Source organism: Canis aureus, chromosome 2 (assembly GCF_053574225.1).
Source record: "Canis aureus isolate CA01 chromosome 2, VMU_Caureus_v.1.0, whole genome shotgun sequence".
Taxonomy (NCBI): Eukaryota; Metazoa; Chordata; class Mammalia; order Carnivora; family Canidae; genus Canis; species Canis aureus.
Genome location: NC_135612.1, coordinates 49,249,933 through 49,322,021, shown reverse-complemented (window position 1 = coordinate 49,322,021; position 72,089 = coordinate 49,249,933). Strand labels below are relative to the sequence as shown.

The 72,089-nt window shown below is 39.0% G+C and overlaps 2 long non-coding RNA genes across 2 annotated transcripts; both read left to right on the top strand.

Moving 5' to 3' along the window:
- The first annotated feature begins 38,129 nt into the window (after positions 1–38,129).
- On the top strand, positions 38,130–42,524 carry LOC144290664 (uncharacterized). The gene is made up of 3 exons (XR_013358244.1): positions 38,130–38,360; positions 41,393–41,503; positions 42,363–42,524. It is a non-coding gene; the product is annotated as an uncharacterized LOC144290664 (long non-coding RNA).
- A 372-nt stretch (positions 42,525–42,896) lies between these two features.
- LOC144290660 (uncharacterized) lies at positions 42,897–46,116 on the top strand. The gene is made up of 3 exons (XR_013358242.1): positions 42,897–43,042; positions 43,907–44,058; positions 45,785–46,116. It is a non-coding gene; the product is annotated as an uncharacterized LOC144290660 (long non-coding RNA).
- Positions 46,117–72,089: the final 25,973 nt, after the last annotated feature.

Below are 72,089 nucleotides of genomic sequence, written 5' to 3'. Positions count from 1 at the left end.
TGTCATCCAGGTACTTCCCACATCCACACTATCTTACTAGATTGCAGAGACTTCTGATGGTGTACCAGCCAGAGAGAGGCTAGTCTCTCTCTCCTTGGGGATTTGCACCTACCACCACCACTATAACCACCATGCACCTTCCAGAGATGCCATGATCTCTATGTCCAGCTGTAACCTCTGTTTCTATTTTCAACTGCTTACTCTTAGCTCCAAATGTTAGTTTGCTTCCACATCTTAGTCTTCCTTGCTTTCCATTTACCCTAGATTAACCCATTCTATTGAAATCATCTTAAATTAATTCTCTGAAAAAGTACCACTTACATGATCGTCAATCCCACTACAAAATTATTTCTGCACCTGACCTGCCCCATCCATCTCCCTCTGTCTATATCTCTGCCTCTCTCTCTCTCTGTGTCTCTCATGAATAAATAAATAAAATCTTTAAAAAAAAAAAAAACGAGCTTTAAAGCTTCTGTTCCTTGGTGTAGTAAAAGAAGCCTAAGATTTGGAAGTGTGTGATTATCTCCAACATTATGTAACTCCCATACATTTGATTTCCGAGTCTGCTAAAATGGGCTAAGAATCAACTAAGAAGAGTTCAAAGAGATAATGCATGACAGCTCTGTTCTTTGGGACCCACACATACCTTACCCTTGATCTACAGTATAGTATTGACCCCCCCACCCCTGACTTAATGTTTGAGTGTCTTGAAAGAAAGGGTTGTATCTTTTTCATCTTCTCATTTCCTGGGCTTTCCCGGGTGCTTGGCATAAAAGAAGAATCAATGCACATCTGCTGAAGTGATGGCATCTAGCATGATACCTGGCTTGTTTTTGGTGATCAGTGAATTATAGTTTCATTCCTAAGGTTATAGAGCTAGTTAGTTGCATATGGGAGCTAATCTTGACATTTTTTCCCCTTAAACTAATTATTAGTAAAGTTGCCTTCAAAAGAAGATTACTGAGAAAATGATTTTAAAATGTCTTTAGTTCATGAGCAAAAATAGCACTTACATTACACATCTGAACTACCTTTCTATTTCTGTTTTCCAAATTAAGCCTGCTATAGAGCATGCACTGTATTTCTTTAGTTTTCAGTTCCAGTACATTTTAGATGAGGTGGAAACTTTCAGGACACAATTATCAATATTTCTCGGTGAGAGTTCTGCCTCCTTTGTAATTAAATTGCCCTCTCTTGCTAATTTGTGTGCATCCATATAATATCTCTTTCTTCTAATTAAACACATCACTCATTGACGATGCTTCAAGTCTGAAGCCAAGAAAAGTGAAAAGGGACAGGACATATAAGCATTCAAATTGGACACTTCCCCTGAGTTGAGGCATTTTTCTTCCTTTATATCTTGGCAAGTGGTCATTTTCACGGTGATAGCAGCTGTACTATGGGAACATATTTGATGGGTAGTGTTTTATATTCACACATGTCACCAGTGCAACATGGAAACATTTTTAAAACAAGGGAAGAGGCATGAACAGTCCATTTTTCTCATCACAAGTTTGTAGTCTAGAGCTATTCATCTCAGCTAAAACCAACTTTCTATAGCAACTTCAAATGGGGGCAAATAATGCTTGGTCTATGACTATATATTCCACTGATGTGGAATTAGAAGAAGAAATTGAATCAACTAGGATAGCATTCTGTTTTTGCAACATGAAATGTAAGCTCTTCCCATATAATTTTAGAAATTTAGACACCCAATTCCAAAACAATGAAGTGATAGATCACAGTCACAACGTGAGATGGAATGTGTATGGAAGTGGAAACTTTTTCCAGAAGAACTTGAAATAGCAAACTATGGCATGCCTTGAAATTCTAAATGTTTGTAAATCTAGGAAATTGATTCTCACTGGCATTCCCACACTGTAGTTTATTTTTTCATCTTGACTCTGTTATTCTGTTTTTCATGTAATGAAGACAGATCTCCCAATCCTTGTTTCATTAATGCTGGCCTCTTTAGACTGATTTAGCCAGAATGGTGGTGATAATATGGAGAGTTTAATAGGAGAGGGAAATAGCTAATTACATATGTTATCAAAGCAAGCCAGGGAAGGCCTGGAGAAAAGATACATCTATAAATCTCAGAGTCACATCATAGCATGAAGTGTTGAGTCTACAAGGACAACTTGTGGTTGATGTTAAAGTCTCAGCCAGAAAATCTTCCACGGATAGCTTCCAAATTTTTACCTGCATTGTTTATTTCTGGTCTGTCAAATAAATTGTTATATGACTTCCGAAAAAGATTAACGACACAACTGTTGTACTTCAAATAGAAGGACTATGTAATCACTGAAATAGTTAGAACTCTTCGCAATTACATGATACTGGCCAAAAAAAGAGCTAACCCTAAGCAGACATTCTGTAAGAACTGTGTTATTGGCACCTCAAGTGGCCTCTTCCCTATACGGGGTCTCTCACTCATTCTGTACCTCCCATTACATTTTTCTCTCATATCCTTCATTCACACTCAAGTATAAGTCCACTTACTGGATATTAGGCAGCCTTAAGAATCTACACCAATGACCTCATTTCACCAGAAGAAAAATGAGGCCAGAGTTGATGAGTTTGGAACAGAACATACAACTAGCAAATGCCAGGATTACATTTGTTGACTTTTTTTCTGTAATCAATGTCAACAGTTTTAAGAATTATTATAATTTTCAACATTAGCTAAAATGTAAGAAGTTAGAATAACAGTTAATGGGTCAGCCAGAAATACAGTCATGGCACATTCACGGGGAATTCACACTAACAGAAGGAGGGGCAGGAACCCAGAAACAGTTTGGGTGAGGCTACCACAGGAAAGCAGAAGGGGCAACAGATTTACCTTCTTGTTTTTAGCAGACATGACTCACGTACATCTCCTCTGTTTTCAGCTGCTTCACACTCCTGCAAAAATAAACCAGGGGAGGCCAGTGGTTGCTACAGGTATGGAGGTATGCAAACAGTTGGGTTTGTTAAACAATTTTGAGCACTTTGAGTAGAATAAATTTTCCAGAAAGATCCAGTTGCACTTCCTTTTATCACAGCCTCATGAAATTTATAGCTATCATCTATTCCAAGACTATATTTTTCATTTATTCCTTTATTTCTAAGTTCACCAGGTGGAGGAACCAAGGTGGTGGGGCAAAATAATGCAATAGTGATTCCTATCCTAATGCCAAGGTCATTGGCATCCTCCATAAACTGTTCTCTTTCTGATAGCTGCTTAATGGTTAGTCCCATTTGTGGTGGTTGAAATTTTACCACAAGCTTCACTCCTCAAGCTAAGAGGTCAAAAGGCTTTTGTTGTGATGCAGTGATGAGACAGGAAATAGGTGGTAAGAAGTCACAGAGGGCTCTTGCCCATTCCATTTAGGCAGAGCTGCCCATCTGTAAAGCCCACTTCTGGGGATGGAATATTCAGATGTGGAGTCATGCTGTGGCTTGATCAACCACCAGGTGTGAGACTACCAGTTCACTTAACCTTTTGGCTCTTTGTTTTCCTCATTTATAAAATAAAAATAGCAATAGATTAAACTGCAATACTTGACGTATAATAAATGTTCAATAAGTTCCAACTATTGTTATTGTATGTGCAAAATGGGAATCATGACACCTCCTGTTATGATTGTGGTCAGTAATGTTATCTACACAACACAGTACCCTTAAGTCTTAGTGGCTTAGCACAGTGTGAGTTAATTTCTCATGTCTGGTCTGAAGGGAGTTGTGGGGGAGGGGCTCAGCACCACATGATCATTCAGGGTTCCAGGCACCTGTCATTATTTGTTTCCATTATCTTCTAGAGCCATATCATCCTCTGAATTCAGCCTACAGATGGGAAAAGGCAGCCAGGAGAAGAGGAAGTGTGGAGAAGGCACACCAGCCTCAACCACACGTCACTTCTGTGGCTGTTCCATTGTCAAAAGCTCATCACATGGCCCCATGTAGATGCAAGGAGTGGGAAAATGTTGTCTAGCTATATGCCGAGGAAGACAAAGAAAGCACAGGTTCTCGAAGGCTCTTGTAGTCTCGGCTGGTCCCTGAGGCAGCCTCCATAAATGTAGCTATTATTTCTATTAAACTCACATCACTGGGTCAAGGCTCTGAGGTTCCTCCAGCACACTTGGCAAGAAGAGGAAAGTCTAAAGTTCCTTTCTAGTTTGTTTCGCTACCAAAAGCCTTCAGAGACCCGAAGGTGGAGGCACGTCTTTGGTTACTCCACACAGTGGCCATCTAGGGACCAGTGACCCAGAAAAACAGTGCTAACTAAGGCCATCCCCAGAGAGGCTGGTGTCTGAGAGAAGGGAACAGAACTAACAAAACAAAGAAAAACTTAATTCTGACATGTTTGTATTAAGGTCTATGAGATTCCTAAATATTGCCAACTATTCTTTTGGTATTATGAAAATATTTTGTCCTGGGTCCCCTGCTTTTTAGCTGCGAAACATTGACAAGTTACTTGAATCCCATCAGTCTATTTTCTCCACTATAAAATGAAGCTAATAGTTGTTCTACCTCAAAGGATTGTTTTGAGGATGAAATGAGATGATGAATGGGTGTGTCAGATGCAAGTTACTGCCTTCCTCTTCCTCCTCTTATTCTTTTTCTTAGTATGATTACTATTCCTATTACCATCTATCATCAAATCTAACAATACTTATCTCTTCAAGTTTCCCTTCAGCCAAGGGAAGCACCATGATATGGGTAGAAAAGCCTGGACTTTGGGCTCTGGGAAGATTGGATTCCATCCTGACTCTAATACTTGCTCACAGAGTGTTGGTCCTTGGGCAACTCATTTGACTTCTCCGTGGGTAATTCTTCATATCTAAAATAAGGTGATGGTTCCTAACAGTAAGAGGTTGCAAAGACTTTGGTAAAACATTCATTGCTGTGCTTGGTATAAAATCAAAGCTCATCTCCTTGTCCTTCATGGGAATTCTCAGAGGCCCCAGAATTTAGCAAATGATAGCACCCTGGAACCTCCAAAGAATTGACATACATTCCAATGACTATTTTTTTTAGATTTTACTTATTTGTTTGAGAGAGAGAGAGAAAGATACAACATGAGTGGGAGGGGCAGAGGGAGAAAGAGAATCTCAAGCAGACTCCACATTGAGTGTGAAGCCCAGTGTGATTCCATCCCAGGACCCTGAGATCATGACCTGAGCCAAAACCAAGAGTCATATGCTCAACTGACTGAGCCACCCAGATGCCCCTCAAATTAGTATATTCATTGACATATTCAGTTCCATGATGTTTTCTTTTTTTGCCTTTATTAATAAGTCCAATAATTAAGTGCAATAGGTTTAGGGTCTGGAACATATGAAATGCTTCTAAGTCATTGTTGTTCAAGAATGAACAAATGTAAGGTTAGTGAGTGAATGAAAGAGTGAGTGAAGAAAAATGTAGCTTTGGATACTGGGGAAGTAAATTTAGGCACATGATGGCAAATTTTGAGTTAATGTTAAAATCAAGCAGTTCTATTTTTTTCTCTTTACACTTTATCTCCAATCCTTTTCTCAGAAATTAATTGATCTCTCGCAAAGGGACAAATATACTTTTAAAAAATATTTCTTATTGTGGTCAAATATAAAATATGAAATTTGCATGTTAATTGAACAAGTCAGCAGCATTGAGTACATTGACAATGTCGTGCGACCATCACTACTGTTTTCAAAGTTTTTTCAGTATCACAAACAAAAACTCTGGATCCATTAGCAATAACTCCCCATTGCCTCTCCCTCTTCCCAGCCCCTGGTAATAATCTCTCATGTACTTTCTGTTGCTATGATTTTGCCTCTGCTGGATATTTTATTTACTTGTTTAAAATTTTTATTTGTTTATTTGAGAGCAAGAGAAAGAGAAAGTGAGAGAGCACAAGCAGGGGGAGTGACAGAGGGATAGGGAGAAGCAGACTCCTCAATGAGCAGGGAGCCCAATGCAGGGCTCCATCCCAGGATCGGAGTTCATGACCTAAGCCGAACCTAAGTTCATGACATTTAACCAACTGAGCCATTAAGGCACCCCTCTGCTAGATATTTTATATAAATAGAATAATTTTCTTCATCTGTTCAACTGCTGATGGTCCCTTGGATTGTTTCTACCTTTAGGATTTTGTGAACAATGCTACAATGAACTTGGATGAACAAGTATCTTTGGGAGTCCCCACCTTCAATTCTTTTGGGGATATATCTAAGAGTAAGGTTGCTGGATCATATGATCATTCTATGTTTAACTTTTGGAGGAACTGCCAAATTGCTTTCCATTGTGGTTGTGCCATTTTACATTTCCACTAACCATGTAGGAGCATTCTAGTTTCTCCACATCTGCAGCAACCCATTATTCATGGATTATTTTTATTATAGCTATTCTGGTATACAGGAATGAAATGGTACCTTGTAGTTTAGATTTGCATTTCCTTTCTCTTCTTTTTTTTTTTTTTTTTTGTAAGAGAGATATATAGATAGAGCATGAGCCAGGGGGGTTGAGAGAGGCAGAGGGAAAAGGAGAGAGAGAATCTTAAGCAGACTCCATCTCCAGTGTGAAGCCTGATGCAGGGCTCTATCTCATGATCCTGAGATCATGACCTGAACTGAAACCAAGAGCTGGATGCCTAACCAACTGAGTCTCTGCGCACCCCTTGATTTGCATTTCTCAAATGACTAATGGTGTTGAGCATTTTTTCACATGTGTATTGACTATTTGTGTATCTTCTTTGGGAGAATGTCTATTCAAGTCCCTTGCTCATTTTTGAATTGTTCTTTTCCCCTATGTGTTTTTGAGGACAAATTAATTTCAAATAAACTTTCAGTTCATAGTAATTGGGTCTAAATGAAGTATACCTTTAAACTTACTTAATTTCGTTTACTTGATCTATCAGATTTAGAGAAAGATGTTTAAAAATTTCCCACCTTAATTATAGCTTTGTCTTGTATTTCTCAGAATTTTGCTTTACGTGCTTTGGTGCAAGGTTGTTTGATGCTTCAGGTTTCATCGTGGTTTTGAGATCTTGGTGAAATATACCTTTGATGAATTTAAAATGTTTCTCTTTTCTTTTTGCATCTTGTTTGCTTGAATTTTACGTTGCCTAATATTATGTTACCAGCATTTAAGATTTGTTTACATTTGTTTGGAGTATTTTGGCCAACCAACTTTGCATCAAACTTGGCATTAAGTTACTTTAAGTACATTTCCATGAGCAGCTTGTGGTAGTTTTAGTTTTACCTATGCTAAGAGAATTTGCTCTTTAAACTCCGTTTTCTTCATTGGTGTGTTGGGTTATAATTCTTGCTGTCTTTTGTTTTTTTCCTGAGATCTTAGGTTTCATCCTTTTTCTACTTATCAACTTTTCTAAATAGTCAAGTTCCCTGTGTTTTCATTTTTCCCTTATTTGTGGCTTTTAAGATTTACCTCCTATTACTTTTCATTCTACCAGTGAGTACCCTTCAGTTTTTACAAACAGAAGATGAGGAATAGATGTGGGGAGTCATGATATCCATTTAGGAACAAATTGGAGATGGTATTATGTCACTGACAGGGATGGCAGGTGCCTGTCACTTTCAAGTTTGAATGCTCCAGAGCCCTTCAAAGCCCTCCATAGTGCTCTGTGTTGGCTGTCACAGCACTGTGACCCTGGCTTATAGCTCAATACTCCTTGTCTATCCTTATGGAAGTGGACGCTGTCTCTTGTTCCCTGGGCCTCTCCTCTGCACCTCGCTAGGTCATACCAGAGTCCCAGGAATCTGCATTTCAAACCTGTTCCCTGTATAACACTGACAGAAACACTTTCTAGGGCCAGATACAAGAGGACTGATGTGTCAGCAAGCTGAATTTTAGCAGAGACAACTGGGGGTTAGCCCTGTGGCAATCTTCCCATCTTCCAGGACAGGTACAAGTTTCAGCGAAGGGATTGTATCCTAGCTCTTTGGAGGCTTATCATGCCCTGAGAAGTCTCATGCAGTTGGGCAATTGCTTGAGGTAACTGAGAAAACAGTGAGCTTCTAGGCCTTTCTGAGCCACAGGTAGCACAGCAGTGTCCTGAGAGAGAAAATCTGCCTGTGTATTCTTACTGCTGCTAAGTGCAGCAGCCCATGTTCAGTGAATGCATTTAAACCTCCAGAAAGCATATCTGAGGCCAGAAGTCATGTCGCTTTTCAGTTCATTCTCAACCATCGCTGACACAGAGGAAGCATATTTACGTGCATTAGTTCGAATTCCCTGTCCTTAGTCATCTCAGGTGCTGAAAGGCAGAGCCGGACACGTGGGAGGCCAATTGTGGGAGAGCCTGGGGACCTGTTTCATGAAGCTCTGCATCTTCTGTATTTGTGTGAGAGAGCCTCGCTCCCAGTTACTTAACCACAGTGACAAAGATAATCCGCGGCAAGAATAATTGAAATCAAGATCTCCTGTGGCTTATTTCCTACCCTGAGAGTCCTGCTTACTCCTAAAATGTGCCAGAGGGACCGAGGATATGTAGGTGGATGCAGGAGTGGGTGCCACGGATGGGAGGAAATGGTAAGGTAGGCAGAGGGGTCTTCTGAGCCCAGCTGGTCCTTCCTTAAAGACGTCTCACCTGCTTGGATAAGCTGCCAAAGTCTGTGTTACACCAATAGATTTTGCTTCTGTGCTTGGTTTGAAAGCCTATTGTTCTCTCTGGGCTCTCTTTTAGAATTGTGATTAACATAGTGTGTAGCTTTGAAGTTATTGAAATTGTGGTATTTACATTCAAGACTCCTGTCTGTTTCAATATTAGGTTTGGAGCATGTTGGGTATAATTAGACATCAGTGTGGTGCAGCACTTTTGTGTTTGCTTTCACTTCAAAACCATAGAATCAGCCTCATCTCCTCTTTTAGGGAACTGCATCTGTTACAGGAAATACATGTGTTAGTTACCTCCTTTTTATCCCATTGGTGAGGGGGATTTCTGCTCTAGGGTCTTGGGAATGACCACACACATAACACCTGCCACTGAACAGATGAGATGGGCAGCAGTTTGTTGGTTACATCTGCTTGCAGCCTGGGAAAGCAAGACACCACATGCCAAGCAGGGCCATGCAGGGGTTGCACTTGGTAGCAGCATGAACAACCAGGGGCCAAGAGGGAGACTTTGTAGAGAAGAGGATGAGGTGTCTCTTGGTTCCTGAAGGGGGATGGGATTGGCTTGTATGAGTGATTCTATGGGATTTTAGTGTACTAAAACCCATACTTAAGAATAAGCAGGCATTGTGCCTGGTTCCTTGGACAAAGACCTGATCCATAGGAAAAGAGTAGGGAGGAGAATTTGTCATTAGATCACTCAAGACCTTCCCGATTTTACCAGATGTCAATATTAAACCTTAATCTCAGGCTTGACACCACAGTACAGCACCACCATGCAACTCCAAGGAAGATCATTCTTTTAATCATCTTTAGAACACAGCCCAAGCACTCCTGGGCATCCTGATGATAGGGTATACAGTACAGTTAACGGTGGCATTCTTAGCCGTGGTAAACCTCCTAATCTGTTTAATGTTGCTCTACTACTTAATTTTTTTATTAAGTATAATTAGCATATAACATTGTGTAAGTTTAAGGTATATAACGTGTTGATTTAATGCATTTATATAGAGATTATGATTACCATTGTGGCATTAGCTAGTACCTGCATAATTATAATTTCTTTTTTGTGGTGATTAATAATTAAGATCTAGTCTTTTAGCAACTTTGAAGTGTATTATATAGTAATATAATTTTTTATATTATTATATATATTATATATTATATTATATATTATTATATATTATATTATATTATATTATATTATATTATATTATATTATATTATATTATATTATACTGTTGACTATAATCATTATGCTATGCATTAGATCTCCAGAATTTATCTACTAGTTGCAACTTTGTACTCTTAAACATCTCCTCTATTCTCTCCCCCTTACACTGAACCCCACAACCCAGCCCCATGTAACCACCATTCTACTTTCTGAATGACTGGCTTTTTTAGATTCCATGCATAAGTGTTACCATATAGTATCTGTCTTGCTCTTTCTGACTTATCTCACTTACTACAATGCTCTCCAGGTCAATCGTGTTGTTGCAAATGGCAGGATATCCTTTCTTGTGGCTGAATAATAGTCCATTGTATACATACACCACATTTTCTTTATCCATTCATCCATTGATGAACACTTAGGCTGTTCCCATGTCTTAGCTATTGTGAATAATGCTGCAGTATCTTAAAGCAATTAAGTATTGCTTTATTTCAAAGGAAGAAGGACCAGATAATATCTGTTGCTTTATTTACTTAGAGATGCTCCCAGCATCTGACCTGACAGTTCAGTTAGAAATGCAAATTCATGGGGTTCCTGGTTGGCTCAGTCAGTTAAATGTCTGTTGATTTTGACTCAGTTCACGATCTCAGGGTTGTGAGATGGAGACCTTCGACGGGCTCCATGCTCAGCAGGAAGTCTGGTTGAGATCCTCTTTCTGCCTCTGCCCCTTCCCCCCCTCATATGTGTGTGCTCTCTCTTTGTAAAATAAATAACTAGAAAAAAATCTTTAAAATAAAAGAAATGCAAATTTGTGGGCTCTACCCTAGAAATACTACCACCTGAATCTTGCGAAAAGGCCTGGGAATGTAGGTTTTAATAAGTTCTTCCAGTGATTCTCCTATTCTAAAAGAGTCATGACAGTTACTCTGAATCTCAGTTAGTGGAAAGGAGAGGGCAATAAGGAGAAAAAATGGTCCATAAAGACCAGGTAGTTCTGCAGTTCCCCCACCTCAGCCACTGGTAGATTGTAAGCCTATTTCTTGAAACTAAACCCTTTACCCGCCCTGGGAAGGATACAGATGAAAGAAAACTGTTAACCTTACAGTTAATATTACAAAGTAGTGGGAAAAGTAGCAAGAGTAATTTTCAGAGAAAACATTTTTCACAGGAGAAATCAAAACATGTGGGTCAAACTGATGATACCAGAATAGGTGAAGAGAGACACACACTAAGTACAAAAAAATCATGATGCATTTGATTTAAACTGATACATCCATTTAAAATTGTAAAGTTGAGTTTATTAGACCTTCTGCAGTGAGGGAGAATACCACCATCACAGTCTTAGTATCTCAAAATGGGGAAATTAGAAAAGGATGCTTATCAGGCTTTAGAGTCTGAGCTACAGAGTTTTAAGGCAGGTTGAGATGCTGAACACGTTGGGACTGGGCACAGTTCATGGCATAAGAGCCTTGGATGGGTAGGCACAGAATGGCAACCTGAAATAGACCTGATGAGCAAGTTGTAAGTCTTGATAAGTAATAAAAACTAAATTAAGAAACTCATTTACTAAAATGCTTCATGTTTTAGATCACCTCATTTGATTAAAAAAAAATTCTTCCAATTTTCAAACATTTCTGAAATACCATGATCAGCATCAAAGAAAGCATGACTGCCATGCTAAAATGTATTTTAATTAAACATCAGCCTCATCTTCAAAATTATGTGGCTTATCTACCCTGGATATATGTAAAAATATTTATAAATTTTGTCAACTCCAGCTTCTTTCTGATTGAGAGAATATCCCTGCTTCTCTGGAAGCAATTATGGACTATTTTCACTGCAACCAATTCAAGAGGACTTCTGTTCCATCGGTTTCTTAATTTAGAGCAATATTTTTTCATGATGCTGTCTTCCACCAAAACTTGTATTTGTATTACCATCCACCAAACAAACAACTTTTTCTTTAATGTTGAGTTTTTGTAATTGAAGTTATAATTCATTTGCAATAATTTTAGAGGGTTTCACTTTTGTGATTGGATGAGCTTCAAAAAGCATGTGTTAGAATTTCATAAACTAGGTGAAAAAAATGCACCATTTATGGAATCAACCTCATTTTCTACTTGAAGCATCTCATGCTTGCAAAGCTCTTGTTCTTCTAATTGTACTGGCACATTAACAGCTGTTGCTTTACTTTTTTATAGGCATAAGAAAACTTGGAATAAGAGCAAGAAAATTATTTTAGAAGTGTCTAAGTGATCTAAATTTTATTACTTTCATTTGATCTAAATGACAACTCATGTTTCAGAGTGTTATGTAAATATATTTTCTGCAGAACTGCAGAATTTGTCTCAATCTTCTTTAATTAACTCTGAAATAATAGGATATATACGTCTCTGACCCCTATACATGCTGATTTTTCATCTTTGACCCCAGCTCCTGAAATAACACTCATAAAACACTTGTAATTTCTTGAGTGATAGGAGTATCCTTTGTTCTAATGAGGCGACTCTTGGTGGGGTTCCTGGATAGGCGCTGGTCACCAGAAAGACCAAGCCATGATATGAATCTTGGAATTTCTTGGGCCCACTCCTCATTCTTCAGAGGGGAGATGGGCTGGAAAATGAATTAATAATCAATCATGATCACATGGTTAAGACTCTATAAAAATCCCCAAAGTATGAGGTTTGGAGAGTCTTGGGTCAAACCCATCTAAACGCCAAGAGAGTGGCACAGTCTAACTCCAAGAGGACAGAAGCTCCTGCACACAGAACCCTTCTGGACCAGACTTCATCTGGCTGTTCATCTCTTGTCCATTATCATATCCTTTATAATAAACTGATAAAGGTAAGTGAGTGTTTCCCTGAGTTCTGTGAGCCATTTTAGCAAATTAACTCAAGGAGGATGTCCTGAGAACTCTGATTTGTAGCTGATGGATCAGAAGGACCAGTGACAAACTGGGCTTGTGATTGTGTCTGAAGTGGGTGACCTCTTGTGGGACTGAGCCCTTGACTTGTGAGATCTCCAGGTAAATGGTATTGGAACTGAATAGAATTATAGGAAACTGAAGTGGTGTTGGAGAATCAGTCAGTTTGGGGGAAACCCACACATCTGGTATGAGAGATGTTATGAGTGTGAATAAAGGAAAATAGGAGTTTTTCCTAAACAATGACTGATAACTTTTGACACAGATGTGGGTGCTTCTTCAGCAGACCCATATCTTCTGATTCTCATTGTAAGCTTATTGCTGCCTAAGGGGCTTAGTTTTTTTTTTAAAGAATTACCAAAAATTGAAATGAATGAATGTCTATAGTTTGAATACTGTACAATAAATAGCAAAGTTATTAAGTGAGAACACTCTTGCTGTACACTATAGATTTTACAGTGGGACTGCTCCATCTCTACTTCTGCACATTTGACACACACTTAACCTACAACCTCCCACATTTGCCACTGGCCTGGCCAATGTCAGCTCAGAGACATTATGCAACTTGCAGATTATGGCTCAGACCATGGGGCTGGCTGGGGGGCAGTAGCACAAAATCTTCATCTTATCTCCTCCTAAGACCAACAGGTTAGCTGTTCCCAAACATTCATGTCCAAGTACAGTTCATTTTATCATCAGGTAACTTGCTTACTGTCATTTGAGAGAGTAACGTTAGGTTTGTTATATCCAGAAAATCTTGGGGATATCATATAGGTTTAGCCATTTGCACATGCATCTTACATGTTGCTAGAGGTCCTGAGAAAAGCTGGAACTGCGAAGCAAAACATCTATCAAACCCAAGTTGCCTTATTTTGATATAACTGTTGGTCATGAGACTTAATTAGAAAATGGAGCAGCTGGGCCAATGCACAGGTTGACAAGACTTGATGACAACAGAGATAAACTGATACTGAACTGGGCAAACCAAGTCATATGATCATCCTACCTCCACCTTTACCTATATCTGTTTTCTCTCTTACAGAGGTTTCTCTGCCTCTTAAGACTCAGATAAGATGGGCTCATCCTCTTTTTTTCATATTTAGGAGTTTTTATTTCTTTATGTATATTTCTAGAAATCACATATATACATATAACATGCATATATATCTACATACACATACATACACTCTGTATAAAAATTTAAAATATATAGATAAACAAGAAGGAGAAGAAAAAAACACATGAATCAACACTGCCTCCTAGAAATGATCACTTTTTTTTCTTTTTAAAATTCTGTTAACATATAGTGCAGTATTGGTTTCTGGGCTCATCCTCTTGCCTTGTAAATGCCCAGTACCCTTTCCAAAATGTCTGTGGCCACCAGGGCCCTGCTTTCTCACGGTTAGCTCTGGCCATAACTTTCTGATTCTTCTAAATTATTGTTCATACCCCTGTTTTATATTGTAATTTACATTTTGGCATCAAAGGAAATTCAACTCCTTTCTTGATTTCTACAGAACAATAACTTGTGTGGCAGATGTTATTGGATGTTGGATGACAAATTTGGATGTTGAAAGAGGAGCAAAAAACTCATGTCCTGAGTGATTTAAAATTGAATATATCTTTGTTTCTCAAATTCCGTGGGTTCCTCATTCATGCTTTCGTCAAGTCTTTCCCTGCTATCACTTCCTTCACAGGACTCCCCTTCTTCCATCCAATTTACACCATTTTTGTTATGTGGTATAATTATCACTTACTAGATTTGTACTCAAACTCAGTTCCAGGAGTGCCTGTGAGTTGAGACAAATCTTGAAATTAGGACTCATAAGGAAGTACCAAATTAAATACTGTTTTCTTTCTTAATCTATGTGTGGTTGGTGAGTTTAATCTTGTTCTTCCATATATTCTTCTATACATTCATTTGTGTACATATATATGTTTATATACATATAAATATATGTGTATATGTCTTTATATATTTCCTCTAAAACATCTCCTTAGCCTGTGGGTTTGGATAAGATCCCATTAACATTAACAGCCAAATTTCATTTATTCACAATATCCACATCTTTGTAGGACTTCAGGCTCACAGTCATTGCAATTATAATGGTTCCCTGAGGTCTTATCACACAGAGAAATCTGTTTTATTGGGTGCAGCTCTGATTCTATCAGAGATCCTCCATCTCCTTTGAGCTCCATTGACGGTCAGCAGGTTTTCTGGCCATTATAGTCCCTTCTGGTGCATGGCCACAGTTCAAGATCATCACCAAAACAGTGGCAAGGGGCCCAGCACAGCAGTGACATGTTCTTCCTAAAGGTGGGGCAAGAGGTCGTCTCCCCAACTTCATGTGATAGCTCTTCATCCAGAGACCTAAGCAGTAAGACTCACGGCTCACCCATCTTTCTCTTGACCCTGTTCACAGGCATCTGTCCAACAAATTTCTCTTGGCAGTCTTCTTCCCTTACCCCCATTCCAATGTAAATCAACTGCCATAGACTGTGTGCTTTATATTGTGTACATACACACAGATATATATACACGTCAGTTTAGGTTCATGTGAGAAACTGGCTCTGATTTTTGTTGTTTTTTTCCTAGAGTCTTAGAACCACTTGTATAACAAATGTAACTTTTTTCTTTTTTCTTGTCTTTTCTGTTGCTGCTGTGATGGTGGTTGTAGGGGAGGGCGGGGAGGAAGAACTACCATATTATAAACATATTTCCTCCTAGGATATACTTCAATTTCAGAAACTTCCAAATGTGAAAAATGTGAAATGTGAAAAAAATCAGCCTTAAAATTGAAGAAAGAGATATTACTTAGTGGGTTTGGAGAGGGGAAATATTTTGGAATTTTGCCTTTGATTTTCCCTTATTCAAAAAAACTAACTTATGCCTTGTTGTAAACTTATTATATACTCAATGTGTATCTATGAGAAATAGAATTTTAGAGCTAGGGGAGGCTAGCTAGGGGTGCCTAGGTGTTTCAGTCGGTTAATTGTCTGCCTTCCACTAAGTTTATGGAGCCCTACTGTATGGGACTCCTCTCCTCCCTCTCCCTCTGCCACTCTCTGCTGCTTGTGCACTTTATCTCTGTGTCAAATAAATAAATAAATAAATAAATAAATAAATAAATAAATAAATAATTAAAATCTTTTTTAAAAAAAGGAATTTTAGAGCTAGAAATGGCGAATTTCCTTAATAATATATTGAGGTCCAAAGATGTTAGTTATGTTGCAAAGAAAGTGAGCTGATATGATGCAATAGGCAATGTGCTGGTTTTCTGCCTTCCTGTTCATTACATTTTGTCCAAAGGAAGATAAGGTGCATTTAAAGTAATCATTTTATCATGAAAAGTTTCTTTATAATCAGTTTTGCTCTTTTGTTGACCAAAAGAACTGAAACATCCACTTTATTCTTTGGAAGGTTAACCATTTGTACTTTAGTAAGAGAAGATAGGGAATATTTTTGTCTTACTAATGTAGAAGGACTGCTGTAACCAAAAGCAATATTATAATATTCAATGTGTCTTACTGACAATGTGAAGTTTTTTTAATTAAATAAGCACAAAAACATCCAGATACAATTTACATAATAAAATAAATATGAAATTATATTAAAATAAGAGACTTGTTTCAGCCGAATTTATATGAGAAATTAAAAATATTGTGTTCTACAACCATCTTGGGGCTTATCTTTCCCTTTCACCATCCTGATGGCTTGGAACAGAAATACAACCATCATAAGAGAATTCATCATAAAATTACTCATAGGAGTAGGAAAGCTCTGTAATGTAGATGGATACAATAAAGATTAGTAATTTTTCTTTCTCTCATTAATAACCAGTTATAAAAATAATAGAGGGGCGCCTGGGTGGCTCAGTCCATTGAGAGTCCAACTCTTGATCTTAGCTCAGGTTTTGATCTCTGGGTCATGAGTTTAAGCCCCGCATTGGGCTTTACAAGGGGTTGGAACCTATTTAAAAAAAAAAAAAAAGAAAAAAAATAGTATTAAAAAGATCTGATTAATAATATCAATAGAAAAATAAATAATAGAATGAATGTTATACAAAATGGAGTTTATTTGGCTGTAAAAAGCAGAGTCTTTAAGGTTGCTTGTTTAAAACAAAAAAAACAAAACTGTTTCAAGATAGGCAGCAAAGGGCTAACTAAAGTGGTAGGTCCAAAGGCACCCAGGTACCATTTCCCTTTCTATTCCACCATCCTTGCCTGCAGTTTCTAACTCCACAGTGGTAATATGATCCAGGATAACTGCTCCAGTTTTTCTCATCACATCACATTTGCATTAATCAGTTCCCAATTGCCGAGAACTGAATCCACTTTAGCTACTGCACACACAGATGACTACATTCCAGCATACTAAAAGGCTTATAGAATTAGGAGCAAGGCTGAAAATACAGCCTTTAGGTTAAGATTTCAGGAATAACTCCCAAAGTCACACGAAAAAAAACAGCAACCAAGAGCCCTCCTGTCCCTTCTGCAATCAAGAAGCTGCTTGCCTGGATGGAAAGCTGCCACTTCACTTGCTGGATCCAGAACCACTCAGCTAGTGCAGAAGAAGAGCCACGCAGTCCCTGGAAGTCACATAATCACAAAGCTGCAATGATTGGAAAGTTTGAATCACTGTTGGTGTTTTCAAAACCAAAGAGTTTCTGCTGCAGTCTGTACCCATGAATTGAGTGCCTGAAAATGGGGTCCTCAGCTAATGCTTCCCGAGCATAACTGGATCCTATGCCACGAGGCTTGCCAGCAAAGACAGTAGAAGCAGCACTTTTGCATTCTGCTTACTTCTGTCCTCCAGATCTTTCATGCATACCTCAGATGGGTTGAACATTTAGTATGTCCAGAACCATCTTGCAAGGAAATCTGGAGAAAGTCATTTTTAGCTCTGCCAGTCTTTGAAATGTAGGAAGATACATTTGAAGGGAGCTGCAATAGACAATAAGCCAATCTGCCGTTTTGCTAAAACATTCCAGGCGAAAGGAAGAAGAGTGAGGGTAAAAGGACAGCTTTTCTCACTAGATCAGCTGCCTTTACAAAACTTTTCCCAAGGTCTCACCCAATGATTTCCATTTGCCATTTATTACCCACTCCTAGCTGCAAGGGAGACTGGAAAAGCAGTATTTTAGCTATGCCTATCTCTCCCTGTAATAAAACCAGAGTTTTATTAATAAGAAAGAAGTAAATGAGAAGATCCTGGATATTTGGCAAGTAATTAACAGCTTCAGCTGCAGTCTACCCTTTTTATTTCTCAGCATTAATACTCATCCTTCTTTTCTTACACAGAACACATTACTTCTTTCCAAAGGAGACATCCCAAGGTTTCATCCAGGTGATGCATCTTGCTCAAGGGCCGGAGAGGATTGTGGCCCTCTATATCAGGTCTTAGTGTGGTTTCTTATGATACAGTCATGTATAAAAATAGAAAAAAATTATTTGCTGCCAATTATATGGAAAACCATAGGATCGTGATGACTGAGCTCTCTTTCAGAGAGGGATAATGGGAGGATGCCTCTGTCACTATTTCATAGCAATTATGAGATCCTGCTGGGCAGGATTAGCAAGGCCTCCTGCCCTGGAAGAGCAGTTAGCTTATCTGGAAGTTCTATGCTCCAGGAGGCTCCTTCCCCACTGGTTCCATTTTGAGTTTGTCTCTTTCATAGGACTCTATTAAATAAAGTGAGTAGCTGACACATGCCAACAGCTACATTTTTCCTATTTTTTTCTCCTGATGTGACAGTTTTACACATTCTGACTTCCACAGTACAACAGGTAACAGTTTGATCATGTGTTTACCATTGCATCACAAAGGTCAATAGCTTTCCAGATAACAGGTAGATTCTCACTGCCCATGTATAGCTGCCTTCACAAGACAAATGTAACTGCAAGTGTTTATAAGAATATACACCTAGATGTAGAGAGTCTATGAAGTTTTATCATGAAATTAAAAGGTTTAAGTAAACAGAATACAAATAATTGCTTAGGAGGGAGAACAAAAATTTTTAACATCAATTTTCCCTGAAATATAGATTTAACATAATTTAACCCCCAGTGCTAACATTCCTGCATGATTCTCTGAAACTTAGCAGGTGCTTCTAAAGCTCATCTAGAAGAAAAATATATGAGAACAAACCAGAAGATGTTTGAAATAAAGAGGATAGCTGACCACATGGAAACTTGTAGATGAATGCTTGTCACATTATTATTCATAACAGCCAGAAGGTAGAAACAACTCAAATGTCACCGACAGGTGAATGAAAAAACAAAATGTGGCACATTCATACAATGGAATATTATCCAATCACAAAAACAAAGGAGTTTCTGATATGTCTACAATTTAAATGAACCTCACAAGCATCATGAGGAGTGAAATAAGTCAGAAACGAAGATCACATACTGTATGATCCCTTTTTTATGATATTCAGGATAGACAAATCCACAGAGACAGAAAACAGATTAGGATTGGGTGAAGGGAAAAATGACATGTATTACCTTAGGGGTATAGGATGTTTTTATAGGATGACTTTTAAAAAGTTGACACTAAAAAGAGATGGCAGTTGCCTACAGTGTGAATGCACTAAATACCACTGAATGGTACATGTTAAAATGACTAATTATAATTAAAAACATGATTAAACAATGGGAAGAGGACCTAAATAGACATTTTTCCAAGAAGACATGCAAATGGCTAACTGATACATGAAAAGATGCTCAACACCACTCATCATTGAGGAAATGCAAATCAGGAATCATACACAAGATAATATCTCATAACCTGTTAGAATGGCTAGAATCAAAATGATAAGAAATAACATGTGTTGCTGAGATTGTGAAGAAAAAGGAACCCTTGTGCACTGTTACTGGGAATGCAAACTGGTGCAGCCACTGCAGAAAACAGAATAGAGGTTCCTCAAAAAGTTAAAAATAGGGGCAGCCCAGGTGGCTCAGTAGTTTAGCGCCTGCCTTCAGCCCAGGGTGTGGTCCTGGAGACCCCAGATGGAGTCCCACCTTGGACTCCCTGCGGGGAGCCTGGTTTTCCCTCTGCCTTGTGTCTCTGACTCTCTCTCTCTCTCTGTGTGTGTCTCTCATGAATAAATAAGTAAAATCTTTTTTAAAAAATTAAAAATAGGGATCCCTGGGTGGCGCAGTGGTTTGGCGCCTGCCTTTGGCCCAGGGCGTGATCCTGGAGACCCGGGATCGAATCCCACATCAGGATCCCAGTGCATGGAGCCTGCTTCTCCCTCTGCCTTGTGTCTCTGACTCTCTCTCTCTCTCTCTCTCTCTGTGTGTGTCTCTCATGAATAAATAAGTCAAATCTTTTTTAAAAAATTAAAAATAGAATTACTATATGATCCAGTAATCTCACTACTGGGGTATTTACCCAAAGAAAATGAAAACCTGAATTCGAAAAGATATATGTATCCCTATGTTTATTGTAGCATTGTTTATGATGGCCAGGATATGGAAGCAACCCAAGTGTCCATCAATAAATGAATGAATAAAGAATATGTGGTATATATAGAGAGTGAGAATATTACTCAGCCATAAAAAAGAATGAGATCTTTGCAACAACATGGATGGACTTAGAGTGTATAAAGCTAAGTGAAGTAAATCAAACAGATAAAGATAAATACTATATGATTTCACTCATATGTGGAATTTAAGAAACAAAATGAACAAAGAAAAGAGACAAACAAACAAATAGTTTTTAAACACAGAGAACAAATTGGTGGTTGCCAAAGGGCAGGTGGATAGGAGGATGGAGGATAAAGGAAATTAGAAGTATGCTTATCATGAGCACTGACTATGTACAGAACTGCTGAATCATTATATTGTACTCTTGAAACTAATATAACACTGTTATATTAGTATGTTATATTAGTACATATATTAGTATGTATGTATGTTAATTATATTTCAATAAAAACAAAGTAAAATAAGAAAAACTAAAGTAGCTAATTGTTACATAAATTTCATCCCAATAAAATAAATGAAAATGAAGGATAGCAACATCAGTTTTAAGGACATGAAGCAGAATTCACAAACATCACTAACTTATGTTTTTCTACCTTTGGCCAAAATTTAGTGAGACACTCATACCTACATTCAAGAGAAATTGGGTAATGTGGTGCCTATCTGAGTGGTCACCTGTGCAAATGACATATATTGCCTGAATATTGTAGTATAGCATTACTAAGAGCAAGAAGGGAAAATAGATTCAAGGAGACAATCATCTATCAGTTGTCTTTATAATAACTTGCTAAAAGCCACAAGAAGCAATGAATACACACTCACATTTTGGCTATCTCCAACCATTGCCTTGAATTTAAAAGCTTCATAGGCATATGTTCTGTCTCTCAGGGGAATGCTGACCAGAGTTTCACCAGACTTTTTCCCACAACAAACAAGAGTCATCAGGTTTTTAGCCTTCAGATCTGTTTTCTCTAGTCCTTTTATTTTTTTAAGATTTTATTTATTTATTCATGAGAGACACAGAAAGAGAGGCAGAGACACAGGCAGACGGAGAAGCAGGCTCCATGCAGGGAGCCTGATGTGGGATTCCATCCCAGGACTCCAGGATCATGCCTTGGGCTGAAGGCAGGCGCTAAACTGCTGAGCCACCCAGGGATCCCGTGTTTCCTCAACTCTTATTATCTGATTCAATGTTGACTATCTTTGCGTATGACAGCACCTGCAATTCTGATATTTCTCTACCTATGAGTATAGAAGCTAAGACCCTGTATGAACGAAACCCAAATATAAAGAGTAAATGGAGTAATTTTCTCTCCCTCCCTCGCTCTCTCTCTCTCTCTCTGTCTCAACAGACTAGGTGAGTGGATAGAGTTTACTCTACAAGGTCATCTAGTGACCTACGGTGGAAGCTCACATGTCTCCCATTGTTGGCTCGAAGACAGCTGCTCCAGTTTTCCTGACTCACAGGATTGAAATCACCTCTCCCACGTCAGCGTTTTAGTCCATGAGGACATAGGAAGAGCACATGAAGATGAAGAAGCTTTGCGTTTAAGGGCACAAAATTAAAGTTGCACATATTCCTTCTGCTCATATTCTATTGACCAAAGCCAAGTCACATGGCCAATTTAATTAGCAGGGGCAGAAATGAGAAATGTCCATAATGGTATAGAGGCATGACTACTAGAATTGCGGAGGGGATGTATTAAAAAAAAGTAAAAAGAATGGACACTGAAGGATAGAAGCAGTCTTTAATATGGTGTGTGCAAAACGTTTCTAGGAAAAGGATTTTTTAAGTATATAATTTCCAACAAGTAAAGAAAAAAACATGGCATGAGAGAAAAATATATATAATGGAATATTATATATGGTGTATATAAATATATAAAATATATGTAATGGAATATTACTCAGCCATCAAAAAGAATGAAGTCTTGCCATTTGCAACCACATGAATGGAGCTAGAGAGCATTATGCTAAGTGAAATGATTCAGTCAGAGAAAGACAAGCACCATATGATTTCATTTGTATATGGAATTTAAGAAACAAAACAAATGATCATAGGGGGAAAAAAAAGACAGGAAAACCAAGAAACAGAACTCTTAACTATAGAAAACAATCTGATGGCTACCAGAGGGGAGATGGGGAGGTGGGAAGGCGGATGGGTGAAATAAGGGAATGGATTAAAGAGGGCACTTGTGATGAGCACCAGGTAATGTGTGTAAGTGTTGAATCACTAAACTGTACAACTGAAAATAATATTACACTGTATGTCAACCAACTGGAATTAAAAACTTAATTTAAAAAAAGAAGCTTTATTTGGTCAGGTAGTCAACAAATATTGACAACCATAGGATTCATCTCACCTTTCAATTACATAATATATTTCAAAATATATATAAAAGAAAATATTGAAGAAACTACAAAGAAAGTTGTCAAAACTACCATCCTATTGGAATATTGGCTACCTTCTCAGTAACTAATAGATCAAGCAAATTAAAAAAAATTGGTAAAGAGGTGCCTGAGTGGCTCAGTGACTGAGCATCTGCCATCGCCTCAGGTAATGATTCTGGGGTCCTGGGATTGAGTCCTACATTGGGCTCCCTGCAGGGAGCCTGCTTCTCCTTCTGCCTGTCTCTGCCTCTGTCTCTGTGTCTCTCATGAATAAATAAAATCTTTAAAAAAATCAGTAAAGACTAAAAGTTTTGATCAACACAATTAACATGCTTAATTAGTGGACTTATAGAAAATTTCATTATTTAGTGAAAAAGCCAAGTAATGAAAGAATACTATTTTATCATAATACACAGATAATTACTGGAAGTTTAAACACTGGCAAAACCAACAAAAGCATTAGTTGGGAATCAAGCATATATGGTAAAACTATAAAGAGAAACACAAAAATTGAAAGACACATATTTTATTTTAGATCGTATCTACTTACTCCCTAAACGAAAGATGGAATAATTTGCATCTGTACACTTCTTTGCACTTACTATTTTCCCTCTTGCATTTTCAAGTTTCCAAACATAAATGTTCTATTCTGTAAGTACGTATATGAGGATAACTGGATATCCCTATCTTGTACAAAGTTTGGCTTTACCCAATTTCAGTAAGATGAGTATTATAAGACAGGCCTCAGGTGGCTCTTGCTTGTACTTCCATTAAGATACCAAAGTGATAGCAAGGTGTCAACAAGGAGGTCTCTACTAGTAAAATTCTGGACTCCTGCTCTGGAGAGTGCCTCTTTCTACTCCCTAAGCAAGAAAAACAAGGAAAGTTTCACCTCCACATTTTTTTGAACAGTTTAAAAGGAGAAATTTGGATAATATTAGCTATTCTGACATGTATGTGGTACAAATTTACTAGTTGGAATGATAGTACAAACCTAGAAAGTCTACTGGAAGCTGCAAACGCCATGGTAACTGAAGCCTAAGAAAACTATGCTGCCTTGGTTTGGGTACCATTCATTAATTTTCCACCTTATAGTAAGAAATTTCTATGTGTTCTTTAAAACCCCCCAAAATGCAATGTAATTGCTTTTTATAAACCATTCAGATAAACTATGTATTCATGAAGCTTTAACATGAAAAGTCCCTTTGTCATGTACAGTCTCACCTTTACAAAATCCACAAGTCATTTTAAAAAGTCTGATACATGTCTGCATTAAAAAATACCACAAGCAAAATCAAAAGACAAAAGGCAAATTAGGGGAAATACTTGCAATTCATGTCAAAGATATAAACCTATTCTTCTTCATGAAAAGATGGACAAAAAGATGTGCACAGACAATTCACAGAAAAAGATAAACAGATGGTCCGTAAACACATAAAAAGATGCTGAAGAGATCCAATATCAAGAAAAAAGCAAATAAGAGATACTATTTTTTACCTGTTAGACTAGCAGAATTCAATAATTTGATGACATGCTTTGTTGATTGTGGGTAAACTGGGCTCCACCATTCAATAAGGAGAGAATCAAAAATGGTATTACTCCTATGGGGAAAAAAGTTCAGCATTCTTTATCAAAGTGATCAAATTCATGCAATCTTTGACTCAGAAATTTCAGTTCTGGGAACCTGTTCCATGTACTCATGATGTGGTTTATTCCATACACATTCTGTTATTGTTGTTACAGTGAAAAATTTAGCAAGAGCTCAAGTCTTACCAAATGTTTACTCAGTGCTGTCCAACAAAAATATGAGTCAGTTTGTAGTTTTTAGTTTTCTAGTACCCACATTAAAAAAAATAAAAATAATCAGGTATAATTGTTTAAATAACATATAAGTCCAACATAGACAAAATATTTTCATTTCAACATGTAACCAATATAAACATTTATCAATAAGATATTTTACATTGTTTTTTCATACTAAGTTCTTAAAACCCAGTATCTACTATACTCAAAGGACATCTCAATTCAGACTAGGCAAACTTCAAGAATCGAATAGCTATATGTGGCCAGGGGCAGCACAGTTAAATGGTTAAATAAATTATTAATCTTAGGCTCCCCAGAGTGAAACCTGTGGCAAAAAATTGAAGTGAGGCATAGAAGAAGGAAGAACCCAAATGAAGGTGCTTAATGAAGCTAGCACCACTTGGCGTCAAGAATGTTTTCTGGATGCTGGATCCTATAAGATTCTTCCAACTATAATGACTGCAGCTCAGATCAGTTCCAGTGGAATAAGGAAGGAGGATGTAAGGATCTATCCACCAGCTCCTGTTGCCCACTGGGGAAGGGCTTGTACTACAGGGCTTTAATTTCACGCATTTATGGGCTATGCATTCCTGGGCACCTAGCTGTCCTGAAGCATCCCAGCTAACAAGTCTGGGGCAGGAAGCATCAAAGGAAGTGGTAGACAAGGCTCTAAGTTGTAGACTCATGAATCTGATCAGAGCATGACTGATTACCAAAATAGTGAGCCTGGAAAAACTGAGTAACAGCCCCAGAGAAAAGTGAGGCTAAGAGCATCTGGAGTGAATCATAAGACATGTCTGAAAGCACACTGATCATTCTCTAAGATAGATCACATGGTAGGTCATGAAACAAATCTCAACAAATTTAAGATTATGATCTTTCCAAACTTCCCAAAGTGATCTACAGATTTGATGCAATTCCTATGAAAATCCCAATGGCATTTTTTTTTTTTTTACAGAAGTTAGAAAAACAATCCTAAAATTTATTTTGAACCACAAAGCCCTCAATAGGCAAAGAAATTTTGAGTAAGAAGAATAAAGCTGAACATGCTACATTCTGATTTCAAAACATGTTACAAAGCTAAAATAATCAAAACAGTACAGTACCCGCCGTAAAAACAGACATATAGACCAATGGAACAAAGTAGAGAGCCCAGTAATAATCCTATGCATATATGGTCAACCATTACTCAACAAGGTTGCAAAAAGTACTCAGTGAGCAAGGGGCATGTCTCTTTAATAAATTGTGTTGGGAAGATCAGATATTCATATGCAAAAAGATGAAGCTGAGCCCTTATGTTCACACCACATACAAAAATCAATATGAGGGCAGCCTGGGTGGCTCAGTGGTTTAGTGCCCCCTTCAGCCCAGGGCCTGATCCTGGAGACCTGGAATAGAGTCCCAGTCGGGCTCCTTGCATGGGGCCTGCTTCTCCCTCTGCCTGTGTGTGTGTGTGTGTGTGTGTGTGTGTGTGTGTCTCATGAATAAATAAATAAAATCTTTTTTAAAAAAAATCAATATGAAACAGATGAAAGATTTTAGTGTAAAACCTGCAACAAGAAAACATAGGGAAAAGTTGGCAGATATTGGACAGGATAATGATTTCTTAGACATATCACCAAAAGCACAGGAGACAGAACCAAAAATAAACATCAAACTAGAAAGCTTCTGTACAGCAAAGAAAACAATTAACAAAATGAGAAAATGACCTATGGAATGAAGAAAACATTTGCAGACCATACAGCTGATAAGGGGTTAATATCTAAAATATGTAAGGAACCTCTCAACTCAAGAGCAGAAAACCCAAATAACCAGATTGAAAAAGGGACAAAAGACCTGAATAGACATTTCAAAGAAGAAATACAAATGTCCAATAGAATATGGAAAGGTGCTCAACATTACTAATCAACAGGGAAATGCAAATCAAAACCACAATGAGAGATCACCTCACACCCAATAGAATGGCAATTATTTAAAAAACAAAACAAAAACAAGTGTTGGTGGGAATGTGAAGGAAAAGAAACCCTTTGTGAAATGTTGATGGGAAGATGAATTGGTATAGCTTCGAAGGAAAACAAAATGAAGATTCTTCTCCTGAAAAAATAAAAAATAGAACTACCCTTTGATACAGAAATTCCACTTCTGGGTATATACTGAAATGTGAAATCGGATTGAATTGAAATCTAAATCTTGAAGAGATATTTGCACTCCCTTGTTCATTGCAGCATTATTATTCATAACTGCCAAGATATGGAAATAATAAAAAAATTTTCCTTGACAGAGGAATGGATTTTTTATATGTGATATATATCGACAGTGGGATGTCATTTGGCCTTAAAAAAGAAGGAAATCCTGTCATTTGCAATTGCATCACTGGACCCAGAGGACATCATGCTGAATGAAATGAGCCACAGAAAGACAAATACTGCATGATCTCATTTATATTAGGGATTGAAAAAAGTCAAACTAATAGAAGCAGAGAGAGAATAGTGGTTACCAAGGGCTGGGAGGAGGGAAAATTGGGGAATTTAATGTTAAAGGGTAGAAAGTTTCAGTTATGTAAGATAAACAAGTCTGGAGATCTACTGCACAACATAGGGCCTTTGATTAACAATATTGTTTTGTCTACCTAAAAATTTGCTGAGATGGTAGATCTTATGTGAAGTGCTCTTACCACACAAAAAAAGTAAATATAAAAACATGGAAAAACCAAAGGGGTCAGGAAGAAATTTTTGGAGGTGATGGATAAACCAATGACACTGACTTCACAGGTATACCCTTATCTCATGACTGAAAATGGTAAAATAAAAGTAATCTTTGTATTTATGAACTGTTACACAAAAAAATACTGGAAAGATTTAAAAAAGAAACAGGTGATTTTCTAAATGAATCAGAATAGTATTTATAGAGAATGTGGGAGAAGAAAAACTTAATAGATACCTTTTATATAATTTTGATTTTGATCCTTTGTGGCCACATTTACTGTTCCCTACAATAAATATTTAAGTAAAATAAGTCTAAATAAGATAGTCAGATGGGTTGTTCTCAAGCACCATTTTTTACTTCTTTTAGTTTCATATCATAACGTTCAAGGTTTCCACCAATTGTACTGTTTCCTCTCCCTATTGAGATTTTATTTTCTATTTATGTTTTGGTTTATCATAGCTAACTAGGTTCAACCAGTTTAAGAGCTCAGGGATCCAGGAAACAGTAAGTTGTTATTTTCTTGGGAACGTATGTGTTGTTAATTTTGCTTCACTTTGTTTTCCTTCAAGAGTAACTGAGCCATGTTAAACATCACTGCACTGTTATCTGGCATTGGCTGTTTTGGTGAAGTATGAGGTCAATTTCAATTTTTTTCTCCTTGATGTGGCAGGATTTTTCTACCCAGTTGACCGTAAGATTTATCTTTTGTCCTTGAAGTTCAGCAATTCAAGAGGCTATGTCTGGTATTAATTTTTTTGTATCAGTTCTTCTTGGGAAAGTTTTTGCCCTTTTGAACCACAGATTCAATCATGTTTTAGACTTGTGGCTTGTGGTTGTACTCCTTTCCTTGTTTTATTGATGTCAAAAATACTTATTTTCTCTTTCCTGTTCTTTATTCTTTTCAATGGTGTTTTCTTCCAGCATTCTATTATGAAAATATTTACGCATGCAGAAAATTTGCAGGAATTTTACAGTGAAGAATTAATGTATCTCCCACCTGGATTCTACAGCTGACTCTTTACAATATGTACATTATTATATATTTGTCCTTTCATCCATCTTCAACAGATTTTATTTCCAAGTAATTTTCAGACACCAGCACACTTCCCAATGAATTTTCAACATGTATTTCATTAACTAAAATCCAATATTTGTTTGTTTTCTTTCACAATAATTAAAAAAAATAGAAAACACCAGAATATACAAATTTTAATTACACGATTTTGTCAAGGGCATAGATCTATGTAGCCTAAGCCCTCACCAAAATACAAAATATTATAATTACCCCATATCCATTCTCAATCAATACCACCCTTAGTCCTTACTCCCAAGAGAGAACTACTATTCTGATTTTTCCCACCATAGATTACTTTTGCCTGTTTTAGAACTTCATATAAGTGAAACCACACAGTGTATATTTTTTTGTGTAAAATTTCTTACTCAGCATCATGTTTTGGAGGTTCATCCCTGACATTTCATGTATCAGTAATTTGTTCTTTTAAAAAAAAAGATTTTATTTATTTGTGTGTGTGTGTGCGTGTGTGTGTGTGTGTGTGAGAGAGAGAGAGAGAGAGAGAGAGAGAGAGAGAGAGAAAGCATAGGGTGCGGAGGAGCAGAAGAAGAAGGAGAAGCAGACTCCCACTGAGCAGGGAGCCTGACTTGAGGCTCCATCCCAGGACCCTGTGATCATGACCTGAGCTGAAGGCAGATACTTAACCAACTAAGCCCCCAGGTGCCCCTATAGTTTGCTCCTTTTTATTGCTGTGTAGCAGTCCATTGTATGAACATAGTACAAGTTTTTCTCTATCCGGGCTCCTGAGTTTGGACATCTGGTTCTAGTTTGGAGCTATTGTGAATAAAGCTTTATTTTGCCAATAAAACTACAAAAACTTGTGGCTACGTTTTTGTAGATATATTTTGTAGGTATGTGTTTCCAGTTCTTTTGAGTAAATATCATGTGGAATTAATGGGTGGGTTGAATAAAGGTATATGTTTAATTTTATGAGAAACTCAAACTTTTTCCTAAAGTGATTATCATTTTACACTTCCACCAACAACGTATGAAAGTTCCAGGTACTGCACATCTTTGCTCATATTTGGTGTTAGTCTTAATTTTAGCCATTCTGGTGAATATGGACTGGTAGTTTAGGATGGTTTTGGTTTGCATTTTCTCAATGAATAATCACGAAAGAAACTTTCATGTTTCAGATGCTTATTGGAAGTTTGTGAAGTATTTGTTAAAATCTTAGGCCGATTTTTAGGGAATTGTTTGACATTTTATTATCTTGAATTATAGTTCTTTGTAAGACATAGATTTTGCAAATATTTTCTTTTTTTGATAGCATTCCAATAGCTTTAATCAAATCTTTAATCTGGTCTTAGATTTACATTTATTTTGGTGTATAGCAAGAGAGGGGGGTTGAAATTCATTTATTTTACACATGGATATCACTGTTACTTCACCACCATTTACTTAAAGACTTTCCTTTCCATATTGGATTGCTTTGGTTGCATTTGTAAAAAGTCAACTATATTAGTGCTGGTCTATTTGTGGGTTAAATATTCTATTTTATTAATCGATTTGTCAAACTTGGTCACTGTCTTAATTACTATAGCTTTAGAGTAAGTCTCAAAGGTAGGTGCTTTCAGTCCTCCAAATTTGTTCTGCTAATAGTCAGTGTAACCATATTCAGTCTCCCAATCTGTGAAAATTGTATCCTTCCACTCTGTGGTCTTTACTTTCTTTCAGCAGTGTTACCTGGTTTACAGCTTAGAGGTCCTGCTGATCTTTTGTTAACTTTCCTGAAGTATTTTATGGTTTTTGACAGTATTGTAAATCAATTTGCGGCAATTTCAGTTTCCAATTGTTTGCTACAAGTATATAGGTATATAGATATGAGTATATAGGTATACGTTGGATTCAGTGTATTCACCTTGTATCCTGCAACCTTGCTAAATTAACTCATTAATTCTAAAGTTTTTTTTATTAATGTAACTGAATATGTCAATCTTTTTCATAACTATTTCTCAGGTTTAGGTTATCATTTATAAAAGGCCTTTGTTATTGAAGATTAGGAAAGTAAGTTCCTGTTTTTCTAATACATTTGTAATTTTACATTTAGATTTTCATTCTACCTAATATTTAGTTAAATGTGTGGTAAGATATGAATGTGGCCTTATGCCAATCCATGCCTTTGTATAGTAGATTTTTTAAATACCATTTATTCAATAAGTTCATTCATCTTTGTACTGAAACTGCACCGAAATTGTCATCTTTATCTTCTACTAAATTTCAAAGAAGGCATGGGTTTCTTTCTGGAATTTGTAGGTTGATCTATTTGTTTGTTTATATTTTTAAATAGTCATGGTGGTTTTATTAATTATAGAAGTTTGTTTTTAAACTTCTGCACTGATTCCTCCAGATAAATATAGAATTAACTTAAGTTTTATGTAATATCCCATTGGGATTCTTATTAGAATTGAACTGAATTTACAGATCAATTTGAGATAAATGTGTATCCTTGAATATTGAGTATTCCCATCCAGAAACGTAATTTGCAGCATCTTTTTTTAAAAGATGTTGTTTTATGACTGCGGTAGGTAGGGCTTTATCATTTTCTTCACATAGATCTAGGTTATTTTCCTCAGGCTTTTTGTAAGTATTTTATAATTTGCTATTGTCATGGGATCTTTCTATATTACATTTTCTAACTGATTTTTGGAAAGCAATTGATTTCTCCAATTTCTGTCTTTGTTGAGTTTACAATACAATTGAATATAATTGAATTCAAGTCAATAAAATATAATAGGATTCTTAAATAGCTACTCGGATAATTGCCACTTCCATAGAGAAGGGAAAGGAGGCTGTAAGATACCAATGAATTGTCTTGTATTCTGAAAACCTTCTGCATGAAGCAGCCTTAGACTCCCTTGCATTTTGCATCTGTGGTTGAGTAACATCATAATATATACCAAGAGTTTTGAATTTAAAGGATTCCTTTCACATTAAAAACACAGGATCACAGAAATGAACAATCATGCTTTCCCTGTGAACTGTTTTTTTCTTTGATCAAGGAAAAAAGTATAAAAGAATCAATCTTCTAATTGTTCCATTTTTGCTAATATTCTCACCGTTAGACCATATTTGTGAATCTGGCCTGAAGATTTTTAAATTGAGTTAATCAGTTTACCAGGCCTGAGGGATAACAAGCCTAGCCCCAAACTCCCTTTCCGTTTCTAGACAGGGGCAGCTTTTTATGAAGGAGTGAGCAATCTGAGTTTAGAAAAATTCTGAAGAGTATGCTAATCATATCTCTTCTTGGACACAAAGAAACCTTGCTAATTTTTAAATGCTGCATGTTCTCCAAATTGGTCATCTTTTTCCATTACATGGGTTTATAATATTCAAGCCCAATACATTTTTCTGGTGTTAACAAAGGGATGAAGAGGCAAGAATATATCCCCACCTGTGCCTCTTTAAAAAAAAAAAATCTACACATTTGAATTCAGAAATGTTACCCAATTTTCTAAAGTGTCTCACCAGCCTTTATCCTCATAGAACTCAATATAATGAGGCTTAAATGCAATATAGATGTCAGGGAGAAATGCACTAACCACTTCCTGTCAGCCATACAGGTTTTCAACAAACCTTCTCCCCAAACCTTCCTACGGTGTCCCAGGCATTTATCTTCTCTGTAGGAAGCACTTGAATCTGACAGCCCAAAGTGTTTTGTTTCATTTTTAGTATCTCGTGAAACAGTTTTGAGGTAGGAAAAGCAGATAATGTGGCTAACCGTGATTACACTCTTTATTTTCCTTATTCTTGGGGTGAAGGCTGCCCTAATTTCAAGTTTCATTGTCAAAATCAGACAGAAGCTGAAATATTCCCTTGACTTCATGTCCTGTAAAAACTCAAAGCTGGCCAATCAATCTCTTTAATATGCTCCTCAGGGTTTATTAATCTCCTCATAAATGATTATCAATCATTATCAATATTATCTTGGGCTCTGGTTCTTTGAAGACTTTTAAATTTTTAGTATATTTCCTTACATTCCTACTTACTAATATAACCTGTTGGATCAGCCCAACTTTATATCAAACAACCTGCAGTCATGGGCCTATGTATTGTTGAGTGTGGTGTCTTCTTTTCAATGTTTAACTTGTGAAACCTAAAGGAATTCATTCAGTATATAAGTATCTAATTCATATTTTGTGCCAGGCAATACCCCTGCCTTCATGGAGTAAGTCCAATGGAGATGTGATCAAGTCAAAGATGAATTACAATACAGTGAGATAAGGGTGAAGATGAAGGATGAGTGTTCTTAGACATTGAAGGGTTAAGGAAGGCTTCCTGGAGGACAATATTCATTTCAGGATGATTCCTGAGTATTAATATTGAGAATCTAGAGGGGTAAGAGTTGAGGGAAGCAGAGAAAAGGGAACATGAACAGACTTTAGGGGACAGGAGATAGCTTGGTACATATAAGAATGATCAATCATGAAGGCTGTAGCATGGAGTAATTAGACATGAACCTGGAGAAGTAAACTGAGCTGCAGGTGCCTGGATGTGCTACAAAGCTTCAGGTGAAGGAATTTCTATCTTGAGGACAATGGGTACTATAGGAATTTAAAGGTTTTATGCAGAGGATTGCAGATCCCTCAGCAATGAAGAGGTTAAAGACTAGTTAGGAAGTGGTATTGTAGGTATTCCAGGGAAAAGATGAAGGTTTAACTTAATAAAAGCTATTGCCTGTGGAAGATGAAGAGTGAATGATTTGAAAAACATGAAGAGGTAAAATTGATGGAACTTCGGGAATACTGGCTGTGGGGTGAGATGGGGAAAGAAATCGAGGATGATTCTCAAAGCTGTTTCTAGCTTTGCAATGAGATATTTGGTTTAAAAGCCCAAGGCAGATTTCTTGGAAAAAGAAGAACAGTCTGTGGAATTAAACCCTGATATACCCTCAACTCAGCCACTTGTTAGCACTGTATGTCCTTATATTAATTCCTTAATCTCTCTGAGCATCAATTATCTATAAAATCAAGATAATCTTATAAACATTAACTATAAATGCAAGCATATTGAAAATAGCTAACAGTACTAGTCATATATCTAGATATCAAGAATGACAGCAGCTAATAAATTTGGCACCTTTGTGATATTAAGTCTTTCAATACATAAAGATGGTGTATCTCTATTGTAGTCTTCTTTAATGGCTTTATGAAAAAAAGTTTATTCCAAGATTTTGTTATTATTTTAAGTGGATAATTCTATTTATTACATTTTAAGTGTTCCGTAGTAGTGAAACAGAACTTCACTTTTGTGTTGCAATTTTCCATTCATCTAATTTAATTAACTCCTATTATTTCCAGTAATTTGGCCATAGGTCTTGAAAAGGTTATGCAAACGATTCTATCATCAATAAAATACAAGTTTTATTTCTTCCTTTTTATTCTTATGCTTTTAATTTGCTATTAAACTGACTAGAGCCTTTATACCAATACTGTGTAATAGAAATGTAATGTAAGCTCCAGATGTAATTTTTTTTAAAAGGCCTAATAGACCTTATTTTTGAGAGCAATTTTAAATTTCCAGAAAAATTGGAGAGTACAGAGAGTTCTCATATATGCCTTTAATCCCCCACCCCACACATTTTCCCTATTATTAACATCTTGCATTAGATATATGCAAATGCAAGTTCATTTAATTGATGAACTAATATTGATGCATTATTAACCGAAGTCCATATTTCTCAACATTCATTTTTTGCATCGTACATTCTGTGGGTTTTGACAAATGTATAACAACATATATCAACCATTATAGTATCATACAAAATAGCTTCAATGCCCTAAAGATTCTCCTGTGCTCCAACCTATTCATCTCTCCCCGCCACCAAACCTCTGGAAACCACTGATTTTTTTAACTGTCCCCATAGCTTTGCCTTTTCTAGACTGTCATATAGTTGGAATCATACAGCATGCAGCCTTTCCAGACTGGCTTCTTTCACTTAACAGTGTTCATTTAAGGTTTTTCCGTGTCTTTCCATGGCATAAGTCTTTCTTTCCTTTTTTTCTTTTTCTTTTCTTCCTTTTTCTTTTTTTTTAAATTTAATTTATTTATTCATTAGAGACACAGAGAGAGAGAGAGAGAGAGGCAGAGACAGACAGAGGGAGAAGCAGGCTCCCTGCAGGCAGCCTGACATGGGACTCGATCCCAGGTCTCCAGGATCACACCCTGGGCCAAAGGCAGGCTCTAAACCGCTGAGCCACCCAGGAGTCCCCTTTCCTTTCTTTTTCTAAATAGTATTCCATTGTATGGATATGCTGTAGTTTGTCTATCCATTCACCTATTGAAGGATATCTTGGTTAGTTCCAAGTTATGTCAATTATGAATATAACTTCTATAAACATTCATGTACAGGGTTTTATGTAGACATATATTTTATCTCATTAGGGTAAATACCAAGGGGAACAATTGCCGGATCATATGACAAGAGTACTTCTCCATTTGTAAGAATCCACTAAACTGTCCTCCAAAGTGGCTGCACCACTTTGCATTCCCAGCAGCAATTAATGAGAGTTCAAGTTGCTCCAAATCCTGGCCAATATTTGGTGTTGTCAGTGTTCTGAACTGTAGCCATTCTAAAATTGTTTTAATAGTATACAATAGCATACAATTCCTTAATGGCATGTGATGTGGAGCCTTTTTTCATATGCTTATATGCCATATGTATGTCTCCTTGGTGAAGTATCTGGTCTGTTCAGACCTTTTGCCCATTTTTTAATCAGGTTGTTTGTTTTCTTATTATTTGTATGTATCTGACACCAATCCTTTATCAGACATATGTTTTGTGAAAACTTTCTTCTTTGACTTGTCTTTTCATTTTTTGAACAACGTCTTTTGTAGAGCACAAGTTTTTAATTTTAATGAAGTCCCATGTATCAATTTTTTCTTTTGTGGATCATGCTTTTAGTGTTTTATCTAAAAAGTCACTCCCAAATGCAGGTTCACCTAGATTTTCTCCTGTGTGATCTTCTGGGAGTCTTATCTATGTATTGTATATCTCTTATGATGATTTCTTCTCTGACTCATATGTTATTTAGAAATGCATTCCTAAACTTTTAAATACATAAAAATTTTAAAAATTATGTTTCTAAAAATTAACTTCGTTATTTCAGTTTGGAAAATGTGTTTTATTATGTTACTTATCCTTTGATATTTTCTGAGCCTTGCTTTATGGCCTGATAGTGAAATAATTTTTGTAAATATTCTATGTGTGCTTGAGAAAAATGTATCTTCTGAATCATTGGGCCAAATCTGTTTGATGTAAAAGTTAGTGTATTAACTGTGTTTTTGAAGTTCCTTGTGTTTTCTTTGATTTTTATTGCTTACTTATCAATATTGGGAGAGCTGTGTTGAAAACTTCCACTTGGGTGCCAGATAGATTACTTTCCTTATTTTTATCAATTTTGCTTTGAATGTTTTGAGCCTATGTTACAAGGTACATACATACATATCTCTTTGATGAATTGAACATATTATGTAATGCTTCTATTTTCCCAAAGATGGTCTTTAAAATTTAAGTTAACTTTTTCTAGTTTTATGCGGCTTGCTCAAAATCACCTAACTCACATGTGGCAGAGCAGAATTCACACTTTCACACACAGGAAGTCTGGTGCTAGAGGTCATGTTCCTAACCATTGCTCAATCCCTCCACCTCCAGCCATCATCACCTGAGCAACCCTTTCATGGGTCTTGCTGCCTTCCACAGCATCTGTGGCAAGTACCAGTTGTAACTGCCAGATGAAATGGGAACAAGTGTGCCACAGGTTCCAAACATGACCTTTGGACTTAGAAGAGGAGCTTCTTAAAACCTTTGGCTCCTTCTTTACCCAAAGCTGAGCCTACAGATTCCCTATAAAAGTCCCTTGTTCCTACAGCTCAATTTTTTCTAGCTCTGTTTCCAACCTCAGTGTGTATGCTTTAAGTCATTTCACGCAAGTCACTTGTTGCTTCCCTTCCATTGTCCCTGCCATGTCCCCTTGCCTTCTATTCTTCCAACCTCCTTTAGGCAATGGACAATTGAACAGCTTGCAAGGATGGAGTTTGGATTCTCCCCTGAATGAGACTTGGCTTATCATTGTGTGGGCAAGCCTCTACCTGCTTAATGTTTAGTCCGGGCTCAGAAAACACAGAACCTAAGCCAGTCTAGCCCTTCAACCTCTCTTTACTGGATGGAAAGATGGGCAAGTTTTTACCATTAAAATAATTCTATTCTTGCATGGAAAGTTCCTTTTCTCATTCCCCTTATATGCAAATTTTTGTAAAAATTGTGTGGATATAATACAAAAAATAAGATGGATCCCCACTCAAAATTTGGCTTAGATAGCCAGCCCGACTCCACACACTCACTAAAAAGGTATGAAAAAGTTTTTAGTTACATAATGAAGTTTTCTGAAAAGGGTAGGGAATATCTCTCCTGCTGATCTAAAAGTAGCTTGAGAGAGTAAGGAAAGAAACTGGTTTGGGATTTTTACTGCAGTTAGGAATTGAGGCCAGGATGAAGGCTCTTACATACAGGAAGGGACTTATGTGGATTTTGAAACTCCCACCAGTGCCAAGGAGGGAGCACTCAGACTTTCTTATTAGCTTTCCAGGATGCGGAGCAGAAGAGGAAGAGGGAGAAATGAGGTTTCAAAGTGGTCAGCCATCAAAAAAACAAAATCAGACGTGGTATACAAATTTACATCTCTCAAATTGTAATCATTTATTTGCCAATTGTAATAGTTCTACTAAAAAAAAAAAAAAAAAGGGTCCCAAAAGCCAAGAAATAATTCTGGTTTCCAAAACCAAAGTTAACAGAAAAGTTGTTCTCCAAGCTAGCAGCCAGTCACAGACATGTGGATAGTACCTGAAGTAGTACCCCTAGCTGACTCTCCTCTCCCTGACAGTTGGTAAGAAAGGAGCAGGTAAGACCGAGAATAAATGCCAGCCCTTCAATGTGGCAAAAAAGTGAGCCATACAAAGACAATGGGGGACCCTTCATGTCAGGGATCAAGTTCATATATCACCTCACCATTAAGTGACTAATCTAATCTGTTTCCATGATTACAGTCAGAGGACAAATGATGGACCAGGAAGGAAGACTAGGCCACCATGCTGGGAAGAAGGCACATTGAAAGTAAGTAGGAAGTGAGACAGCATTGATCCATTAACAATGCAAAGCATCATAGCCAAACTTCCTCCTGACTGACACATACAATATTCCAATTGTAACAAGTATCCTTAGGCCAAATGTAATAAATCTGCTCTTGTTTAAGTGGCAGGTGGTTGGGGTTGCTGCTTTTGCTGTTGGCAAATCAATAAAGAGAAAAACTCCCCTCTCATGGAGGAGGGACTCTGTAAAATTCTAGGACAGGGACTCAATTCCTTAGCAGCTGGGCAGCCGCTAAAAAGAATCCAGGTGGTTTTGAGAAGAGACTTTGCTGTGCCCTCTCCCCCTGGTTTCAATCCCCATACTGCAAGAGCAAGTGGAGGAGGGGAGGCAGAAGTGTGGAGGAGACCAAACTCCAGCCCTGAACCAGCACTCTAGATGCTGCCCTACTTCATAGGTCGTTGGCAAGGCTCTTGACCTAAGTCTGACTGCCGATAATGGGTGAAGACGGTGAGCAGAACAAAGGCAGCTGGACGGCTACTTGCAGGTGATTTCTCTTAGGGCAGGAGGGATTCTTTTCAAAGGAAAAGGTTGGAAAGCTGTTACCATGGTAACTCTCCAAGTTCTGAAGTGATGTAATCAGCTAATGCTCTGGAGAGCAGAGAGAAAATGGTGGATTTAGCACACATGAATAGCTAAATTCTACAAGTTTTTTACAAGGCTTTTTTCTTTCTTTTTTGATGATAAGTCTCGATATTAAGAAAGAAAAAAAGAAAGAAAAGAAAGAAAGACGAAAGAAAGAAAGAAAGAAGAAAGAAAGAAAGAAAGAAAGAAAGAAAGAAAGAAAGAAAGAAAGAAGAAAGAAAAGGAAAAGCAAGGCAGAAAGAGAAAGGTAACAAAAAAAGTAAAGTAGGGAGGAAGTGATGGAAGGAAGAAAACTGAAAAATAATTTATTCTAAACAAATATCCTTAGTAGCAAGAAAGACCTGCCTACAGAGTGGAAACTGAGAGAGAGAGGTTTGATTCTCTATGATTTTACCCTCTTGCATTTTATGAAGATTGATAGAAGAGTTTATTCTGTGACTCTGGATTTCTTCTATTGGCACATTGGGATGAATATTATTATAAGGTACTTACCTTGCTACAACTGGGTTATTATCAGTTTAACATAAGATTTCTGCCATTTTGTCTTCAATGGCTATTACTATTGGCATTGTGAAATATGACTGTACACATGCTTGATATCAATAATAAAACTAATCATAAGCTACCTCTAAGACAGTACAACTCACTCTATTCTAAGTAGTAAAAAAAAATTGTTCTTGAGAGACTTTTTAAAAAATGCTTAGAGATTGTTCAATGAATTCTTCGACATCATAGTCCTGTCAAGGGGTTGTTAACTCAACATCTTTGGCCCCTCCCCCTTTGTCATACTTGCTTGGTTAAACTCCACTTAAGTTCGACCCCACTCCCTGCCTTCAATGGGCAAGCTGAATGTGATTCAAGAAAACAAAATCCTCACACCCAGGCCGACTGGCCACACTAAAATTCATGGCCTCATTGAGCTCTCATCACTGCCAAGGGGCTCTCCATAGTCTCTGTCACAGTCTTCTATTGTCCTGAGTGACTACTTACCCTCCATTTCCTTAAGTCTCCAATATGAGGATGAACATCCTTCATCCTCAGTTTCAACTGTTGGCTGATCCTCATTTTGCTGGGAAAACAGAACCCATAAGGAGTGTTTCCTCACTCTCCCACTCAATTTCCTAATTTGTCTTGATCTGTAATGATCCATTGCCTGCCTCCTCTCCTGTTACATGAATCATATCCATAGTATGGCCCAGGACCAGATCCTCCATATGTGACTGGATCTGATGGCCCAAGAACACTCATCACCATTAACTCCACCATCAATCCTGTTCTCTCTCTTCTATATCATCAAGTATTTCCTCTCTTCCAGATCATTTTCAGCAGCAGAAAAATATGTTATTTTGTCTCCTATATTTCACACAAAAAGATAAGTACAAACTTGTCTTGACTCTAATCTCAACCTGCTTTGCAGCCTTGTTGCAAAATTCCTGAGAGTTCCCTATTCTCACTGTGGTCTCTTTCACATGTTCCCACTCTCTCCTGGACCAACTCCTTTAATGCTCCTTCCCCTCATCACTCCAGAAAAAAGCTTTTGTAGCCATCATCAGTGAAATTACATTGCTTCATCCACAATCTATGCACAGTCTTCCTCTTACTTGACTGGCACCATTTTAGGAAGCCAGTTACTCCCTACTTCTTGAAATACTTTGTCCCCTTGGCCTCTGAAACATCCACCTCCTACCTTACCTTCAACATCACTGGGTTTCCCTTTCAGGCTATCTTGTTGACTCCTCTTATGTCAGCCTCTAAATGTTGCACTTATTTGTTCCTCTGGTGGATACTCTGAGGATGCCCAAATTTCTAGCTCCAGTCAACACCTCTTCTCTGAACTCCAGACATGTGTATTCAATTCTCCATGTAACATTTCTCCTTGCATGTCTAACAGCCAACTGAAAATAGAATCCTTGAGTTCTCTCCTGCCCACACTAACCATCCCTTCTTACCATGCTGTGGTCGATGAATGTTTGTATCCCCTCAAACTTTGTATATTGAAAGCCTAAATCCAGTGTAGTGGTATTTGGAGGTGGGGCCTTTGGGATGTGATTAGGCTTAGATGAGATTATGAGGGAAGAGCCCCATAATGGGATCAGTGTCCATATGACAAGAGGAAAAGATAGAGCCCCTTCCCTCCACCTCTGTAATGTGAGAGTAGAGCAAAAACCAGGAAGAGGGACCTCACCAGCATCCAAATATGCCCATGAAACCTTGATCTTGGACTTCTCGGCCTTCAGAATTGAGTGAAATAAGTGACTGTTGTTTACACCATCTGATTTATGGTATTTTGCTATAGCAGCCTAAGCTAACATGAAACTCAGTATTTCCCATATAGTAAAGGGCACTATAGTGCACCTGGTTGCTTAAATAAAAGTAAAAATTGGGAGTCATCTTTGAATCCTCTCCTCTCATATTTTAAATCCAATACCTTATAAAAATCTGTTGGTTCTAATTCCAAAATATATCCAAACTCTAACCATTTCTCATCTCTTACACTGCTGTCAGTCTCTTTTAAACAACCACATCATGCCTTGACTTAATTATTACATAATTTTTTATCTGGCTTCTCTACTTCTACTTTTACCATGCTATTATCTCTTGATACAGTAGTCAGAGGACTTCTTTAAACATAAAGTCAGATCATGATATTTCCCTGCTCAAAACCTTCTTGTAGCATCTGATATTACCAGAATAAATTCCAAATTCTGATAAGGTCCTATAAGATGCTACATAATCTGCCTCCCATCTGCTTCTCAGACTTCACCTTCTACCGCTGTGACTCCTTCTCACTGTTCCACATACATAATAGCCTTGTTGAGCACACCAAGTGAATACTCACAATTCTGTTGCTTGGCCAGAACACTTTTCCCCTAGATATTCCTATGGTTTGTGCCCTCCTTTTATTGAGGTCTTTATTTAAATGTCTCTAAGAGAGGCTTTATCTGTCGACTCTATATAAATTATTCTATTCCATCCTCTTACTCTTTTACTTTTTTTCCACAGTGCTAACTTATATTCTATATTTATCTCTTTCTCATCTGTCACTTCAGAATATAAGATCTGTAAGAGACTTTGTTTCTTTTGTTCATTGCTGTATTCTTGGAGAAAAGACAATGTTTTTCACATCATAGATTCTTAGTAAATATTTGTCAAGTAGATGAATGAATAAGTGAATGAATGAACAGTATGTTAGGATCCTCCACTCACAGAATATCTCAGTGATTTTTGTGATTCTAATCCTACCATGGGATTACAAGATTTTCAGCCATATGCAGAGCAGAAAATGAACAGTCAGGTCCTTGGTGATCAATATATGTATGCACCTTTGGTTACATAATACTATTGTTGAATATTGATTCCAGCTCCCATTGGTCAGTTTCCTGGGCATCAGAAATATCCTTCATAAAAGTCATAAACCCTAGACTTAATATTTATAGATGCCACCTATTTTGGACATTGCATTGTAGCTGGGCTCTAACCTCTCCTACTCATTATCTACCTCCCTCCTATTCTCAGGGGAAGATCAAATTCTCTTAGAAGATGGCATTTCCAGCTTACCATTCAAAGAAATTCCATCCTCTGCCTTTTTGGAAATATCAAGAAAATACCGTCATTGAGGTTGTGGAGGTAAAATGTAGCCCTTTCCTCAACGTTTTTGCCAAGTCTTGTTGATGCCAGAGTTTGTAGGAAAAGAGATGAGTAGAAGGAATCAGAGAAATAGGATATAGCCAGGGCTTAAGCGGAGGATTTCTCTCCTTTTTGAAATTAATTATGGGGACACATTGAGGTTGTTTTGAAGCCCTCATGTAAACACTGATAAAGACAAAAGAACTCTGAAGGAGCTAATTCTAAATAAGTTGTCCTTTATTGGAAATAAGAATATGTGGTGGAGTTGTTTTCTCACCACCCTCACAGCTGGAATAATTTGTGTGGTAATAATTTCATTGCTCCAGAGGGCTTAAGAGTTGATCCTGAAGATCAAAAGGGCTTTATTATTCATTTTTGTCATGGCCTCTCCTAAGCTTGATAGTGTTTTGCTGTGGAAGTTATCTGAGAAATTATTGGTCAGTCTCTCTTGGAGAACTCTTTATCAATTGCTTTGTAAAGTGAATTTCTAAGAGCTGCATCAGCCCAAGTCTCGGCAAAAGTTGAAATGGAACCCTTACAAACTCATTTGTGATAATAGTTGGGAATGAAACAGAAGAGCTGAGAAACAGTTTGGCTCCATACTACAACCTAACCACCTTGCTAAGCATCAAACACAACTTTCATTCCCTCCATTTCAAGTGAAAATTTAAAAGAAATACCTGGTTAAAGCATAACAAAGATGTTGGAATCAGAAAGACATTGACTCATTGATTCAAATCATGTTTCAGCTCCTTGTTATCTTGTCCTTAGGTAAATTTCCTAACCCTTCTGAAGCTCTGCATCCTTATTTGAAATTTAGGATTAAATGATATCACCTATCTCATGGTATTATTTTCAGATTAAAGTGTGATTATTGGGATCCCTGGGTGGCGCAGCGGTTTGGCGCCTGCCTTTGGCCCAGGGCGCGATCCTGGAGATCCGGGATGGAATCCCACGTCGGGCTCCCGGTGCATGGAGCCTGCTTCTCCCTCTGCCTATGTCTCTGCCTCTGTGTGTGTGTGTGTGTGACTATCATAAATAAATAAAAAATTTTTTTAAAAAGTGTGATTATTAAAATGTTAAGCATAGTATCTGTCAAATAGTTCATATGCAAAGGCTAGTTGTATGTATTAGCAACTATTGCTACAATGATACTGCATAATAATCTACTCAAAATTCAGTAGCTTACAATGATTCACATTTATTCTTTTGTTCAAGAGTCTGCAGGTTGAACACAAGTTGTGCTTGACTAGCCAGTTGTGCTTGAGCTGTGGTTCAACTGGGCTTGACTCTAGGATGCTTGTTGGATTCAGTTATGTTCCATATGTGTTTATTCCATGGCCAAGGCTAAGACTCAATAGCTATCTGGATTGTGTTCTTCTCTTGATGGGTCACTGAAACACCATGCTAAGCCAAAAGTCATAAGCACATTTAAACCTTCTGTTTACATCACATCTGCTAAAATTCCATTGGTCAAAGCAAGTCACATGGCAACCTCAAAACAATGTGGTAGGATGAATTTCACCCACTGCAGAACAGGTAAGGAAGTGTATATTTGACAAACAATAATTTTAACTATCACACTATAATAAGAAAGCTATATTAATTTATTATTATCATTAGTAGTAGTAGTAATAATAGTAAAGAAAAATCATTAAAAAAAAAAAAGAAAAATCATTTATTCTTTCCACTGATTTTGTTTGGTTGTCAATCCATGCCAGGGACTGCCTAGCCACTGTCTCTCAAGTAATATTAGGCTTTTCCCAATCATAGAGTGACTTGGATGTGTGGTTTTAAAAGATGAATTCAAAGACAATTACCTAAGTTGTCCAATTATTTTCACCAGCTTGGAAATAGAAAATAAATGAGTGACCAAACACAGTTCATTCCTTGCTGTATATTGACTAACTAATTTACCATTTTAGTAATTCCTTGGACATCTCTGAGCATCGGGGTTTTTTAATATAAAAAATGGAAAGATGTCTTATTAAGTACCCCCTACTTTAGTGAGTATTTCCACACATGAAAAGACTTTTGCTTTACACTAATCAGTCTCATGCATTTTAAGCAAAACAGAAAAGCATTGAACATAGTCAATTGACATTTATTAGAAGGAAGGCTGGCATCAAATGCCAGGTTCATTAGCCACAGAATAACTCACGGACAATGGAAATGATTCACAAATTACATTGCTTGACCTTTGCTGTGATGGGATAGACAACTTAAAGAGGCTAGTCCAACAGAAAACTAGGTGTCATGTCTTAGGAATTCCCTACTAGACACAGTAGATCACTAGGATGGAGGTAGGGGAGCTGGATATGAAATATGAAGCAAAAAAGAAGATCTTTGTCAGATGTCATTTGGCAAAACAACCTTCTTTCTGTCTTCCATTCATTTTTCAAGCCCAGAAGAAGACCTATTGACCATTCATGAATGACAGCTATCAGCTCTACAGAAACATGGGATGGAAGATTGCCAAGTTAGATTATCTCTGCTCCACAATTCCATTGGCTAAAAAACCAGAGGGAAAGAGCAAAAGCTAGAACCTGATAAATGTAAGTTGAGCATGCAGGGAGGTTTTCCACCTTAGAAGGCTGATAAATATTGAAATATCTTAAGGTTTAGTTGACAGCTTGTCTCACCCACTCTCAGTATGGAGAATGAAAAAAAGAAAAATGACTGGCATTTATTGTTAATAAGGAACTTCTATCCCATTAAACACCACAAGAACCCAGCCAGGTAAGTGTAATAACCTTATACTTTCAAAAAAGAATCCAGGATTTTTTGGGTTAAACACATTGTTACCCCTAAAAATGTTATTAGAGAATGATGGGATGACTTCAAACCTAGCTTCTGATTTTTCCACCATATTACATTTTGATCTTGAAGATATGCACACAGATTTTGAAAATTTTATTGCTTTTAGTAAAACTAAGGGAGATAGACTAAATTAATGTTCACAAAATCCCTTTCAGTCCCAGACATCTGTGAGTCTATGATATACAGCAAATTTTTTCTTCTGTAAGCCCAAACCGTAGGCTCTGATGCATATTTTTTCCTTGTTTTCCTCTGTCAGTTCCTTGACTGCCCCTCACAGCCACTTTGCAAGTCTTGATTGCCAAGCATTTATTTTCTTTTTCCAGTTTGTCTGGAAGACAGAAAGCCCCTGGGAAAGGATTCTTGGGCTTTTGATAGAAGGCCCATGAAATATCTGTAATTATGGATAACATTTTTGTACCCAGTAAATGGCTAAAAGGAGTCCTATGATAGAAACTTTTAGAAGATAATTGAATGTGTCAACTGGATCAAAAAATTATGTATTTGCTCCACCTCTGCAAACTGTGATAAATAGTCCATTGTCTGGAAAGTTTGCTTGGCATTTTCTTTTGCACTGCAAAATTATTGTAGCCCTTGTCACTGATTTTTGGTTAACATTTCAAAGAAATTCTTTAGAATTAATCTTGTAGATGCCAGATGCTACACATAGTTACCTGGAAAACAAAGATTTTAATAATTCAAAACTTCAATTTATTTCTATCATTAACCTAGACAAAAGCAATGTATGTATTTTTAGCAATTTATTGGTGAAAAATGGGGTGTGTCTCATGCTTGAGTAAAAATTAGCATTTCTCTATCTGAACGATGAAGTGAAAGAAAAAGCATTTTTTCTTCATTATTTATGTACGCAATTGTGTCCTTTGCATAATTGCCTTGAAACAGAAGCACCTTATTAAAATGGACAATCAATAGTAGCAATAGAATTCCCAAGCAGAAGAACAAAACAAAATATAAATTAAAATTTTCTATTAAAGCCCGGCAGTATATATCTTGGCCTGACTGAAAAGAATTGAGGCTTGTTTAAACATTGGTAAATCATAAGGAGCAGGAAGAGTAAATGGAAATAAAGAAGAATCAAATCTAGATCAGGGTGAGAATTTTTCTAAGCTCAAAAGGAGTGGCCGAAATAACAAAGGGGAAGCTCAGTAAGTACTTCCCATACAAATTACAATTTCTCCAAAATTGCTTGACAGGCAAATAAACCCTGGGAAATACTTGCTCTAAACAGGACAAAGGGTGATATCCTTAATAAGAAAAGATATCATGACAAAAGGTAATAATAAAATAATTAAGTTCCTCATAAATAAAGGGAGAAGGGAAGTAAGACAATTTCAGACACAGACACATCAGTGGCTAATAAACATTTGATCATTTTTCAACTCTGCTCATTATCAGAGAAATGGAAGTTGGAATAACAATGAGATACTATTTTTAACCTATCAGATTAACAGAACTGTAAAAAAATGAGAACATTCAATTCTGGAGCTTGAGCACAGAGACATAGACCGGCGCGACACAGCTGGAAGCAATGCAAAGTGGTTCCAGCCCTGAAGAAGCAACGCGGAGGACAATGGGAGAGCCTTGAAAATAATTTGTGACACTCACCTCCAAAATTCTGTTTCTGGGATTCGAATGATGGAAATGATCTGAAAAGAAGAACGGGTTGTCTGCCAAAGACATTCATTGCATTGCTGTTTGTAATATTACAATTGTGGGGGAATAAAGTTTCCAAAAATTATGGTGATATTAAACAAATTAGAATAAAAAATGTAGCACTCAAATATCTGTAAAATATTTTAAATAGTATCATAAAATGCCTAGTATTTCATGTAAAATATAAAATTAGGGTATAAAATGTTATATGTAGGGGTGCCTGGGTGGCTCGGTCAGTTAAGCATCTGCCTTCAGCTCAGGTCATGATCCCAGGGTCCTGGCATCAAGCCCCTCAATGGGCTCCTGGTTCAGGGAACCCTCTTCTCCCTCTCCCTCCCTCCCCCTCTGCCTGCTGCTCCCCCACTCCTGCGCTTGTATACTCTCTGTCAAATAAATAAATAAAATATTTTTTAAAAGTTACCTATAGAATGAGATCAAAGATATAAAATAATGGATAAAAAGGACCAGAGTGGATTATGATTAAATGCTAATAAAGGGGGGGTCCCTGGGTGGCTCAGCGGTTTAGCCCGCATTCAGCCCAGGGTGTGATCCTGGAGACCTGGGATCGAGTCTCACGTCTGGCTCCCTGCATGGAGCCTGCTTCTCCCTCTGCCTGTGTCTCTGCGTCTCTCTCTCTCTCTCTCTCTCTCTGTGTGTGTCTCTCATGAATAAATAAATAAATAAATAAATAAATAAATAAATAATCTAATATTAGTTGACCATAAAGTTGAGGGTCCACTTCTGGGTTCTCTATTCTGTTCCATTGATCTATGTGTCTGTTTTTGTGCCAGTACCACACTGTCTTGATGACCACAGCTTTGTAGTACAACCTGAAATCTGGCATTATGATGCCCCCAGCTGTGGTTTTCTTTTTTAAAATTCCCCTGGCTATTCGGGGTCTTTTCTGATTCCACACAAATCTTAAAATAATTTGTTCTAACTATCTGAAGAAAGTCCATGGTATTTTGATAGGGATTGCATTAAACGTGTATATTGTCCTGGGTAACATTGACATTTTCACAATATTAATTCTGCCAATCCATGAGCATGGAGTATTTTTCCATCTCTTTGTGTCTTCCTCAATTTCTTTCAGAAGTGTTCTATAGTTTTGAGGGTATAGATCCTTTACCTCTTTGGTTAGGTTTATTCCTAGGTATCTTATGCTTTTGGGTGTAATTGTAAATGGGATTGACTCCTTAATTTCTCTTTCTTCAGTCTCATTGTTAGTGTATAGAAATGCCACTGACTTCTGGGCATTGATTTTGTATCCTGCCACACTGCCAAATTGCTATATGAGTTCTAGCAATCTTGGGGTGGAGTCTTCGGGTTTTCTATGTAGAGTATCATGTCATCGGCGAAGAGGGAGAGTTTGACTTCTTCTTTGCCAATTTGAATGCCTTTAATGTCTTTTTGTTGTCTGATTGCTGAGGCTAGGACTTCCAGTACTATGTTGAATAGCAGTGGTGAGAGTGGACATCCCTGTCTTGTTCCTGATCTTAGGGGAAAGGCTCCCAGTGCTTCCCCATTGAGAATTATATTTGCTGTGGGCTTTTCGTAGATGGCTTTTAAGATGTCGAGGAATGTTCCCTCTATCCCTACACTCTGAAGAGTTTTGATCAGGGGAAAATTAACAAGGCAGGAAACCACAAATGTTGGAGAGGATGCGGAGAAAAGGGAACCCTCTTACACTGTTGGTGGGAATGTGAACTGGTGCAGCCACTCTGGAAAACTGTGTGGAGGTTCCTCAAAGAGTTAAAAATAGACCTGCCCTAGGACCCAGCAATTGCACTGTTGGGGATTTACCCCAAAGATTCAGATGCAATGAAATGCCGGGACACCTGCACCCCGATGTTTCTAGCAGCAATGGCCACGATAGCCAAACTGTGGAAGGAGCCTTGGTGTCCATCGAAAGATGAATGGATAAAGAAGATGTGGTTTATGTATACAATGGAATATTCCTCAGCCATTAGAAATGACAAATACCCACCATTTGCTTTGACATGGATGAAACAGGAGGGTATTATGCTGAGTGAAATAAGTCAATCGGAGAAGGACAAACATTATATGGTCTCATTCATTTGGGGAATATAAATAATAGTGAAAGGGAATAGAAGGGAAGGGAGAAGAAATGGGTAGGAAATATCAGAAAGGGAGACAGAACACGAGGACTCCTAACTCTGGGAAACAAACTAGGGGTGGTGGAAGGGGAGGAGGGCAGGGGTGGGGGTGAATGGGTGACGGGCAGTGAGGGGGGCACTTGACGGGATGAGCACTGGGTGTTTTTCTGTATGTTGGCAAATTAAACACCAATAAAAAATAAATTTATTATTAAATAAAAAATGGAAAAAAATAATGGCATAGTAGTATAGTTAGTAAAAATCTGTTTTTTCATTCATTTTTTAATTGAATTAAATAATTCAATTTTGTAATTAACTCAAGTAATTCAACATTTAATTCAACATTAAAATGTAATTCAACATTCAAGATTTAATTCATTAATTTAATTCATTTTATGAATAGAAATAAATTTAATTCCTGTTAATAAATAAATAAATAAATAAATAATCTTTTTAAAAATGCTAATAAAGGTTTTATCTGGTTGGTAAGATTATGGGTAGAGTGAACACGTAATTTGTGTTCCAAGAAGGGACACACCCAAATGTCTACATATCAGGGAATATTCTTCCATCAATAAAGCCTAATGGGAATGTTACTTTTTATTAAGGTCCCTAAATATTTTTCAGGCAAGGACTACTTTTTATGAAAGAGTTATTTCTAATTATCCAAGAGATACATGCTCATTGTAGAAAATTTAGAGAACACAGAAAAAATGTGAAACTTGAGAAATTGTACCGATATAAATGGTAGGTAAGTAGTAGCTCATTTGCAGGTGGTTTGAGAGAAGTGTGGCTGAGAAACCACTTGGGATGAGAAACACAGGAGGTCAGTGGGCAGATTTAATGTTGGAGAAGCATGTATGAGGTCAGATGGAGTTTTTGCAAAGGAGTGAATTCCCTGTCCTTGGAATCATCTGAGTAGAAGCCGGCTGACTCCTTCAGGAATGTTCTTAAAGAGAACTGAAGGCTGCCTGGGAAACCAACCCTGAGATATGGGGTTTTTTGGAAGACCAGTCTTGGACCAAACTCAGCAGGACTGCAGTCTAACCTGGAGACGTAAGGATGTGCACGCAGATCATTGCTGGCAGTAGTCCCACCGGAGGAGCAGTGTATGGGTAGGCAGGGAGTGGGAAGAGTCGAAACCATCAGAGAATGCTATCTTACATTTGAGTATAGTCTTTTCAGAGTAGTTTTACATACCTTTATATTTTTTTAACGTGTTGTTTTTATTGAACATGGGACATTATTAACATTCTAGAAATTCCCTTATTCCCCTCCTAAGTGTAACCTCATTTTCCCCCTGAAAGAAGCCAATATCCTTACTTCTTATTCCTCTGGCCTGTTCTGAAATCCTTCTAGATGAAATCATATAGTCTACCCTCTCTTAGGTGTGGCTTCCTTCATCCAACATTATATTTGTGAAATTTCTCCATACTGTTACCTTTATAGCCTTTAATTCTCACAAGAACCCCTAAAGGTAAGTTAAAAAGGCATTAGCGGTTAGCTGTGAAGACAAGGAAATAACCACCAAGAGACTATGTGACTTGCCCAAGGTCACATAACCAGTAACCAGTCAGTAAGGGGTACCCAGATCTCCACGCTCTGGGTTAGCACCCCTGGTGAAGTATGGTTTTGTGGGGACAGGGTGGGAACTGGGTTTACTCATATCTTGGCTCTTCTTCACACCCCTTTGGTAAGTTGGGCAAGTCGCTTAACTTCTCTGAAAATTGAGTGCCTCCCTATAGAATGAAACCCCTGATGTCAATGCCTCGTGCACACTTAATATTTGTCAAGTAGATGAACAAATGAGTCTGGTTGTCAGGAAAAAACGAGATCATGTGTATAAAATCTAGTATGGTGCTTGGCCTTTTCCAGCCCTCAATGAACTACAGCTTTAGGAGGCCCTGAAAAGGACGTCTCATCCCCGGGGGAGCTCCCAGTGCCTGACTGATTCTGATGCATCAGTTAGAACACATTAAAATATGAAAACAATCATCTGGGAATTTGCAGTCTGAGTGCTTGGTGCTGTACCGGTGACCTGGATGACCCACTGTATACTCAATGTCACCTAGAAGTTTCAGTCTAGTGACAGCTCCTCTCATTAACTTTCTTAAAGGCTTTCAAAGTGTGTCTCGGACCCCTACTTACTCCCAGCTTTGGTGCTATGTACACAAATGTCAGCTTTTCAAAGCTAATCTCTTCCTGAGTTTTTGACATGCGTATAGTGCTGGCGAATTTGCAACAACCTCCAGAACGCATAGCTTTGCTCAAGCGGAATGTAAAACCCATCCAGCTGGCAGGCCAAGCTGAGAAATCTACGCTCATCTAAGTTAGTTTGTGCATAAATGCTCTCTGGGGTTTTACCTATTTTGCAACTTGCTCTTGCTGTAAAAGTTTCATCTTTGGAATGTTAAGTCACTGAGCCATAAAAAGATGTGACATGACAACAGTCAACAGGCAGTGTCACTTGGTATGTGTGGTGCTAGCTCTGAGGGAATTTGGGGATGGATTTCTAAACATTGTGGCACCCTATCCTTTAATATATAATAGTTACCACATTTTATTAAGCACTTAGTATATGTCAGACTTTGTTAGCTACTCTTTCAGTGTTGGCATTTCATCTTTAGAATAAACCCCATGAGATAGGATTATCATCATTTTATAGAAAAGGAAGCAGATCCAGAAAAGTTAAATAACTTATTCAAGGTCACAAAATTCCTAATGGGCAGAGCTGGGATAGGAGCCTAGCGCTGCCTGATTTCAACACTAGTTCTTTCCTCTGTGACTTGAAGCAGGAACGAGGAGACTCTAAGGAGAGAGGTCTGGAATGTGAGGCCCAGGAAAGAGACACAATTTGACCTTATTGATCATTTCTATCAGAGTGGGCACCATTGTTTCTCCAGAGTCCAGATGATTGAATCATTAAAGAATACAGCCTGCCCTGGCTAGAGAAGAACAGATGTTAGCACACCTGCCAACAAGGTGGTCAAGGGCCCTGACTTTGACCCCAGGCCATATCTATTCAAAGGCTGCCTGCAGGTGCTCTGGAGAATTAGACGGCTTTCCAGATTTTTCTTTCACCACCAAGGTGAGGTGCACTCTGCTGGTCTATTTTGGTTCTTTATTTAATATAGCACTTCTATTCTGCCAAAACATCTGCTCCAAACATGAGAGCTTAAAATAATGGTCATCATATAAACAAAACAACAAACACACCCTTAGATAACCTCCAATAGTGAGGAAGGAAATATAAACCTGTTGCTTCCCATGAGGGCCAGGCCCTCCTGCACCTTTGAGGTAAGACACATGTCTCTGTGCGCACCCCCCTTGCTCCTTCTCCTTTGTCTTTAGAGCCACTTAGGTCTTTAATGTAACCTCTGTCCAAACTGTCACCTAAGGTTAAAATTCATACTTCCTTTTTATATCCACTCCCCCACCATCATCTAAGCCATCCCTCCCCAGGACCACTTGTCCCACCAGCCCATGCTCCATTTCCACCCTCACCCCCATAATTTATTCTCCTCAAAGTTGCTGGTGTATCATTTGAAACACACAAATCACATTCTATATGGGGCAAATTTTATTTTCCAAATCAGCTACACCAATACATCTCCTTCTACATGTTCTTATGGGGTGATATGAGGCTCCTCCATCAATAATAGAGTCTATATTCTCTCCCCTTGATGCTGAGCAGGTTTGGGGGGGGGGGGGGCTCCATGAATAGAACACAGCAGACTTTCAAGACAAAATAAGAAAAGGCAATACAAGCTACCACTGGGCTCATTCCTGGGATGCTGTCCTGGTAATCCAGCCACCAGATTTTGAGGAAACCAAACAGGAACACACAAGGGTCAAGTGCAGGCTGCCTGAGGTCCCAGGGGACATAAGTGAACAAGCCTTTGGATGACTCCTAACCCCAGCCTTAGAGCTGCCCATGCTCCACCAAGTGGGGCAGACATGGGCTGACTCCACAGGGCCCTGCCCACAGGACAGATCTCTGAGCAAGAAAGATGTTGCCATTGTGTCAAGACATCCAGTTTATGGGAGGTTTGTTACCCTGCAATTGGAAACCAGAACTTCATCTCTCCTTTGCTTGAAAGCTTCTAAAGTCTTCCCTGTGCCATGTGAAAAAAGTCCAGCATCCTTACTTTGGTCTGCAAAACTGTGTGTGATCTAGCCCCTAGCAGCCCCTCCCATTTCTTCAGCCCTGTGCTCACTGCACTGCAACCAGATGCTTCTTTCTCCCCATTAAATCCACTAGGCTTGTACCGACTTCAAGGCCTATGTTCTTGATTTCTTCTGCCTGAATGCTATTTCCTGGATATTGGCATACCTGGATTCTGCCCATAATTCAGATTCCAGTTCATATTGCTTTCTTCGCTGGTTACCAAGGACCCACCTCTGGGTCTCTTCAGACTAGAAGTCACATATATAAGATGAGATGGTCATTGTGACATTTTTTCACAAACCATGTTCAGCTGCAAAGAAGCAGGCATGTAACAGGTGCAAAGTAGGATTTAAGCAGGGTTGGAGCCTTGTCAAGTGAGTTCATTGTTTGTGACCCCTTTGAAAGTGACTCTGCATCAGTAATCACTACTCCCACTAGAATCTCTGAGGGTGCTTTTCACCAAGACAATATGCTAATGTTGAAATAGTCACAGTTTCAAAGATGTGTTTATCAGGTGCTATTGAACTTTTTTGGCTCACCTGCAGTCACAGAGAGAGAATAGAAATTCCATGGCTCTCTTCAATCATCCTCAAGTCTTTATTCTTTATAAATGTATTTATTGAGTATTCTCTATGAGCAAGGAGGCTATATTCTAATGGGAGGGACAAATGCTAAGCAAAGAATAAAGTAGTGTATGTAAGCATGTGATAATATAGGAGGGAAGCAGGAGGCCTGGATGAAATGTGTCAATTGTCATGCAGCTATCCATGGAAGAGTGTCCCAGAAAGAAGGAATAGCAGGTGCAAAGTTCCTGGTTTGTGAGAATGTGTGGCATGTTCGGGAATTAGCAAACAAGACAGTTTGACAGGAGTGCAGTGATGAAGGGTTGAGAAGGAGGTAGAGTTCAAGAAACAGCATGGCTACATCTTATATGGACTTGTATAATCAAGGACTTTTTATTGTGCTCTGAGGAAGAGGGGAAACACCATTTGGTTTCAAACATGTGACATATATTTGGGCTGCTGGCTAATGGGAGGCAGTAGAAGGACAGAAGAAACAGTAAGATTCACTGGGAGCCTCTTTCAATGATCCAGGAATGGAGTGACAGAGGCTTGCATGAAGGTGTTAGAAGATGGGATAAGGATTAAGTGGTCATATTTTGGATATATTTTAAGCATAGAGCCAACATTTGCTGATGGGTTAGATATCCACAGTGAGAAAAAACGGTGTCAATGGTGACTCCAAGTTTTTAGCCTGAACATGGAATTGCCATACACTTCAATTAAGAGCAGGTTTGGAGATGATAATCAGAAATGTCAGGAAACCCATTTCATACTGTATAGGCAGCTGGATATGTGAGTATAGCTTTCAGAAAATATTAGTCTAGAGATATAAATTTGGTAGTCATCAGAGCATAAACAGTATTTATAATCACAAGTCTAGAAGATCTCACTGAGAAACGGATATAGAAAGAGGGAAAAAGTCCAAGAAGTAAGATGTGGAGATTTACAACATTTATAGCGACAATGGACCAATGAGATGGAAGAAGAGAGTGGTATGTGGAATGCTAAGGATAAGAGTATGCTTGGAGGGGGGCCTGGGTGGCTCAGTTGGTTAAGTGTCCAACTCTTAATTTTGGCCCAAGTCATGATCTCAGGGTCCTGGGATTAAGCCCTACATTGGGAGTCTGCTTAAGGATTCTCTTTTCTTTCTCCCTCTGCCCCTCCCCCTGTTTGTTCTCTCTCTCAAATAAATAAATACATCTTAAAAAAAAAAAAAAGAACATGCTTGGAGAGGAAGGGAGCAATCAACTACTTGAAACAATGATGGACAGAGTAAGATGCATTTTGAGAATTGCCTCTGTTGCATTTGGAGATGAGGAAGTAATTGGCATCCTTGACAGGAGCTATCTTGGGGGTGGAGAGAGGATGAAAACCTGAATGACATTGGGTTCAGGAGAAGATAGGAGAAAAGGATATGAAAACAATGACTTTATTCTAGTGTATTTTTCCTGGAAAAATAGGTACAGATCCATGAAGAGGGATGTAGGGCAAGTGATTTTTTTTTTAATATGAGAAACTTTAACATGTTTGTACACTAATGAAGAGTGAGGCAAGTTGATGATACAAGATAGAGAAGAAGCAACAGGTAATAATCCCCAAGGGAGGAGTTGGCCAGAGAAAGGAGAAAGAAAATCAATCAACAGAAACAAGAGAGTAAGAGATGTCTATGTAGGTCGGCAGATGGATATGGTGATGGGAATGCATGGAAATTACTTTCTGATTTTACTTTCTGAATTTACTTTCTGAAATTACTTTCTGCTTTTATGATGTAAAAGGAAATAGGAAACAAGGTAACTATTTGGGAGTGAAAATGAGAGAAGAGATAATGTAGGTTTAGGAAGAAGGTAATAGTCAAGCAGGAGAGTGGATGAGTAAATGGATTTGGGAAATGCAGTGAAATTAGTGACAGCATTAAAGGTCCACTTCAGGTTAGTGGTTAAGCTTTTAAAGTTAAATCAGTATAACATTTGACATATTCAGCTGCATACAGGGAATAGGCGTAACGTTGGATTTAAGCACGTGTAAGTTTTGTTGGGTGCTACGAACTGAACTGTGTTCTCCCACAATCCCTATGTTGGGGCCCCAATCTCCAATGTGACTGTATTTGGAGAAATAAGAGTTAATTATGGTTAAGTTAGGTCCCAAGTGTGGGGGTCCAAATATAATAGAATAGGTGATATTATTTTTAAAAAATGAGAGATTTCTTTCTTTATCTTCATGCACCAAGAAAAGGCCATATAAGCACATAGTGAGATGGCACTGTCTGCAGGCCAAGAAGAAAGCTCTCACCAAGAATTAAATGGGCTTGGATTCCCCAGCCTCTAGAACTGTGAGAAATAGACTTCTGTTGTTTAAGTCCCCCAGACTATGGTATTTGTTATTGTAGCCTAAGATAAGACCTCAGGTAAGTATGATAAAGGAAAGAGAGACAAGAGAGTTGAGGATGTGTGCAAGAGAAAGGTTATGATCACAGACCATGGAAACTACGTTAGGTGAGAAGGCAAGTGATGATGATGTGGGGTGAAGGATAGTACAACTGTTGAATATGACAAAATCAATGAATTATAGGTCTAAGAGTCCACAGAGTCTGGTATTTGAAGGGATAAAGTAGAAAGATAGGAGGCGATGGTCAGGAAGTGGGATGATTTCTTAAGATCGTAGAGGTAGTACAGTAATTGATGATGACAAAGTCTGGGGTATGATCAAGGAAGTGGAAAGCTTTATTCAACAACACCTTCATTAACTCCTCAGCTAAGTGACTCATTGGTTCATGCCCAGACCCTGGTGGTCTTACCTTCAGCTACTAACAGATATGCCTGCTTCCATATGTCCAGGTGTGCCCAGGACAGTTCTGGCTTACATGATTTGTACCAATGTACAATACAATGTATTCATAGCACTCCTTTTCAGTCTCAGAATTATTCCAATTTGATTAATTATATGGTCTCCTCACCTCTGGTCCCCTGGTTCTATTTATTATGATCTCAAGAACCTGTAAATCTGAATCTCCAGATGACTTTCTCTTTGGCTGGAGTCTTCTTAACTTCTTACAGTCTTTCCTGTGAACTGAGAGGCTGGAGAGCTAGGAAAGGGAGGAGGGAAGGGAAGAGCCCAGCCTGGTCTTTATTTTCCTGCTTTTAGCACAGCAGGTTGAAAGTAAATGAGAAAAAGAGCTCATCTTGTTTATGATTTACATTTTTCCATGCTTAATCATGTATAATGAAGAGACATTTCCCTAGGGTCATTGGCTCATTAGCTCCTTATCCTCCCTTATTTTAGATACATATAACGTCAACCTGAATAGCATGGCACAGGTGAATCAAGAAACATCAAGTGGCTTTGCAGTCTTGGCCTTGATTTCCTCCTTTGTAAATGGGAGGATTTATTGTACCTACTCGACAGGGTAACTAGGATTAAATGAGTTAATACACGAAAACGTGAAATATTACTGACACATAGTAAGCACTAAGCAATTGTAACACACACACACACAGTGATGGGGTAAGATGTGTATGGGGGTGGGAATGAACACTTACATAGCAGAGAGAGCATGACTCTACTAAGGAACACAGCACCGGGGCACTGATGCAATATTTTGTTACAGATCACAGTAGTTTATTGAAATGAGGGGCATTTCTTGTCTGGACAGGATATGCTTTTTCTAGAAGGGAAAAGAGGAAACTCGTGCTTGCTTCAATTCAAGTCTCTTCAGAGAACTCTAACTTTGTTCTCTCACAGCCCAGCTACTCTGGGAAATGTGGAACAGCTTCTAGAAGCCTGGACATGGTTTCAGTTTTTGTCCATGCTTACAAAATGCATGAAATCAGTATTTACTTTTATGATATGACATAAATTGTGGGTGGGGTGCAGGGTGTTGGAGAAGAGTGTATCAACTGGGTCTAACCAGAAGACAGACATCATGAAGTCATTTAGATGGAGGAGGTATAAAATAAGTAATTGTTAAGCTGTGATAAGAGAGTAACTATAAAGATGGGGGTGGGGGACACCTGGGTGACTCGGTGATTGAGCACCTGCCTTTGGTTCAGGTGGTGATCTCAGGGTCCTGGGATCGAGCCCCACATCAGGCTCCCCACAGGGAGCCTGCTTCTCCCTCTTCCTCTGTCTCTCTGCCTCTCTCATGAATAAATAAAATCTTAAAAAAAAAAAAAAAAAAAAAGATGTGTGTGTGGGGAATTCTAAAGAGTACCCTGAGGCTGAGGGAGAATATTCCTAGAAGGACAAATACTGAAGAGGTTCTGATGTCATTGGAAAAGCTGTAGCTAGCTATAGACCAGTGGGTGGCAGAAAAGCTCACTGGCTTGCAGGAGCCCTGGCTGGCCCACAGTCACTGTGTGGGCAGGAACAACCTTTAAGTCAAGGCTGGTGGGGAGGCATGTAGAGGGAGTCAGGGGCCCCATGGAGGAGCATGGCCTGGAGCGCATGGGGTCCACATCAGGAAGGCAGGAATCAACACCCCCACTGGGGACCAGTGGGTGTGTATACAAAAAGAATCAACAGGGGCATTGCTATAGAGGGAGCTGGAGAGCCTCTCTCTACAGGGATCTAAAGCACCTCTGTGTATGGCTTAGTCTGGCCTAGATTCATGTGGGGCCATCTGCACCCTAGAAGGTCAATCTGGAGGCATTAGGAGACAACTCTTACTCTCCTCTTTCTCTATTAGATGAAGTATCCCAATTTCTGACAACTCTTCCTTCTATAGCATTATGATCCTGGCCACATTGACTGAAAACTCTCCTTAGCTCTTGTCTGTTGCAATATTCCAGAGGTATCACACTGGTAAAGAATAACCAAAACAAATAAACTTCCTATGCCTAGATAGAAGAGTTTCGGAGAATTTTTGTTAGCTTTTCTAGCAATGATACAAAGATTGTATTTAAGTTAATGCATTGTGCCCCAAGCAGTGATCGCATACATGCAGCTATAACTGACCTTACCTCTCATTATTATTGTGGATATTATGGGCTTTCAAGCTCCCCAGGAAATAGACTTTGCGTTTTTATCACCACAGTATTAAAGACTTGGAAATGTATTATGAGGTAGCATTTCTTTGACTGACATCCATTTTCTGACTCATTACCAGGAGGGGTCATTAGATAATCTTCTGATGGCATCGGGTAAATCTATTTCTTGAAACTATTCTCCTGGGATAAACAGATACTCGTCATTTTGTTCGCTGTGGTATCTCTAACTCTCAAAATGACTGATGGGCCATCATGTTATTCCATGGGGATGAAGTGCATCGGCCCCGGGGTTGGCTTTTGGTTTCCTTAGCAACTCTCTCCCAGGGACACCATGGCAGCCACGCTTATTCAAAGTCAGGATTCTAGCAACAACAAAAAATGACAGTATTTCAATTGAGATTTTTATACACCTAAATTAACTTTGCTCAAGAGAGAAGCATTTTGCATTGCTGTCATTTTTTTTAGTTTGTGTGCTACTTCTCATTAGAATAGCAAATTCCACCCTCAGAGGAGAGTTGGCTGGGAGGGGAGGGAGCTGGGGGTAGAGATTAGAGAGGCTTAATAACCTGAGTCTCAAAGAGGAAGTGGCTTTCTCTTAGTTCCAGTTTCTCCTATAGCCCTGAGGGGAACTAATTTAGAGTCTAAGCAAGCCCCGTCAAATACATGGTCTCCTTAGTACCGTGTTATTCAATCCAAGTAGAAATAACTTAGTCTTTCTCATTGTTTTTACAGAAAAGCTGGTCTCTGTGTGAGATTTATTACCATTTCCTACCAGGGTTTCTGAAGCTTGGCATCACTGATAATTTGGATCGGATAATTGTTGGGGGTGGGGCAGGTTGCCTTGTGTACTGGAGGATGTTTAGCAGTATTACTGGCCTCTACTCAATAGATGCTTGTAGATCCCCTCCCCTACTGGGACAGCCCGAAGTCTCCAGACATTGCCAGATATCCCCTGCGGGTGAAAATGACTCCAGTTGAGATCTATTGTCCAGAGGAAAGGTGTCATGTGATCCCATGAATACCTCATTGTCATTCTTCCTATATCAGTCCTCTTTTCAGTTTCCTAAACTAGATAACCTGTGCTCCAAGTGCTTGAGAGCCCATTCCTGGAATGCCCACTAAAGAGAGCTAGCTATGTTATATTTCCGCATGATTTTGTGAGTATCACTGTAGCAACGATGTCCTCATTTGAGGTGATTTGACCTGCCTTCTGGCCTCAATCATTTCTCATCTCTGCCATAGCTACCCACTATCACACCCCGTATTTTTTTTTAAATTTTATTTATTTATTCATGAGAGACAGAGAGACAGAGGCAGAGGGAGAGCAGGCTCCCTGCAGGTAACCTGATGTGGGACTCTATCCCAGGACCCCGGGATCACGACCTGAGGCAAAGGCAGACACTCAACCAATGAACCACACACGTGCCCCATTTTTTTTTTTTTTGACAGTATGAATGTCACATGGAAAGCACTAACATCTCCCAGCCCCAAGACATGAAAGCTAAAGGCATACTAAAATAAAATGAGAGAGGGAGTATGGAGAGCCTACTGTGGATACCATAGGACACAGTTTTGCAGAATATTGTTTCTGCCTGTGCCTACAATTAACTGCAGAACTGGACACATCCAAGGGGGAAATTTATGTGACACTTGTCAGCCCTAGAAGATCACTACTGTTTTTTACAACAAGATCTACCTATAACAAAATTTCTAAATCAATTAAAAAGTAAGTGCAGCTCCTTGCATTTCTGCACGACCAGAACTACCTTTCTAGAATGAAGGTATCACTCTGCAAACCCTGAATATAGAGAACCAGTATTGCCAGATCTCAAAACATTGATAAGTTCATCACAGTTTTTTTCTAGAGCCTTGGCAGGTAGAACTGACCTGTGCTGAAATTGAAGCAACTCTTGAAAAATTCAATGCAAGTTAGTGCCAGGCATGATGTACCCCAGCACAGATTCAGCAGTTGTTGGCTGGTTGTGCCAGAACTGGTTTTAATCCTAGGATGAAACCTGTGTGACAAGGGAGATGGAAAGACTGTGGGTTTTTACATCTGATTGACTTGAATTTTCAAGTCAACACTGGCTGTGTGATCTTAGGCACCTTATTTTACCCTTCTGAGCTTCCTCATCTGTAAAGTAAGAGTATAATGCACTCATCACAGGGTTGTCTTGGGGATTGGAAAGAATGCACATAAAGCTCTGAGCAGAATGTCCAGCCTGGGAATGAGCTGCTTCCTGGTGGCATAGTTACTCCATGCTGACAATACTTCTGATACACACGGCCTCGGGCTAACACAGCTAATGCAGCGTCCAGAGTCCTTTTCCATGTAGAGAATCAGACCCTTTGTGTTTATTTGAACAATGAATTCCTGTCTATCTCAAAGGTATCCAGATGATCATGTCAGCCTGGCTGGGTCAGATACACCTGGGAGCCTGTTAAAAACAATGATGCCTGATTCATACCCTAGAACTTCTGATTCAGCAAGCCACGCTAGAACCTGGGAATCTGGATTTCAGAAAGCCACCTGGGAGCTGTTAGTGTCCTATGTTTCAACCCAACTGCTTAAATGGTTGTGTTCACTTTTCTGCACGTATGTGATAGTATGCAGAAAACTTCCATAAAAGTTTAATTAAAAGTAAAATATCTCTCCAGGTGATTCTGATGCATAGCCAGTTTGGAGAGCCACCAGTTTATACCTCATCCAAACCACATTTAAAAGCCCAGAGTGACAAATATGATTTTTTTCATCACTGATGACAGAATTATTGGACCAACATGATTGGCCAGTGGAAGAGTGACTTCCTAGAGCTGCAGGAGAATAGACCTTGACAGTACCTACAGAGACAGTAGTTTGAGCCTAGGGAAACAGAGCCAGAAGAGGGAGAGAATTGCCATGGATGGCCCAGGGAGGAGCTGACAACGTAGACAAGTGTCTAGGTGACCATTCCTGTCCTGCCTCTGTGAAATATGTCACCGGTAAAAACATACCCACATTTCAAACACAATACTGTCACTGGACAGAGAACCAGTTCCAAACTGAGGTTCAGCTATTTGCTGCTGGGGTATCAATACTTGAGAGACAAGTCATGGTGGGAAAAAGAAAGATTACTTTATTCAGGATGTCAGGGACCTGGGAAGGTGGTGGACTAACGTGTCAGAGACCATCTTCCTCATCTAGAGGAAGCCTGAGGATTTTAAAGGGGAGAGCACAGGGTAAAGAAAGGAGGGCTGTGTGCTGCAGAAGTAGGTGCCTGGGTGGCTATTTGTATGCAGCCATAACCCTGAACAGACTTGCTGGCATCCGCGGTGGCTGCTTCCAAATGAGGTCAGGCCTTATCTTCTGGAAAGTCTGGTCCTTTACTTCTCAAGGCTAGTGGTCTGCAAATCTCCAGGAAGGTCAGTTAGTTCTGCTACAGACCACAGGCGTTAGGTCAGCAAGCAAGGAGTGCATGTAATCGAAGCCACTTCACCCTTCAAGTGAAGGGTGAAGTGCTGTTAAAGTACTAGATGTGCAAAAATGTGGGCCTTGCTTCCCTGACATCTCCCCACTAATCAGAGCTTTGACTAGGACTCAGTGCCTGGAGGGAAAGTAACAAATCTTGCTTTCTTTTCAGCATCTGATCCTGACCCACACCTTTTACTTCCCTTAAAACTTCAAGGAATAAAAAGCTGTAAGAGTAAAGCACTTTCAAGCTTCTACTAAAGAGCTCTCCTTTATGGCAACTGTGTTTCTGAAATCAGAGTGCTGCTCCTCAATGGCATGGCCCTCGCTGAACCTCAAACATTGGGAATGGGAGAAATGGATTGCTAATTGCTCTGGTTTCTACTGCAGCTCATCTAGGAATTAAAAGCTTTAATACTATTGAGGCAAAGATTGCAGATTGTGTACAAAGTGGCGTAATTCTACTTTTCTTGTCAAAAGCAGTTAATTTTCTCCTGAGGAACTCTAGCTGCACACTGTTTTATCCAGCGTTGAATAACAGAAAGAAATTGCATTCTTTAAAGCTAAGTAAGATGGTATTTATTTGTGCTTTCACTTAAGAGATGAACCACTTAAGTGTTGTACAAAATGTCAACATGTCTAGACACAGGGTATCCAGAGGCAATTGCCGTGATTTTGACTAGTGGTTTTGTGTCCAGTTTGCTACCTTATTTATTTATTTCAGTTCTGGATAAATAGGATGAGCTAAATTAACAATGCTATTAGAATTTTCTCCCAGTGATGATTAATAAAAGAAACAGATAGATATATACTGTCCATGCCTTAATCAGATATTCAATGAATGAAATATTGATTTTAACCTGATAAAATCCTGGGATTTTTTTTTCCCCAACTGAGTGGAAAGGCTAGGAAAACAAGGCCACATTCCTAGGGTTGGCCAGGTAACCTCTCTCAGGGGTGCTCAAGCCACCTTTCCAGACCTTGCATTCACCACTTCCCACCTCTACCACTCAGCACACCCTGTGTTATGTTGAATACCTTGCAATGTGTATATTTTTAATAAAAACTGCTACCACCAATTCTAGCGCTTACTCTGTACCAGGCTGTCCTCGATTCTTTTTTTTTTTTAAAGATTTAGAAATTTTTATTATTTTTTAAATATTTTATTTATTGATTCATGAGAGACACAGAGAGAGAGAGAGAGAGGCAGAGACACAGGCAGAGGGAGAAGCAGGCTCCATGCAGGGAGCCTGACATGGGACTAGATCCCCGGTCTCCAGGATCACGCCCTGGGCCCAAAGGTGATGCTAAACTGCTGAGCCATCGGGGCTGCCCTGTCCTCGATTCTTATATTCAGATTGTATTAACTCCCCCAGAACCTATGATTCCCATTTTATAAATGAAAGGATCAAGGCTTTTTTAAGATCAGCTAATAAATGCTGGGCCAGCTCAAAAGCCACTTCCTCTATGAAGCATTCTGGATTTTTCTTACCACAGCAGAAAGATCGCAACTCCTCTATACTTCTTATCACTTGGATCTTATCACTTGAATCCACTTCTAACTCCATAAACCTTTCATTCCTTCAACACTTAGCTATGGAGCAGGAACTTTTTATCAGGTCCTGAATTTGGAAATGATGACATGGAAATGAAAAACAATTCCCAGGGGAGCTCATGGCCAGGTGGGCAAAAGGGACACAGGGAACAATGTAATAGTGCATGTTAGGAACAGTTAGACTCAGGATGCAGTCTGAGCACCAATGAGGAGCATCTCCCTGAATCTACCTTAGCTGAGAAAGTGATGGAGGTACTCAACATCCAAGCCCCAGAACTTTTGCACAGGACCCTTTTTATTCCTGCAAAAGCCATCTCTCTTTATTTTTTATTCCTGTTGTTCAACTAGTTTGCACAAGCTGAGATGAGTGGATTTTAGAGGAGAAAGAGGAATATCTGGGGATAGAGCCTCCTGGAAACAGTCTATGCACAGTCCCAAGGCTGGTTAGACCCAAGAATCAGTTTAACAATAAGCTCTGCAGAATTAGAAATGTACACAAGGGGGATCCCTGGGTGGCGCAGCGGTTTGGCGCCTGCCTTTGGCCCAGGGCGTGATCCTGGAGACCCGGGATCGAATCCCACGTCGGGCTCCCGGTGCATGGAGCCTGCTTCTCCCTCTGCCTGTGTCTCTGCCTCTCTCTCTCTCTCTGTGTGACTATCATAAATAAAAAAAAAAAAAAAAAAAGAAATGTACACAAGGTACACAATGTGTCAAGGTGACTGCTGGCTGGTTTCTTGCCTCCCCTTGAAGGTCAGAATTATGCCTGCCCATCAGTCCTGTGCAAAAGGCCTGGGGGCTTGAGTGTTGAGCACCTCTTACCACCATTCTCTCAGCTAAGGGGGTATTGGAGTGGGGAGCCAGTACGCAATGGAGATGAGGGAAATCTTCCCCCAAACAATGAGATTTTTCACACTCCGTCATCATGACTTGAGAAAGCATCTACCTCCTGCAAGAAAGCAGTTGTTTGAAGGCAGGTGTCATGCTTTACTACATTTGAGAGCTCAGGGTGGGCCTCAGTCTGGAGCATAGCAGCTATGGGCCAGCAGTGGAGGGAAGGCACAGGAGCCCCCTGCCCCTCACTGCCCTGCTTCTTTCTCCACCCTCTATTCCACACAAGAGTCTGTAGTTCAGGCAGCCCACGTGTCCAGCACATTATCAAGTGACACCCTGGTGGCTTGAGGATCTTCCCCATTTTACACTTATTCAGTAACCTTAGTTTAGTAGAGTGGGCTAGCACACCCTGGACACACCTTCCAGCTCTCTCCTCTCTTCCAGGACACACATGCTCAGGCACTCTCAGCTCTGCTTGCTGTGCCACTGCTGAACTCCAAATTCTTGATTTGGGTGCAGGAAGTGAGAAGCTTCCTTTCTCATTAGCCTAGGCCACCTGCTCAGGCCCAGCTTCCCAGAGAGCTCATCAGCAGGTTTTGGGCCACAGTCCTAGCTCACATCCTAAGAAAAGGGCACTTGGGCTCTCTATCTGCCTCTGACCCCAGTGCATGTCACTCCTTGGAAGCCAGGTCCTGTCAGCGATGCAGCCTGGTGACGTCACAACTATGCTTCTAGCCAGAGCACATTATTGTCAAAGAAAACAGAAGCTGCATCTCCTCCCTTCATGTGCAGCCACAGAAGGTCCAGCGCCCCACTGTGGAGCGTGAAGACTCGGGGTGGGGGAGCATGCCTTTCCCAGGAGAGGGGACAGAGGGAGGATCATGGGCCCCTGGGCCCCTCAGTGGGGCTCCACACAGAAGGACAAGCTACAGGGAAGGGCTGCGGAGCTTGGCTGTCTTCCCACTCTCTCATTTTACAGCACCACAGTGATTTTAATTAAAGACTCCCCCTACTGACTCAGCAGTGGCTGACAAAGCCAAATGCAGAGCCAGGAGTCTGATAAACAGTGTTATTGAAGGTAGATAGTCAATCTTGAAGGCCGTGGCTGGAGCCCACCAGCCCCAGAGCCAGTGACAGCCCCGGTCTCCTTGTCCTCAGTGGGAGCCCCGGGGGCGGGGGTGGGTGGGTGGTGGCTTGCTGCAGGCAGGCAACCTGTGCATTCTCAAAGCCCCTTGGAAAAGACACTTTTCTGGCCTCCACTGGTCTTAGTTGTGAGTGTGGAGGACTCATTACTAACCTCCTACTTGGAAAGCAGCATAATTCACTCCATAAATCTATCCTCCTGGAATTTGCATAGCCGTGTCTGGAAGCTGACTTCTGAGCACTCTCAGTAGCCCCTGGAAGAAGACAGAACACTGGGATCTAGCCCATCATGCAGAGCAGTGGGAGGGCACAGGCCTAATCCCCAGACCCACTAAGGTTCTGATACCAGCTCTTCCCCACTCACTGGGATTCCCAGGCTGATGATGCAGCCTACCAGCCTCACCAGCCTCAGCCTTCTTATATGCAAACCAGAAAGAATAATATCTATTTTATTGGATAATTAGAAGGATTAATGGAGATGAAATATGGCACCTAGCAAGCCTTCAAGAGCTGGATAAACAGCCTCTGGCAGAGCTGCCAAGATGCTGCCAACATTTGTAAGCACTTATGATATTACAATATTTCAGGCATTGTGCTCCACACTTTTCATATCATCTAGGCTCCTTCTATTCAGGAGAGGATTCAAGGTCTCAGCCAGGCTGCTATAAACCCTTCCATTCCAATGCCCTATGCAACTGTCTCATTGAGTTTATGATCTTGGAGGTAAAATCAGGTATTATCCAGAGACTTTTCACCCCATGCAAGGAAGTTACCTCCTCACCATTGATGTCGAAATTGGCCCTATATTTTTTTGGCCAAATTGCACAGAGGCAGGAGCAACAGTGTCTGGGTTCTGAATCCAGGCCTGAAGGGACATTGCATTCTTCTGCTCATCCTTCGAGGAGTTTCCTACCTCTACCATGAGTCGCTGTTCCCTAGCCAGGGCCCCTGACGGGGTACAGGAAGGAAACCTACAGCCTGAAACAGGGACATCATAACCAATCTACAAACCTATGAGCAATAAATAAATAAAAAACAGGGACATCATAACCATTCTACAAACCCATGCCACATGCCAAAGATTCAGTGGTTGTTTGTTACTTAGCAAGAGCTGATTAGCCCAGGGTCCCAGGGATATGGACTGAGAGCGAGGCAACAATTTCCTCTATTCTTAGATCCCCTGATCCACCTAGGAATTCCACTGTTTCCCTGCACCCAGTATTCAACTAGGTCTGAAAATAACCACCATCTTTTCAGGATCAACCCTTGGACTCCCTCCCAGCCCCTTTGCCCACACCTAGGCAACACAAAGGAGAAAACACTGGTTTAGAAGTGACTCTTCCCTAACTTCTCCATCTTACACTTGAACCTTTGCATGTTATGTTCTCTGGCTCCATTAGGATAACTTTCCACTGGAGTAAAGGTGGCCATCTCTAACAGTAACAGAGAGAAAAGGTTAGTACTTCAATCCCTTATGTAGCTATGGAAGTTCAAAGAGATAAAAAGGACATAGTCCTAAGTAAATCTCATTATTTCTTTCATTTATTTGTTCATGAATGTGACACATATTTATTGAGAACCAGCTCTTAAGGTTGCCAGATACATTATAGGATGCTCAGTTAAATTCAAATTTCAGATGAATAACACATTTTCTGGTATAAAGATGTCCCAAATATCATATTCCCAAAGCCAATCCTTGGAAGCCAGGTCCTGTCAGTGATGCAGCCTGGCTAAAGTCATACTAACAATAATTTAGTCATACTAAAGATAATTTATTGTTTACCTGCAATTCCAATTTATGTGGGTATCCTGTATTTTCATTTGTCAAATCTAACAACTTACTACTATAACCAGGCATTGTGTTGGAGGCTGATATAACGGTTGGTAATGATAGAAAGGGTGTTGGTCCTCCAGAAACCTATAGGACTTTGGATAATATAGGCCCATATATAAGAATTACATACATACATGCATATAAAACATGCACATGGACATGCATGTCAATTAGGTATCATATGTACCCTTTAATTGAGAAGCACATGCATCATGCACTATGAAGGAGGAACTGTGTGAGCATATGGTCTGCCTTTCCCTCACCCACACCTGTGTCCTCACAGATTGCTCTCTGTGCCACTTGACTAAAGAGGAAAAAAATTAAGCCTGTGTTTTGGATGGCTCTGTGTGACATTCTGGTAATCACCAAAATTAATTGAGGCAATGTTACAGATTATCCAGGAATGGTCCTGAAAGAGAACAGAGAAGGAAAACTGGCTCAGCAGACAAAATTTAACAGCCCATCTCCTCAGCCATTTTATTTGTAAGAAGAGTGAGCCCAACGAGAGTATTTATACTTATTCACGGGCTAATGGTTTGGCCAGTTGGTCAGGGACTTGGAAAGAGAATACTAGAGCACCAGTGACAAAGACTTCCCAGGAGGAGGTATGTGGAACTTTTGGAATGGACCCAGAATGCAAAATATATCTGTGTTTTGTATGAAAGCCTAACAAAGCACTTCCACCACATCGTGACTTCTTCCTAACCAGGAGGGAAAATTGACTCAGTCTGGGAATATCCAACAACCTCCTTCCTGAGGTATCCCACTGCCTGCCAGCAGGCAGATTGTGACAGGAATCAGGGCCACGCATGTGCCTAACAACCTGGATCCCTCTCTGCTAAGGCTTATCTGGCTATCCCATTATTAAGTGGTCAACTTCCAACATCAACAACTAACTTTAAGCATTTAGTATATTATCTTGGAGGACCATCTTGGTATCTGGTGGCTGGTTTATTCCATAAGCCCCCTTCCACCATGCAAAGACATAAATTCCTTCTCAGTTAAAGAGATACATTCTGAATTTCAATTTATTTTCTCTACTAATCACACTTCTGCTAGTTACTTGTACATGTCATTAAATAGTATAGTGTGTGTGTGTGTGTGTGTGTGTGTGTGTGTGTGAAACCAATCTTCTGTCCAACTAAGGAATAATACTTTCTTTGGAAGAGATGTAGCCTTAAAGAATAAAGGATATGCTTAGAACAAATTTCTAACATTATTTCATGAATCTCATATTCATATTACAAAGGTCCTTAATAAGGTTAGAAATAGGGGGTGGGCACATCACATAATTAAACCCAATGATTCACTAGCAAAAATTTTGCTTCAAAATATTTGAGTCAGATTGAGCTCCTCATGCCATTCAGTCAATCAGCAAAAAGGGGCACTAAATTCTGGGCTGGGAACTTTAATTCCACCCAGGGGAAATGGGTTGATTTAAGCAGTGGAATAGGATGAGTTATAAATAGAACACAGGTGTTCCCCTGGGTGTCTCTTATTTTAGCCACTCCCAGGATGCTAATGAGCAAGACCACCAAAGTCTCACTTCCTTCAGGAAGAAAGATTTGAGTCAAACACCAGGCAAACATCCCCAGTCACTTCTGGTAACCAGCAGTTCTCTTTATTTAAGAGTCTGGTTTTTAGTTTGTCTCTTTTTCCCTTTGTTCATTTATTTTGTTTCTTAAATTCTACACATGAGAAAAATCATATGATATTTTTCTTTTTCTGACTGACTGACTTCACTTATCATCATACTCTCTAGGTCCATCCATGTTGTTGCAAATGGCAAGCTCTCATTCTTTTTATGGCTAAGTAATATTCCATTGTGTATATACCACATCTTCTCTATCCATTCATGTATGGATGGACACCTGGGTTACAAAATCCATATCTTGACTATTGTAAATAATGCTACAATAAACATAGGGGTGCATATATCTTTTTTGAATTAGCAGTTTTGTTTTCTTTGGGTAAATACTCAGTAGTGAAATTACTGGATCATACAGTAATTCTATTTTTAATTTTTGGAGGAACCTCCATATTCTTTTCCACAATGGCTTTGCCAGTTTGCATTCCCATCAACAGTGCACAGGGAGTCCTTTTCCTCTATGTCCTCACCAACACCTGTTATTTCTTATCTTTCTGATTTTAGTCATTCTGACAGGTATGAGGTGATATCTCATTGTTGTTTTCATTTGTATTTCTCTGTTGAGGAATGATGTTGATAAAAAAATTCCTTTTAAAAAATGAGACCAGAGCAACACAAATTTAAGGCAAAAAACTTAGAAAATACAGATAAACACAAAGGAAAAACCCACTCATAAACTGAGACCTCCAGCCAGTTAGGTTGGCCATGTCCCACTTCCCTGCTACCCTTGGTAAGCTCCAAATCCCACCTGTCTTTTCTCTTCATTCCTCTGTGCTTCTTTGCCCTTAAAGACAGCCTCACACCACTCTTTCCACAGCACATGGAGCTCATGTATGTGTAAGTGTGTGAATGTGCTTCTTAAACTGCAAAGTCCCACACCAGGCTAAAGTACTCTTAGCTAAACAATTGAGCTAGAAAATGGGATTGTGTCAAATGCCTTTCCCTGCTGCCTCTTTGCTCAACCTCCCCACCCCCCCACCCCACTGCCTCTCCTTTGCTTATTTCTCTCTTTACCTACTTCCTTTCTTTCTACATATCAAGGATTCTTCTCTCTGTGTCCCTAGAGCACTGTAATTGTGCCTTATTGAAACACACTACCATTACCTGTGTGTGGGTCTGAATCTCTCACCAGACTGAGGTGCTATAAGTGCTAAGACTGTGTCTTAGATCTAATTCTATCTTTAGTATCCGGTCAATCCCTGGAACATAGTAGGCAGTTAACAGGGAGGTACAGAAAGAACACATGAGTGAATGACTTTGAATCTATTTAAACATGTTTCTGGGGGAATGCCATGTTATATTGGAAATTACTCAATCTTGAGATGAGAGGAACTATCGAGTGTTAGCATCTGCATAACTAGGAAAAACATTGGCTTTATTGAAGGCACCACACCTGTTCTGTTGTCTACAAATTATTAAATGCGCTTATGATCATGGCCAACACAATGGTATCTAAGTGAAAACAGAGTAATTAATGAAATAAAATAATGTGTAGGGAAAAAATTCAATCTTGTTTAAATTAAGACAGATGAAAAAACTGGTATAAAATTGGAGCACCAGATGGTATCAATACATTACACTAATTTTCTATTCACATATTCAATTATAGTTTAAATAAAAACTAATATGGGTAATTTATCTCACGGTGTTTGTATGAACCATCTGATTATAAATTCCCACAATGTCCAATCTACCCACCAATCTCACACTGCACAATTATTGAGCAAACAGGGTATGATCTACAGGGCATTCCAGAAGGGTTTCTGGCTCCCCTGGGTGCTAGGAGGGAGATGTCATAGGGCAGGAGATCAGTACTGACTTCTGCTTTCCAAGAGTGTGGGTGCCTGATAAAACACAGGATGCCCAGTTAAATTTGAACTTCAGATAAACAAAGGATAATTCTTTTAGCACAAGTATGGCAGGAGACACATATTCTAAGATTTCACACACTTTCCCATTGTGCATTCTTGTGCATTCCTTTATTCTGTAACCCACCCATGATCCAGTACCTCAGACTTAGTGGAAAAGTGAGGGCCCCAAGGGAATGATGCATCCAGGCAAGGCCTACAGTATCTGAGGACAGATCTGTGTTCAGCAGCCACAACCAGGGCCTCCTAGAGGAGCCAAGAGCGGGTGGAGTGAAGAGGGACCAGGCCCTCTGGCTCTGCCTGATGCTGGAAACTGATCAGAGTAAGCTTTGCTTTGGGCTGGGCCTAGGGACAGATAAACATCAGGCTTGGGAATGATCCCCACCTCCTTGAAACTCTATGCAAGATAAATCTCTGCACCTGCTTTGTGGTATCAGAAATTAGTTTAAAATAGAGGAGACAAGTGCAAATCTTCCAAAGCTTAAAAGATGTATAGTTTTAACATAATTGTTTGTAAGTATAGCAAATTTGTATCTGTTGTCTCAGTAATGAACAATTTGTCTCTACTTGATCTTTTCCATCTCTTACCCATTTACTCCTTATTGAAGTCCTCCCAGAGAGCTGAAACTACCTGTGGAACCTTTCTAAACCCTCATAGCCTGAAGGGATTGTTTCCTTTTCTGCATCCTACCTCACCCCACATTGAACTTCTTTGTAATGCATCACTTTATCTTATATGGGGATTTGTGTGTTTGACTTCTCTCTCCTTTAGTATAGAGACTCCTGGGGTAAAGAACCTTGTCTTTAGTTTCCAGGGAACAAATTTAGTGCCTTAAATATAATAGACGATCAATTATAGCCAAAAAAGAAAAAGAAGAAACAATCCTTTAGAGTTAACCAAAACACTGTTTTCCAATAAAAGGAACCAGGGCTCCATGGTGAAATGGCTGGTTCCAGGGCTGGGGCAAATAGAATAATACCAAATGCGGACCTTGTTCAAGGGACAGAGAAGGTAACTAGAAGGTGCTTCCACTAATCAAATATGGAAAAATTTGAGCAACAAAATAAATTAGTATGGTAACCCATAGAATAAAATAGGAACCTAGTCTTCACCCAAACATGTAAATAAATAAATAAATAAATAAATAAATAAATAAATAAATAAATAAATATTGCAGAAGGAAAGCTCTCCCTTCCAGAAAAATTCTTAAAAAAAAATGTAGCAATAATGACAGAATTAGAATATTGCCATTTGGCAGCAACTACAGTAAAAATTGTTTTGTATAAGAATCATGAAGGCTGCCAAAACTAATGGGGAAAAAATGTGATGAGAAATGGTACGTGTACATATTTTTAATATATCTCCTCATATGATACCTTTTAATTACAAAGAGAAAACATAACTTTTCAGTGGAGAAACCTGGCAGGTGTCACCTTAGCCTACTGGTCAAAGTTAATACCATTACTAATGAGAGAAATCACCATCATGCGCCTACTGATAACAATGTTCTGAAAAGAACAAACATAACACTCTTGTGTATTCCTGACAAAAATGTATACTATGCATCTAAACACAAGGAAACATCAGACAAAGCCAAACTGAGGGACATTCTACAAAAGGTTTGTAGGTACTCTTCAAAAATGCCAATCATTCATGAAAGAAAATACACAGATGGCAAATGTGCAGATGAAAAGATTTTCCACATTCTAAATCACCAAGGAAATGCAAATTAAAGCAACAATGAGATAACACCACATACCTATTACAATGGCCCAAGTCCAGAGCACTAGTAACACCAAATGCTGGTGAGGATGTGGAGCAACAGGAGCTTTCATTAACTGCTGGGGGGAATGCAAATTGGTAGAGCCACATTGGAAGACACTCTGACAGTTTCTTACAAAACTAGACATACTATTAACATGTGATTCAGCAATCGC